We start from the raw sequence: 72,089 nt of genomic DNA on the forward strand, positions 1-72,089 counted from the left end.
ATTATATATGACAAGTATCATCAGCTGAATTAAGCCACTTCACTGGAGGTTCGCGTGGAGTACATGTTACAATATCTTCACTTTAGGAAATTCTTTGGACAGGAATTCTTTTTCACAACAAGAGATGAAAATGCTCGTATTGTACCTTCGCTTTTGTGCCGCGCGAGTTGCTTTTGAACCACTGTCATTTATGTCGTCGGTCATGTAAACTCTAAGGACATTAATATCTGCGACTCCTCAGGCTGATCCATGATATGAGTGTGTTGCATTTTCACTGTTCTCTTTTTTCAGTCAAGACCATGCAATAACATTGTGAACTACACCCAACAACGTTGCGGGGGCGCCTCTGACTTGGCACCGCCCTATCTCTCAGGCGGCGCCACAGGGTGGTGCCCCCAACCACTATAACATAAAAGGCTCACCACAACATTAGTAAAAAATATATTATATTTTAATTAGAAAGTATAATTACTTTACTGAACCAGTGACCGATCAATGTTGAATTAGCTTTGAATATTTTGTTGTAGTTCATTGAATCATTTGTCTGAATCTTTATACCAACCACGACTGTTTCAGTATAAATAGGGGAGTAGAAAGGACGCCTCTCATCTGGCACCGCCCCAACTTACTCTAATACAAACAACTAGCCCATCTGGCACAGAGGGATTCGGGATCTTCAATAAGTCGCCATGCTTGTTTTGCCAGCAGTGCCAAATTAAAGCAATGAATGTTTCTGAACCCCATTCCTCCTCTACTCTTTGGTAAGCACATCTTCCACCAGGCAAACCAGTGCATTCTCTTATGTGATGTGTCATCGCCCCACCAGTAACGAGAGATCACATCTGTAATTCCTTTGCAAATTTTCTTAGGAATTTTGAAGACCGACATTGTGTACGTTGGTATGGCTTGTGCAGCAGATTTGATAAGCACTTCCTTACCTCCTCCCGAAGACAGACACTTTTCCTTCCATCCTGTGTAAGTTTCACAATTAACCGATCAATCAAGTATTGAAAGCTTTATGTTTTATCCAGTCCTAGGGTAGTGGGTAATCCCAAATATGTGTCATTCAGAGCCTCCGTCATAATATTCAGAGTAGTGCACACCTGAGCCTTGGTGTTTACATCTGTGCTAGGGCTGGAAAAAAAAAACTAGATTTATCCAAACTCACCAACTGGCCGGAAGCCCCACAGTAAGCATCCAGGACAGATTTCAAGCATATCGCATTCGAAACATTTGCTTTCATAAGAATTAAGGAGTCATCGGCAAACAAGAGATTTGTAACCGAGGGCGCATCTCGACAAACCTAAATTCCCACAATTCCGCCTGATTGCTCTGCATGATTAAGAAGTGCTGACAGACCCTCCGTAACCAATAAGAATAAGTAGGGTGACAGAGGGTCTCCTTGGCGGAGTCCACGTGATGGTTTGATAGTATCTGTTTCAACTGAGTTGTACCTCACTCTGTATTCCACAGACGACACACAGGCCATAATCATTCTGACCCAATCAGCTCTAAACCCCAGTTTTAAAAGCATTGCCTCCAAAAAGACCCATTCTACACGATCATAGGCTCTGTGCATATCTAATTTAACTGTACACCATCCCTCCTTGCCTTTTTTCTTCTTTTTAATTGCATGGAGGCTCTCATAAGCTATCAAGACATTATTCGTGATGAGTCTCCCCGGAACAAAAGCACTCTGTGTGGGACTAATGATTTCAGGAAGTAAACTTTTCAGTCTTATAGCAATCATCTTTGAGATAACTTTATAGACAACATTGCACAAACTAATGGGTCTAAATTGTGTGAATTTCTCAGGAGTGTTTACCTTAGGGATCATCACAATAGTAGTGTCATTCCATCCTGGTGGGATCTCGTGTGAGTTAACTGCACCCAGAACTTCCATCACAAGATCATCCCCTAACATTGGCCAAAACCTCTTATAGAAAACTGCATGTAACCCGTCAGGTCCAGGGGCTTTAAAGTCACCAATCGAGAACAAAGCTTTCCTGACCTCTTCTGCCATATAGGGGGCCATAAGAGCTTCGTTCATGGCTGCAGTAACACGAGGTTGTACCTTTGACAACACATTGCGGTCCGGCTGTTGAACCTGTGTTGTAAACAAAGCTGAAAAGTATTCTGAGATAATTAGATTAATGTCCTCGCTTTCCTTCCATACTCCAGTGTCATCCAGCAGCCTCTTAATGCAATTCCTCTTCTTGCGAGCCGCGACCGCTCTATGGAAAAACATTGTATTTCGGTCACCATGCAGCAGCCAATTTGCCCTTCCACGTTGGAGCCAAACCAACTCTTCTTGATCCAATAGGTTTTCAATCAGGACTTGGATATCTTTCATTCTCTGTCTGTTTTCAGAAGTGTTCGGTCCCCTTCTTAATTTCTCCAGATATTTCTTTAACTTGTTTATTCTCTTCTTAGGGCTCTTTAGGGTCTCACGATCCGACATATGCAAGTCCTTCAATACTGCCTTGGTCCGTCCTGGAAGGGACGGGCCTAGCCCAGCTAACTTAGCTCGCTCCCAAGTTGTCTTTACAATCTCGTTCACTGTCCCTTCTTCCAACCATCGGGCTTCGAACATGTGACTTCCCCGATTTGACCGTACACTAATCATACACGCAAACGTGCACGATCAAGATCAGGGACTCACGGGAAGATATCACAACACAACTCTACAAATAAAAATAAGTCATACAAGCATCATATTACAAGCCAGGGGCCTCGAGGGCTCGAATACAAGAGCTCGATCATAGACGAGTCAGCGGAAGCAACAATATCTGAGTACAGACATAAGTTAAACAAGTTTGCCTTAAGAAGGCTAGCACAAACTGGGATACAGATCGAAAGAGGCGCATGCCTCCTGCCTGGGATCCTCCTAAACTATTCCTGGTCGTCGTCAGCGGCCTGCACGTAGTAGTAGGCACCTCCCGAGTAGTAGTAGTCGTCATCGACAGTGGTGTCTGGCTCCTGGACTCTAACGTCTGGTCGCAGCAATCGGGTATAGGAAAGGGGAAAAGGGGGAGCAAAGCAACCATGAGTACTCATCCAAAGTACTCGCAAGCAAGGAGCTACACTACATATGTATGCATTGGTATCAAACGGAAAAGGGGTAACATATGTGGACTGAACTGTAGAATGCCAGAATAAGAGGGGGATAGCTAGTCCTATCGAAGACTACGCTTCTCGTAACCTCTATCTTGCAGCAGAGGAAGAGAGTAGATGGTAAGTTCACCAAGTAACATCGCATAGGATAATCCTACCCGATGATCCTCCTCTCGTCGCCCTGTGAGAGAGCGATCACCGGTTGTATCTGGCACTTGGAAGGTTGTGTTTTATTAAGTATCCTGTTCTAGTTGTCATAAGGTCAAGGTACAACTCCAAGTCCTCCTGTTACCGAAGATCACGGCTATTTGAATAGATTAACTGGGCAGAGACGCTACTGTTACACGTTGGCAAGGCTGTGTCGTTCGCTTCGTCGCGAAGAAAGCCCTCTCCTCTCCTCCTCTCCTGACGCACGCGTCTCCTCCTCTGTCCCAACCTCCGCCCCCCGCCGGACTCCACCGCGGGCGCCCCTCGCCAAACCTTGCCGCGGGTGGGCCTCCCCAGCCTCCTCCTCTCCGCCCCTCGCCGAACTCCACCGCGGGCGCCCCTCGCTGGACTCCTCCTCTCTGCCCCGAGAGCCAGAGATCCTCCTCGGACCTCCACGGGATTTGGCAACCCCGGCGACCACCGAAGCAGCAGCCGCCCTCCGGAGCCCTCCCGTGTCCACGCACCACCCGCCGGAGCCTGGCCATGGCCACTGTCGTCTGCTTCTGCTCCGGCCATGGCCGCCGTCGTCCGCTGCTGCTCCGGCCATGGCCATCGTCTTCCGCTGCTACTCCGGCCATGGCCGTTGTCGTCTGCTGCTGCTCCGGCCATGGCCGCCATCGTCCCACACGCAACCTCTTCTCTCCCTAGCTAGGGTTGCCACCGCTGCCACCGCCACCGCCCCATCGCTCCTCGGGCGTTCGCCACCGAAGGAAGGTGGCAGCAAGAGCTAGAAGGTGAGTGGCGCCGCGAGCTCTCGTCCCGAGGAAGCCGCGGAAGGACGAGTAGAACCCAAACGAGGTCGATGCAGTCGTTGGCGCACAACACCTGTTCGACGGAACGCCGCTCTGGGGCGGGAAGCTTGGACTATGGCGCGCCTCTGGATTCCTGCGATTTCGACTTCAATTCCGACTGATTCATGTTGTTGCCCGCTAACCAGCGGTGTGCGAGCAACTGGCTCTGGAAGGCCCTGCCTCGTGTCCGGGCGCTTCGGCTCTGGCTTCGTATTCTCAAGGATCCGGGAGCCTCGCCACTATCTTACATGCATCTCTTCTCCCAGCATCTCCGTCGTTGATTTTACAGGCTGTTCAGCATTGGTGGAACTGAGTATGGATACTTGCAACGTCTTTGTCAAACAGTTGTTGTCTCCATCCTTGAAACACTTGCGAATTGCCCGCTCCTATCCTCCTGAAAATTACTGCATTCTTATTTCTCTACCAAATCTTGTTTTGCTTGAGTTGATCGAATGGGGCCAAGGAAGGATTCCATTGCTTGGGAGCATGTCGTGGTTAGCAAGACCTGCTGTTGTGCTTAAGGAGAGTTCTGCCGATCAATGCTCTCAGCGTCGGTTTGATAGTTGTTGTGTTGATAGTGATATGTGTGGTCGTTGTTGTTATTATTATTATTATGGGGATCCTGAACATGGGCCTCATTATGACTGCAACAACTGCATCTTTCTCAAAGGTTTGTCAGAAGCCAGAGATTTGGAGCTGTCAGCTAATTCTGATGTGGTATGGTATGCTTGCAGCCGCTTCTCTCTTATTATCATGCTATATATGTTTCATCATTTCTCATGTAGAAACCATATTCATCATCACAGATCGTAATTGCTTTACATATGACTTACTTCACACATCAGCTGATTGCACTTTGTCTTCAAAGGTCAAATGGATCCTAATTTGATCTGGTTCTTTTGCACTTTCCTTGGACTGTTTTCCACAGGGATTTGAAGTGGTGTCCTACATTTACCAAGTTAAAAACTTTGCTACTCAATGATTGGTGTTTGGCAGCTGACCACAATGCACTAATTTGTTTTCTCCAACACTCGCCAATTTTGGAGAAGCTTACCCTTCAACTTTCTCAGGTATTGATTTTTAAGCTCGAGAGCTGTATATCATTTTGGGGATCCTGATTGATTTGTGTGCGCGTGTTAGGGACCTTCATATGTAACTGAAGCAGAAGGAATATACAAACCATTGGGACAGTCAATTGCATCCAACTGTCTTGAGATTGTTGAAATCAAATGTGCAAATATCAATAGCAGGGTTCACAAAATTCTGAAGATTCTGACTACGTATGGCATACTCCTTGAGCAAATTAGTGTCCAAGAGACTTACAAAATTCCTGGATCTGGATGTGAGTTAAATTGTTGGCACTCTTCATGCTACTTATATTTCCAGTTGTAACGTATTTATTCATTATAGAGCTATTGGGCATATGTCGAAAAATCTCAAACTAACTAGTAGAATATAGTTGTTAGAAATTCGGGCGTATGTCGACAATTGTTCGAACAACGCATATTTGATGAAGAGAAAATGAGAGACAACAATGTACTGAATGTTTGTAACTGGCTTTATTATTCGAAAACCTGTACTATCAATTCGGATTTTGGATTGAACTACTCTGTAATGCACAAATTAGTTAGTAACAATTATGCATCAAGTAGTTCCAACTTCCAAGTCTATTATATATCGGCATTATATAGCAGTTGAAGTTTATCGACATATGGCGAATGAATGGTTCCAGTACTCTTGGTAGACAGTATCCATATAGGTGAATGCAATGCTCTATCCAGCCATTTTGATTGAGAAAACTATCATCTAGATCCATTACAGATAGCATGTGACTATCTTACTCTTCTTACGATACAAGTACCTTCTTTTTAGCGGACATCTCGCAGCAAATGACATATCAATGATTTAGGAAATTGTTAACTCCATACTGTTGCCATCTGTAATCGTGTATGAACCCTGTTATGTGAGGTGTTACATGTCAAATAACCAGAAAGAAGCCAAAATATTACCATCTTATTTTAGTAGTGTTAGTTCTTATACATGTTTCCATATTACTTATAAAGCATTGAAAACTCCCATTGTCTGTATTAGGTTCTCTTTGAATTGATTCTGTGATTTTCTTATCTTGCAGGTTTTAATTTTGTGTGCACTGGTTTCTGTTACAACTGTAGGTATGAAGTACCATTCCAATCTTCTACTTCCTCCGCCCAGAATTACTTGTCGTGGAAATGGATTAAAATGGATGTATCTAGAACTAAAATAGGTCTAGATACATCTATTTCTCCGACAAGTTACTCAGGGTGGAAGGAGTACAATGCAACACTATTGGAATACTGGCAATATCTAGCGTAGATGTTCACTCATTCTGCTTCATACATGGACAAAACTTGTATAGTTTGGATGCTTGCTTGGTTAAAGTTTGGATGTAAACCAGTAGATGAACAATTTCTCGTTATTCCTAGACCCAATGATGAAAAAAGGGAAAATAATTCAAGTACATCACTACAAGACTCTCCTCAATGATAACCTAAGTGCCCTCATTTTTTGCATTTATGTTGTAATGTGGCATCATTATTTTCATTCAATAGTTTATACCAATAGTCAATCCAGTTACACGTTGTGAATAATACCAATGGAAGGGTCAGGTGATCTTATGCGCTGAAAATATGCCGCATTCTTGTGGACAACCTTTTACTATTTTGTTGGAATGAACTCGACAAACTACCAAATGATTGATCGACAGATTAAGTTGTCCGGAAGATATAATTCCCATTCCAGAAGCACAACCACAAATTTGACCAAATAGATGTAGGTAGGAAAGTCGATACATCAGCAATAGGTGATCGACAGATTCTGCGGCATGCACCACAAAATTCACAGGCATTGCTACCTTTCCATCCGTTTTAAGCTTATTATTCTTAGTTAACTCTCCATTCCTCAAAACTGTCCAAAGAACAAATAAATTTTCAGGGCAGTCAAAGTTCATACATGGTTTTGAATAGGTGAAAGACAGATTTGAGTTGTCAGAGCTGGATAAGAGGAATGTACTGAAAGCTTAATCCCAAACTCCCGTTTCTCTTATTTAAATGCACTTCAGCACATTCCTTATATAACTGTTGGATTGTTAATTAGAGATATCTGTCTTCTGATTATCTCAATATATATGCTTGTCCAGGTACAAATGACGTAGTGCCGGCCAACGGCAAGAAGTTAGCCACGTTCTCAAGGCGGCCAGCTCCACCGGAGGAGAGGGACTCCACTGCATTCAACGAGCTTCTCATCATCGCTCACAAGGCCCTTGTTGTTGCTCGCCATCGTCCCAATGCTCTATCCCTCATGAACTTAGTTGAGAGGTATCCCAAGTCTCTGATCTAGCATGTGATAAAATGGATGCATCAATCTCAACAATAGGTTTAGTCACAGACTGTCCATTCAAGCAAAATTAATAACACGTCTCCGAAAAGGCAAAAGCTCACCACTAAAAAATTTGGAAGTCATGCACATAACAAACTTCTCATTTTGTACCCATGCCGTTGCTTATGTAAAGTGCACTGTTTTCAGTCAGATTATTCATGTAAAGATCCATAATGAGGCTTCTATGCATATATGTATCTATTTCTGCTGCTATTCTCTGCTTGAAATCTTAATTTTTTAATTAAGACAATCATCACATATGCTAATCAGAACATAAAAGTGTGTTAAAGGGTCGACCACTAGCTGGCACCGTTCAGCTCCCCCTCAAGAGGCGCGCAACGGGCGCGCCCCAACACCTAGTTTCCATCATCACATCCGGGTGGGCTTCTTCTATAATTAAAAAAAAAATACTCCCTCCGTTTCATAATATAAGAACGTTTCTGACACTAGTGTAGTGTTAAAAACGTTCTTATATTTTGGAACAGAGGGAGTACGTCTTAGGTGCTAGTGCCCATGAATCTCATATTTTTTTTACCTGGTGGTTATAAAATGCCATTCTTCCCGTTGTTGACAGCAAGGCATTCCATTTCTGTCGAGAGCAAATCATACCGTTTCTGGCGAGAGCAAGACGCCAGCAGACATGCCCTGATTTGGAAAGGCCATTTTCCTTGATGACGATGCAAAAGAATCTTTCATCGATGCAAATGCTGAAAAATCCATCGTTTTCGACTTGGGCCAGTGTGTGTGTCGTCGCATGCCCATGCTGACTGCTGTGCTGAAATCAGTACCAGCTAGTGTAATCTAAACAGATCCAAGACTTACGCAGCGTGGCCTCACGTGTGTGTGTACTTTGAGATAAGACGACAGTTTACGATAGAAACAAAGAGGTGCTAGCTGGGGCTAATATGGACCACCCTTTGTGGCTCACCAACGGTGGTGTTTTTGTGTCTCTCATAAAATGCCTTAATAGTAGGAGAGTATATATGTGTTGGAGCTGCAATCTCGCGGCACCTATTCTTCTCTCTTCTTCTTCTCTCCAACACACACCATGAGAAAAACTCACACGTACACCAACTTCACCAGGAGAAAACTAGCTTTGCCTTGTTCTCCGATGAGGACGCATAGGCTACAGTTTTCCTTCAGCCCTCAGGGCCATTTTCTCATTACTCAATACGACATAATATATATACACAAGGACCTAGGCACACATGCCATGGAGTAAAATGCATGAAATCACCACTTTAGCGTCATAACTTTCGGAAGACCACCACTTTACAAAACGTGATACTTTACAACGACCTGAAAAATTGACGGTGGCCAAAAACACAAATGGTAAATGCTAAGTGCTTTGATGATGTCACTAATCAGCCGGACCCACCTGTCGGGCTGAGTTGGCAAAAAAAATGCCACATAGACAAATTGGACTTGGTCTTCTTCCTCCTTCCTCACTTTCTCGGATCTGGACAACAGCTTTCCGCCGGCCATGACCGCGGCCTCCGCGTGCTGCCCGTGGTGCCTCACGTCTCCCCTACTCTCCCTCCCATCGGCCCCTGCTACCTCCCCGTTGGCTAGCCTCTTGCTTCGCCGATGCCGGGTCGAGGTGGTGCTCCAAGAGAAGCTCGGGCTCTCATTGCGGATTTGAATCGGGGGAGAGAAGAGACGTCATGAGCTCCTCACGCCGTCCGCAGACGCCCACACTGCACCCACGACGGCACCGCCAAAGCCGTGGTTGCCCAACCCGTGTTGGAGACGCGGACGCGTCACTGCAGGGCCTAGCCGACCCAGCACCACCACCCTTCACCCCACCATTCACGCCGGGTGCGTGCAGGTGCTAAAGATATTGCAGGAGAAGAGCGCCCACGGCATCGCCTTGAGGTTGGGCCCCGTGGCCCCGGACCCGGCCGGCGCCGCGGCGGATCATCTCTTCCTGCCCCGCATGCGAGCAAGCGCGGTGGGGGGAGGGGGGGAGGATGGGGAAGGTAGTCGCTGGAGACCACCATATCTCCAATCTGAAGAGGCAAGGGATGCAGAGGATTTTTTTTTACCCAGAGAGCAGAGCTGGAAGAAGACGTGGCATCATTTTTTGCATTTTGTGGCACTTTCTTTTTGCCAACTCAGCCTGACGAGTGGGTCCGGCCGATTAGTGACATCATCAAACAACTTATCATTTACCATTAGTGTTTTTCGCCACTGTCATTTTTTTGGTGCGGTGCAAAGCGAGACGATTTTGTAAAATGGTGGTTTTCCGAAAGCTATGACACTAAAATGGTGGTTTTATGCATTTTACTTCATGCCATGCGCACTTCGCACCACTAAGCCCACCTCCTCAACTACCATGTTCTAGATGGCCTAGCTAACCCACCAACTAACATATACATGCAGCTAACCACTCAATGCATGCACTAACTACCTACACTACCCAGCCATGCACATGCACACATCCAGCTAACTAACTTGCCGGATCACCCAGCCCCTCCTGGTCGTGCAGCCCGTCAAGCTCCAGCTTCGTCCCATCTTGCAGCTGCTTCTCACGGAATTGCTGAATGCTGAATTACACAACAACATTGGCATCTTACCGGGCTCGCTGCATTGCACGGCAACTTGGCATCTCGCCTCTTTCACAAGTACGACTAAAGCTTCATTGGCTTACGACTTGCCTACATGAACACCTAGCTAAATGCTAGACTCAAAACAAACTAAATATGCAAATACACAAATCAAGATTAAAGCTAACAATATGTTGTTGGTGGTGTAATAGTGGCTTGCTGTTTATGACCCTCTCATTGCTCCTCTGCTCCCACCTCCAAGATGGATATAATATGCCTTGGATTCTTTGCCTGTTTTCATGTACTGCAGATCCATCTTTCTCTCCAAAGACAAGTATGGGCGTATGTAGCAGATCCCTCGGATTTGAGAAGCAAAAGTGACATTTGAGCCAAAAACAGCCAACTAGCAGATCCCCTAAATCCAAAACTGTGGCAACTCGACTAAGTAAGGTTTAGCTCTGTTTCAACTGGAAGCTAGAGCTTATTTCCCCTTTCTTAGCTACCTTATTTTGTTTTAGAGAAAAGTATACTTTTCGTTCCTCAATTTTTGGCGAAGTCTAGATTTAGTACCTCAACTCTGAAACCAGACAAATTGCATCCTAAACTTTTGAAACCGGACAGGTTTCGTCCTTCGAATCATTCAAAGCAGTATTGGTGATGACATGGCATGGTTTTGACAAATTACACAACTAAAAAAATCTCTTCTCTCATCTCTCTCACAGCTCGTTGGCAGCACAAAGCCATTGCCGAGCTCAGCACCCCCCCCCCCCCGGCAGCCCTGCGCCTCGCCGGCCGGCCAGGCCGTGCGTGTGACCTGCTGCTCCCGTGCACCTTCATGCAGCCGCGCGCATGGTTGCACGCCCGCACATGGGTCTGTTCCTACTCTCCCGAAGCCGAGCCAGAGCACGCCATCCGTCGTTCGCGTGGCGATCGGCCTATCCCCGACAAGCCACCATGTCTGGGTGCTCCTCCTCCATCATAGATGCAATTATGCGCCAGTAATCGAACCTAACTGCCCCTAATTGAGGTATTCAACCCCATCTTCCTCGGCTCCGGCCAAGGACCACCGCCGTTGATTCGCCGCCATTGGAGCGCCCCAGCCTCTCCATGCCATTCCCAGAGCTCAGTAGCTACCTCCCCGGTCCTTTCATCTCTCCTTCTGTGCCTCCCCGAGCTCAGTAGCTACCTCCCCGCACAGCGCCGCCATGCTGCTCCAATGCACGAGCTCGCCACCGTCGCTCTGGCGACCATATGGTTGGGCGTAGCCTCACTTAGCCACGAGAGAGCAAGGGGCAGCCTCCCAGACCCTCCTCACCGGCTCCCGTGGCCTCCCAGCGTGTCTCTGTTGCAGTTTTTAGTCACCGGCGGCTAAATCTGGCGAGGCTGACACAACAGGATTAGTCTAGGCCCAACCCCGTAGCATTAGGATTAGTGCAAGTTTTAACCCTCCTGTTAGATAGTCACTGAAACATGGGCCCCTTTGCTAATCCAATCCAATTAAATCAAAACCAGGCCACGTCATCACCAAATACTGCCTTGGATTATTCGGAGGACCAAACTTGTCCGGTTTTAAAAGTTTAGGATGCAACTTGTCTAGTTTCGAAGTTAAGAGACTAAATTTAGACTTCACCAAGAGTTGAGGGACGAAAAATAAACTTTTCTCTTTGTTTTATTGACCTTGCTTCACCTTGTGAGCACTCGTTGTGCATGCAACGCAATGTATATGCAGGAAACAGCTCGCTAGTATGTGGTAATCAATGGCGCTATCAGCTGCTCCTCCCGGTCAGGACTCAGGAACTGATGCCATTTTCTAGTCTATCTCCACCAGCCTAACCCCGCCTGAGTAAAAAGAAAAAGAAAAAAAAAATACCCACATGAATCATCGTGTAAGATCAATAACATAGGATTTACATGTGCAATATTTATGGCACATCTAGATATGCTTTAGCAAAACTGAGAGAATTATTATATATGAAGTGCATAATATATACACTTTATTTGCAGGGAAGTACATAATATATATTGCTAGTGACAAGTTTGCAATTTCTTTAACCAAATTCGGAAAGTTTGTACTTCCCATATATAATTGGTGTTTGGAACCGTCGGTTTGTTTTGTAGAGTTCTGACAGTGGAAGTACGGATTCTATAACGGCGAGGAAGATCATTAGCTCGACCACGACGGAGCTTACCGTTGACGACCTCGTCCTGCTGAGAAGCGAGCAGCTGATGCCCGGCAAGGCATCCCGCCGCCTCACTGCCGCCGGAGAATCTCAGGGAAGCCGAGTGGTATACTACACTACACGCTAAGCATGACTGACGCCTTCCGGCCTGGTCAAGGGTACGTACACAACTACTCCCTCACTGGTCGAAATAAGGCGTAAAAAATTTGTGCGATGTCAAAAGGTGCAAACTTAGACCAAACTTATAGGAAAAACTGTCAATAATGACAATACTTGATGCAGAAGCTTTCCTACTATGTACAGTCGAAATGTTTGTCCAAATGAGTACTGTTTTTTTTGTGGGGGGGAATGAGTACTGTATTTTCGATAAAGGGCATTTTTATTAACTCATAATGTAGCATTAAGTGGATACAGCATAATGAGCGAACCCGACCTTTGCATAGCTAAGATGCACACAGCCTTAACGAAGATTCTAGCAAATATATATATATATATATATATATATATATATATATATATATATATATATATATATATATATATATATAACGACAAGTTGGTAACAGTAAAGCCACATGAGTCCAAAACTATGCCAATATCGCAATATCGACGGAGGAGGTGGGCCGATCTGGAGATTATGTTGCCATCCATGTTGGATAAAAACCTCCCTGGCCACCTGCTCCAACTGCATACACACGCCTTGAATAACGATTGATACTCCGCTCGCTGTAGCGTAGACCACATATGAAGCCAGTGCTACAACGGTAAATAACCTGTATAAAAGAAGAGGTTTTGCCATTAAAAACACAATCTTTTCTACATAGCCAAAACAACCATAATAAGGCAGACACTCCCACCTGTATTAGCGTACTAAAAGTATTTGGTATTCCATCAAGCCAATGACCATATATATTGGCAACACTTGTTGGCGGATACAAATTGGACGCTATTTGGATGACTGACCATATAGAACGCGCGAACTTGCATTGAAAGAAGAGGTGTTTAATTGTCTGGTCATGAGTACAAAAGCTACACTTCTTATTTTCTTGCCAGTTGCGTCGAGTGAGGTTGTCTTTTGTTAGCACAACTCCTCTCCGAAGATACCACATGAAAATCTTATTTTTAGTGGCATCTTTGATTTCCATATTAGTTTATTATTCTCAAATGGAACCTCTGAGTGCGAGAGTGCACGGTACATAGAGTCAATTGTGTAGGATCCAGATGTGGTGAGATTCCAGCGAAACACATCCCTCTCTTGTGTCAAGTTAACCGAATCCAAACGGGATAGAAGATGTTGCCATGACGCAAGGCGGAGGCCAATCAAATCCCTCCTAAATGATACATTCGACGGGGAGGAGCTGAGCACGTGCACAAGAGTATCATTCTTATCGCGTACAATTCGGTACAAGGCTGGATACTGTTCCTGAAGAGTGGTGTTTCCTAGCCACCTGTCCTCCTAGAAATGTATCTCGGAGCCGTCCTTTATCGCGAATGATCCAAAGCAGAATAGATGTTTCTTTACCGCCATCAGACCAGACCAAAAATGTGAGTCATCAGGTTTCCAATATGCCTCGGACAATGCTTTTTGGCCTAGATATTTATTGCGCAACAGGGTTTCCAAACACCATCCTCGGTAAGTAGCTTGAACAACCATTTATTGAGCAAGGCATCATTCTTAACCTGGAGGTCCTGAACACCTAAACCTCCCTGGTCTTTTGGTCGACAAACCACACTCCATTTGGTTAGCCTATACTTTTTATTTTCACTGTCTCCTTGCCAAAAGAATCTGGATCTGAAGTAATCTCGTCTTTGCATAACCCCTTTGGGAATTTGAAAAAATGAGAGCATGTAGAGAACCATGTTTGTGAGAACAAAATTGATCAAAACTAGTCACCCTCCAACGGAGAGCAACTTGCCTTTCCAACTGCTCAACCGTTTCTCCAATCGCTCTTCAACATGTTTCCACTCTGCATTAGTGAGACACCGATAATGAATCAGAATTCCCAAATATTTAATCGGGAATTGGCCTTCTGCACAACCGAACAAGTCAGCATATTGTGCAGCCGCCTTCTTGGCTTCTCCGAAACAGAACAATTCACTTTTATGGAAGTTAATTTTCAAACCTGACATTTGCTCAAAAGCTGAAAGCAATAGTTTCATATTTTTAGCCTCGTCTAGGTCATGTTTCATAAAAAAGAATTGTATCGTCGGCATATTGCAAGATAGAGAGTTCGCCATCCAGAAGATGTGGCACTACTCCTGCAATTTGACCGTCCTGTTTGGCGCGTTTGATCAAAGTAGCCAACATGTCAGCAACAATGTTAAATAACATTGGAGACACTAGGTCACCCTGCCGTAATCCCTTTTTCGTCTTGGAAGTAATGACCTACATCATCATTGACTTTTATAGACACACTACCTCCAGTAACGAAATTTTGGACCCACTCGCGCCATTTATCTGAGAAACCTTTCATTTTTAGGGTCTGTTGGAGAAATGACCATTTGACTTTGTCGTATGCCTTTTCAAAGTCAATTTTAAATACTACTCCACTTATGTTCTTCCAGTGCATCTCCTGGACGGTCTCGTGAAGGATTACTACTCCATCAAGTATATTTCGTCCTTGCATGAAAGCTGTTTGGGATGGCTGAACAACATGATCGGCGACCGTGTTGAGCCTATTAGTCGCAACTTTGGTGAAGATTTTGAAGTTGACATTAAGGAGGCAGATCGGTTTGAACTGTTGAATCTGTTCAGCCTCCTTAGTCTTTGGCAACAAAACAATCCCGCCAAAATTAAGCCTAGATAGGTCTAGTTGGCCGGCATGAAAAAATTGAACAACTCCATTAGGTCAGTCTTGATGACATCCCAGAAGTTCTGATAGAACTCCGCGGGGAAACCATCAGGGCCTGGAGCTTTGTTATGTTCCATTTGGAACACCGCAGCTCGCACCTCCTCTTCAAAGAAATGTGTCGTCAGGATATCATTCTCTTCTTCTGTGACTTGTGGAATGTTATCTGTTTGGGTCTCATCTAGAGTGAAGTTCCCTTCCTCTGGAGCTCCAAATAGACACTTGTTGTATTTGGTTATATAACGCTTGAGCTCTGCCTGACCCTCGATCCGTCCCTCATCCTATTGGATGCTAAAAATACACTTCTTCCTATGCCGCCCATTGGTGGCCATTTGAAAATATCGTGTATTGTTGTCTCCCTCAAAAATGAATTGGGTACCTGATCTTCGATACCACTTGATTTCCTCTTCTTGCAATAGACATGCAATCTGCTCATTGGATTAATTTTTCATATCAATCTCTTGTTGAGACAAAATGCGAGTCTTTGCTATTTTGTCGAGGTCACCTATAATAGTGGAAAGGTGTTGCTTTTCTTTTTTATACATACCACTTGTGTGTTTGGACCATCCAGTTAGGAACCGCCTCATGGCTCGAATTTTGAAGTTCCATCTTTGAATTGGTGTGCGACCAACGGCAGGCCTCTCCCATAAATTCTTAACTATATCTGCAAAACCATCCCAATTCAAATTTGAATGGATGGCAAACAGTGGGAGAGGTAGTAGAGTTAGAATCAAGAATGATGGGTGCATGGTCTGAAAGTGACTCAATACGCTCTAGGGAACGCACTGTTACCATAGGGAATTTTAATTCCCATCCGGTATCCATGAGTACCCGATCGAGTTTCTCGTATGTCGGCATCGGACGGTTGTTGGTCCAAGTGAACTGTCGCCCCGACATACTAGCTTCTCGAAGATTCAAACTGTCAATTACAGCGTTGAATAAGAAAGGCCAGTGTGTGTCAAAACGATCATTATTTTTCTCTTCCTCGTATCTAAGGATATTGAAGTCGCCTCCAATAAGCATTGGATGGGGGTTATCCTTAGCCAAGTTCATCAATTCCCGAAGGAAAGCGGATTTATACTCATCTTGGACAACCCCATAGACTGCGACCAGGCTCCATGTATAATTGTCAGCTCTATTTCATAGGTGGAATTTGATGTGAAATTCACCAACCGAAAAAGCTAACAAGTCCATGGTTGTGGTCTGTATCCCAAGTAACATTCCTCCGGACCTTCCACGTGGTGGTAAGCAATGCCATGTGTAGTCCAAACCACCTGATAGGTGATCAAAGACATGTGCACGAAAGTCACACTTACCTGCCTCGGAAATTGCCACAAAATCTAACCCATGGTCACGCACACAGTCACCGACGTGTTTATGTTTAGCCAAGTCTGAAACCTCTGCTATTTCAAAACATGCCTCTCATGTGAAAACTCGGGTCAGGTTGGATACCTTCGCTTTCTTGGGCGGTTTTTGTTTCTTTTTTGAGGAGTGGGATTTTGATTTACGCGAGGACGCGGTGAAGTCACAAAATATGGACCCAAGTCGTGTGTCATCTAATCCGACTTCAGTTACCGCACCAAGTGGGAGAGAAGCAGACCGTCATAAGCAGTCGTCGGTTCCTCCTCCTCAGTTTCGGGGTATGGTAGGGGGCTCGAACACTTTGGAGAAACCTTTAATCGGTCTATCTCCATGTGTTTAAGCACTCCCACCGAAATGCACACATCATTGTCATTTTTTATAATTTTAAGTCCAACATTATTTAAATTAGAAGAAATACGAGAATCCGAAAATGAAAGAAATGATTTATTGCAAAGTGTACCTGTAGGAGGGTCGAGGTTGCGCTGCGGCTGACGCCGCATCGTCTTGGAGAGCGAGCACTCATCTGTGGCCGAGGACCCGTCAGCAGAGGTGAAGTGACGACCACTGCGCCGTAACGGAGTATCCATCAGCTTGGTTGGAGTAGAATGGAGTGCTGGTTGCAGCGTTGGAGAAGACGGAGGCGATCCCAATGGTGCAGCAGCCCCTGGCTCCATTAGAACGTCAGCAACGGGTGACGAGGATAGCTCCATGTTGCAGCCCCTGGCTCCATTAGGACGTCAGCAACGGGTGACGAGGATAGCTCCATGTTGCACCCCGTGGCTGGACCAAGTGTCACCGCAGCAGCTAGATCACGGCTCGGCGCGCTCTGTAGCAAGGGTGACGACGCGGGTGATTGCAGAACCTTTGCCTGAGCAGTCATGGGCTGTACTGGGCGTCCATCGCCAGTAGTTGTTGACGAGTCCAGCTCAGCGACAACGGCACCCTGTAGAGCATCTCCAACAGAAGCGCTATATAAGCGACGCGCGGTATAAAAACTGCTTTTAGCGCGCGCGGACCTGGTTTGGAGTCTCCAGCGGCCGCACAAAAAACGCGCGTGCGCTATAACTAATGCAGCGCGCGCATCAAAAAGGCATCGCGCGCAGCATATTTAGTGCGCTCGGTCGCGCGTGCTGCAAACTCTGAGCTGCTGCAGATGGGACCGCTTGATTAGGGCTGCTGGACTCGCGCGCGCAGCATATTTTACAGCGCTTGTTGGAGCAAACGTCTTCTAGCACCCTAAAAAAACTACTTGCGCGCTGTAAACCCGTTTTTTGGGCGTCACGCATTGGGCGGCTGTTGGAGATGCTCGTAGCGTCGGTTGCACATAGCCATGCAACCCCACGGGTGAGTTCTTGTTGGCTGATACAGTTGCACCCATGCAAGCATGCACGTCGGTGCGTGGAGATTCCACGGCCGCCACTCGCGGCGTCCTAAGCAAAGGCAGCTCATTCTGCAGAAGAGGTTGGTGCAGCTGTATATCAAGGTTGACGGATACCCGAGGCGGCGCCGCCAACAACGACGGCGAAGTGTAACCTGCAACAATCTCGCCAAGCATGTTCGAAGGCCCTATAGTGTGATGCAGTTCAGACAACGGCACGGTGAGAGATGCAGTCAGCATAGGAACTGGAGTGCTCGAGCTCGAGTTCGGAGGAGGATTCACACTCGCAGAGTTTCCTTTCTTTACTTTTTTGCTAACATCACCATCGTTAATTTCATCATATACTTGGCTCAAGCACAGAGAAATATTTTTCTACTATGCACCACTTTATCCATTCAAATGTAGTACAATTTTTTTTCAGAAAAAGGGACCAAAATATTGCTTTGTCTCGTATTGGGTCTTCGATCTTGTACGGCCCTGATGGAAGCGACCAGCCTGCCAACGGCACCTTCTCAGAGCCGACACAAAAACAGCTTCGATATAAAGCGCGCGATTCGCATTCTCCTACGGTGCTGTCAGTTCACTCCCGGCCTTGTCAGACCGCTCCACCACACTCTTCCTACTCCGGCTAGCCGCTCCGATGGCGCTCCGGCACCTGTTCGCCGTTGCCGTTGCCGTCGCCGCGCTTGCATTGGACGTAGCGGCGGCCAGCGGAGGTTCCGCGGCGCTAGGGGTGAACTACGGCCAGGTGGCCGACAACCTGCCGTCGCCGCAGGCGGCGGCCGTGCTCCTCCGCGCGCTGAACGCCACCAAGGTCAAGCTGTACGACGCGGACGCGCGCGTGCTCAGCGCGTTCGCCGGCTCCGGCGTGGACTTCACCGTGGGGCTGCCCGACAACATGGTCCCGCGCCTGGCGTCCGACCCCTCGGCCGCCGCGGCCTGGGTCCGCACCAACATCCTCCCGCACCTCCCGGCGACGTCCATCACCGCGGTCATCGTCGGCAACGAGGTGCTGACGGGCTCCGACGCCACCATGCTGCGCTCCCTCCTCCCGGCGATGCAGTCGCTCCACGCGGCGCTGGCCGCGTGCAACCTCACCTCCCGCGTCGCGGTCACCACCGCGCACTCCCTCGCCGTGCTCTCCTCCTCCTTCCCGCCCTCCTCCGCCGCGTTCCGGCACGACCTCCTCCCCTACATCACGCCGCTGCTCGCCTTCCTCGCCAAGACCGGCTCGCCGTTCCTCGTGAACGCGTACCCGTACTTCGCCTACAAGGCCGACCCGGGCACGGTGGACCTGGACTACGTGCTGTTCGAGCCGAGCGCGGCCGCCGTGGTGGACTCCGCCACGGGTCTGCGGTACGGCAACATGCTGCACGCGCAGTTGGACCGTGGACGCCGTGCGCGCCGCGATCTGCGCCGCCGACTACGGGCGGGCGGTGGAGATCCGGGTGTCGGAGACCGGGTGGCCGTCGCAGGGGGACGGCGACGAGGCCGGCGCCACGCCGCAGAACGCGGCCAGGTACAACGGGAACCTGATGCAGCTGGTGGCGCAGGGGAAGGGCACGCCGGCGGCGCCCGGGGAGCCGCTGCAGGTGTGTTGTTGCCGCTCTCTCTCTCACGCTAGCGCGCCCGGGTAGACGCATCACTTTTTTCTGGCGACCAACGTCCCGGCGCTTCAACGCCCCGGCGCTCAAACACCCCTTTTCTTTCTGCTGGCTGAGGTTACATCAACGATTACAAGGCCTTTTGTAGCCATACAGCGACGTAGCGCCCATGCAACTCTTCCGGCCGATACGCGCACGTACACAACAAACTCCATATGCATTTACACATGCAGCTTGATCCGTACGTTCCCGCCGCGCGGACGACGCACTGCTATACGCACGACGCGGCTGCCTCCAACGGCCCCTGCTGCATGCACTAACAAACTGCAGACTAACTCAAACTGGCACAAGTACGAACTCATGCACTTAGACCTACACGCACGCTTGCCACGCTTCCGTTGTGTCCCGCACGTCCCACGCGCCGACGAGCCCGACATCATCAATGCGTCCTACACGTCCCGCGCGCACCCGACGCGTCCGACGAACTCGACATCACCAGTGCGTCCCGCACGTCCCGTGCGAATCTGTCGCGCCCGACGAGCGCAACCACACACGCCTACATCGCGGTCCTGCCGCGCCTGACACGCCCGATGCGCGCCCATACACACATCCGACGCATCCGACACTGGCACCGCGGCTTATTCCGGCCAACAAGGTGTACGTGTTCGCCCTGTTCAACGAGGACCAGAAGCCCGGGCCGGCGTCGGAGCGGCACTACGGCCTGTTCAAGCCGGACGGCGCGGCGGCATACGGCGTCAGCGTCAAGGCGCCGACGATCAAAGGCTTGAAGGGTAGCGGCAATGGGGACGGCGGCGGCAACGGAAACGGTATGGATAGTGGCGTCGGGATGGTGGTGGGGGAAGGGCCCGCCGGGACGGACGGGTTCGCCGTCGGCCCGGGCACCATTTCTGATGCGACGCACAAGGTATCGTGATTACACGTCGTAATGCATTAACCTGTGCTAACTGAATTTGATATATAATAAAAAAGCAGAATATTATTTTGATAATGTTAGCTTTTCTGGCTAGTGTGGCTCACTCTTTCAGGATATAATGCACACTGCTGAATAATAATTACCGACAAAGAAGCTGCGCCAATCAATGCTAGATACATTCGTTTGAGCGATAAATAATATGAATCAGAGGGAGTACTATACTCTGATGCTGTGATTAGTATGTGAAGTTAGGGGAAATACACTTGTGTTCCTGGTGGTATATGCACCCTATATGGGGATTTATTTTTAATTTTTTAATAAAAAGTCAAAATAGGTAAGAACTATTTTGAAAAAATACTTGACTTACTTTTGCACTAGTATAAAAATCCCGACGAAAAAAAAACAAAAGTTGATCTCACAGCAAAAAAGACAAAAATTATTTGCTATTATAGGTCACTATTCACACTATTTTAGCCAAAAATTTGTCTTTTTTTGAAAAGAAGTCAAAGGGATATTTTTTCGTGGATATTTTTTCTCACGAATACAATAGAAGGTCAAGTTTATTTCAAAAATATTTTCAGGAATTTTCGACTTTTTGTTGAATTACTAATTTTTTTCCCCATATAGGATGCATATGTCCCCATAGACCAAAAGTTCCCCTCCGTGAAGTTAGTCGATATACACATTTGAATATTTGATTTCAGAAATTAAGATGCCATGCAAAATTTGTTCACACATACGAAAGCAAACGGATAGATAGATCTAGTCATCCAGTGTGCAACCAATCATGCTGGGCACCAAGTAAAGTTGCATGCCGTGTGCTAGCTAGGCCAGCATACCAGAGCAGTGGAATTTATGCTAGCCCTCCTTTACAATCAATGCTTTTGTTTTCCACTTTGGAATCATGTAGACATATCTCACTTTACTCCATGTTGATGCTCCTGCTTTCGTTATATGTAGGTGAGGAGGTGGCGGTGGACGGAAAGCTTGGCGGCCATGGCCGCCGTTCTCGCCATGGTGTCGTGGTCATGAGTCATGACTGTGTCGAGACGACGACGTATGTATGTAGAGAGAGACATGTTGCAGATTGCGCACAGGCTATATATTGATTCATTGAATTCTTTTCTTCTTCTTTATTTGTCCGGACAGCCAGTATGTATGATTGGTCTTCCCGTGTTGTAGTAGCTGTGTAGAAGAAGAGTTAAAAAAAGAGTGAATTTCACTTTTTACCCCATATTTATACATTTGTGACACTAATTACCCCTTCGAGTGAAAATTCGTCTAGAATACCCCTTTTGAAATCTTTGGACCCTTGTTTTTTGATGCTTATCCATCAGGTAAGGTGTGAGGTGACGCCCTGTATCCAAAAACATGTGGACGGCCACAAGGAGTGGAACAGATAGACAAGAGAAGTTTGGACAAGATCGCCAATGATGCCCTCCGATCCTTACAGTTTTTTACGAATCAATGACGCAACATGCCGATCCTATCGACCATAAACAAACAAAATGTAAAACTGGGGTAAAACCGTGTTAAAAGTCTTCAAAATCTGACATTTCGATAAAAGTTTCGCTAAATAGGGTAATATGTGTCACAAATGTACAACTACAAGGTAAAAAATGGAATTCACTCTTAAAAAAACACCGATATATATATATACCACGTTGGTTGATGCCATTGCCCCACTGATCAGATTCATGCCTGGTTTGTTTTGGCGTATGATAGATTTGCCCCATGAGATTCAGATTGAATTTGCGACACTTTATCAGAAATCACACTAAAATATCAACATGTAGCCCTTCATCTGAGAGCTGTTGAGTGTGGTGCTGTTTCCTATCAGCCTAGCTCTCCGTATCCACATGAACTGCTGTATGTATTAACTAGATCCAATGTTCTGTTGCAATTCATTCCTTTTCATGATTCCATTGCATCTGGTTAGATATTGAAATGTACTGTTATAATTCTGCCTTTGCGTTGCATCGTTTGGTATTGTATCAATCACTCCACTTTAGCTGCCAACCACTAATGCTTCATGTGGTGTTTAATCTTAAGATAAGTTTGAGAAATGAAACTTGTACTGATTAGCAGAAGAAAGGTTATGATGGTCAGGCTCAGGTCCCAGATTGTGCTCCCCTTTTGATTATGTAAATGCCAGCCATGCTCTTTTTTTCCTTTACCGGCACAGTGATTGTGAATTAGGTCCACTACGAGCCTTCTTGTTTCATTTTTGATGTGGACAAGTTATGATCAAGAAGCTTTGACTGTTTCATCGTTCTATGAAATTTATACTCGTTAGAATATTTTTTTGGTCTGAAGTGGCGAGCATGTTGATGCTAAAGTTATTGTGTCATTTTGGTCAGCGGTCGAAATAGTACCTATCGATCTGCCTCATGTCTCCGTTTTTCTCTGAACTGAAGAATTGCCTTGGTATTTCATCGAGTCTTCTTTCTTAAAGATCATCCAGTGGTTTTCTCGATAACTAAATATTTGGTCAATATACATCAGTTTCCTGTTTCTAAGTATTTCTAGCGGAGGATTAAATGTGGAAGATGATCCTCTCAATTTGTTCACTTGCTACTTTCACCTGATTGTCATTGGAGCTTGGAGCATTGCTCGTTAAATTGAATGGCATGATTGCATTATATTCAGTTTTTCAGTGAAATGTTATGTTGCAATTCATTCATTCTTTATGTGTCCATCACTCCATTGCATCTGGTTAGGTATTGAATTGTTCTGGTATAGTCCGCCTTTGCTGTTGCATTGTTTGGGACTATCTCTGTCATGGTCAGGTTTAGGTCCCAGATTGTGTTCCCCATGAGGCCATGACACACTCTTCACACAGTTTTAGCTCTCAGCCATGTTCCTTTTTCTCTGTAACTGGTGCAAGGCCGTGTTGAGTACGACATGTATTACATGCCATTCTTGTAGGGCAATTTTCTCAGCTTCTCACATCACTTGTAGGCTATTCATGGTTAATTATCTGTTACTTGCATCCCCCTTCTGGCATGTGTGATAATTATACCTACCGGGGACAAAAAAGATTGGAGTGTGTGTGGTAATAATTTTTACTATAGTCCAATTCCTCTCACATTCACTAGATGAGACACACCGGAGCAAATTCTTAGTCCGCACTTCTGCCATGCTAGAACATCACCTCTAAACTGAAACCACCATTGGGTTGCATGATATCACCAATTAAATTTTTAGAATTGCAAACCAAAAGGAAAATGGACATTCTAAAACTAAAAGACCATGACTTGGCTCATTATTGCCTCAACTTCTTTCGCTAATTTGACCCAAAACCTCCCTTGGCACTCCCTAAACATACTTATTTCATTTATGGCTGAAAAGGCACTCTTCTTTTTTCGAGAAAACGCAAGACTCCGCGTTTCATTTCATTGAACAGGAAGACATTGGGGGTACAACCTCCAGAAAGGAGGGACACACACACACACACACACACACACACACACACACACACACGACCGTCCTCACCAAGCGACTACAACTAGGTGAGGAGGTGCCCTCAACTACAGACACGCAAAGACATTAGGCCTCGCCCAGCAGGGCAGCGTCACTGCCATTGCCAGACACCTCCAGGGACGATTGCAGCTCCAAGACTGCCCAGGCCAATGTACATCGCACCCATGTGCCTAGAGAGTGGGCGGGTGAAGGGCAAGGCCCGACAGGAACGGGTGAAACAATCGCTGGGGAAGCGTGGGCATTGGCATACGTTGTGTTCTGCTCCCTGTGCAGCAGTCTACGCCAGAGCGATGCATCACCAGCCTCCATCTGCCACATCAAACTCACCTTGCAGCCAACGCAGCACCTTCAAGAGGGGAACGACGCTGAGACGCCGCCGCTGCCCGGTCCGGGAGGCCGGACCTGGGATTTCTCCCGGTGCTCGAGGAGGATATCTGGTCAGGGCCATGCCAACGCCTCCAAGGAGGTGACGGCACCCTCGGGCGTCGCCGTTGACAACGCACGCCGTCGCCGCGCGGGGATTTCGCCCCGACCCATGAACAAAGACCTAAGATGCAATGGCAGACCGGACTTGGCGAAGAACGTCGGAGAAGACCAACACACATGGAGGGATGCCTAGCAACGTTGTCGTCACTGGAGGAGCACCAACCGACGCAGCGCCAGCAGGCCGGCCACCGTCGGGAGCGCGACGAGCAGGCGATAGCAGCCACCTACATCGCGCCGCCACCGCGTCGGCCCGCAGCATCCGCCGCCAGGAACCGCCGGGGCACAGCAAGCAGCAGCCTCACCCACCCAACGACTACCACCGGCGGCGGCTGGCAGGGGTGGAAGGAGGGGGCGGGTGGGTTGGGGCATAAAGAGAATCGTAGGCCAGTGCCGGCTCGTGCGACCCAGATCTGGGCGCCCTCATCTCTGCTGCTCGCAACGGCAGCCGACCGCCGCCTCAGCAGCGCCACCGCACGCGCGTTCGACACCATCTTGACCTCCCCAAAGCACAGACGACCGCCTGCCTCGCCACCGCGTGCTCCCGCCGCTCCATCGCACCAACGAGCAGCGTGCGAGCCCACGAACACGGGCCCGCCGCCGCCGTCCACCGGTTAGGGCTTCGCCCGCCGGCATCCTCCGGCGACATCGAGGGGAGGAAGGGGAGGAGGGGGGCTTGGGGTGGCGGCTAGGGTTTCGCCACCCGAGTCGCCCCCTGGGAGCGATGCGGGGGCTGGGGGCGGAGGAGGGTCAATACATGTATCTAGTATCTTCTCTATAACATCTGTTAGTGAAGTAGCATAATCTGCGTGGTTGCGAAGGTTGATCTGGTCAATCAAGGACCGCAGCTGCATAACAATAGAGCAACATAAATAAATAAAAACAGAAAGGAGAAACATAAATTGCAAATGTCCATTCATTTATCAATATCTGCAACCATAGGTGCATTTTGTTCCATTGCATCTATTCTCTTGGCCACCTTGTGCATAAAATTAAGGTACTCCCTCCGTTCCCTTATAGAAGGGCACAAACTCAAATTGCAGGTACCAGTAAAATTTAATGACTGCTTTGCAAGTCCATTTCTTTTCGTTAACTGGGATCATTAATACGCCCACATGCATGCAAGGCATGAATCAGAAGGAAGTAGCACAATGTCATTATGACTACATGCATGCAAGTATTAAAACAGTTGGCAGTACGAGAAAGCATCATTAATTTTTGCCTTGATTATAGTTAGTGGCCTTGTATAGATGCAAATTGTGTTTTTCATAGTGGCCTTGTATAAGGGAATGGAGGAGTACTACTTTGATGTAGGGCCAAGATGGGCTTGTATCCTTTGTATAGCGACCATCATACTTTTTTTGAAGCTAGAAAGTGTGCACTGTTTCTGTATATCTGTATGCTTCGTTGCCCTATAAAGTGGCCTCAATACATTCAATACCCACTCTAATGTGGTCCACTAGACATTTGTAGACAAACACTCTTTAGCAAACACGTAGCCCGGCTCATACCTCCATCGACACTTCCAATCGTTAGAAACCGTCCATTCTTTAAATTTACCTTTCGACAGATGGTAACTCTCAAGGAACATGAACACAATTCTAAAATGAGTGGCATTTAAAACTGTGTTCATGTTCATGTCTCTAAATGCACCCATTTTAGAACTGTGTTCATGTTCCTTGAGAGTTACCGTATGAAAAAAGATAAATTTAGATAATGAATGGTTTCTAAGGATTAGAAGAAGTGTCAATGGAGGTATGAGCCTCACTACATGTTTGTTGAAGAGTGTTTGTCTAGTAATGTCCGGTGGACATCATTAGAGTGAGTATTGGGCGCGTTGAGGCCACTTTATAAGGTGGTGAAGCTGATACAAAGAAACAACACACTCTTTCTGGCTTCAAAAAAAGTATGATGGTCACTATACAAAGGATGGAAGCCCATCTTGGCCCTATATCAAAGTTGCATCTTAGTTTTATGCACAAGGTGGCCAAGAGGATAGATGCAATTGAACAAGATACATTTATGGTTGTAGGTATCGACAAATGAATGGATTGTTGCAATTTATGTTTCTATTTTGTTTTTAATTCATGTTGCTTTATAGTTATGCAGCTGCCGTCCTTGATTCATTTACACATTACCAGATCAATGCTACTTCACCAATAGATGTCATAGAGAGGATATTAGATAAACAGAGTGCTCTTTCAGCAATTAATGACATAAATATGTTTAGGGAATGCTAAGGGAGGTTTGGGATTTGATTAGCAAAACAAGTTACGGCGTGGAGCCAAGTAAGTCATGGTCTTTTAGTTTCAGACATGTCCATTTCCTTTCAGTTTGCAATTTTAAAAATTTAAATGGTGATATCTTGCAGAACAATAGTGATTTCAGTTTGGAGGGGGATTTCCTGCACTACAGAACTGTGCAATGAGGCTTAGAATGTGTCTCATCTAGTGGATGTGAGAGGAATTGGAGCTCCTTTGCTTTGGTGCACACAAAGCAAAAAACCGTCTTTTATATGACAAACTACACAAGCTAGTGTGTGTCCTATACAACCTAAAGTTATAAACCAACACATTGTACTTTCTACCTTGTATTGTCCTTGCATGCATAAAAACTAGGAGAAATAAAATACTTCACTTACTATTCAAACCTTGAAGATACGTGCCGAAGAAGATCAAGACCAATACATAGATAAGGAAAAATGAATACAAGAATGTTTGATGAAACAAATCCAATAATGGAGTGGTCGAATGAGGATGAAGAGGGTCCAACCCTGGATGGACCCGATGCTGCTTGTGCTATGTTTGAGAAAATAAGGTGCCTCAATTCAAGCAGGAAAGATTCTTATGTTGTTACAAAGCGTAATAACAAGAAAAGAAAGATGAATGATGATGAATAGAATGACTATGTAGACACTGAGAGTGAGGATGATGACGAAGAGAATGAATATGTTGATAATGAGGGTGAGAATAATGAAGGGGTGAGTGAGAATGATGAAGATGATCCATCAATGCATGATCAGCAAGAGACACAAATGCCAATAAAAAAGGAGACACAAACTCAAGTGGAAAAGTAGACACCAACAAGCGACGACAATTTGGAGACCCGTAAATATCGACGGCTAGCCAAGAAGACCAAGGACGTCAGCAGTCTCTACTAAGTTGTTTCCCTAAAAAAAATATAATTAACGAAATCTGCTGGTAAGTCTCTTTTTTTTGGTGTTTATGATTCATGATGATTACTTAGAAAATTCTAGTTACTTGGACATGCTGATTTGTAGGTTGATTAAAGCTTGTTGTATATGTTCTAAGCGGGTGATCTTTAACTAGCTTGTTGTACATTACATTCTTGTTTAACTAGTCGAATGCTCTGCTGCTATAATATAGATCATTCAGGCCTGATTTGGCTAAGTAAAAAAGGCAGTGGCTTAATTTCTAATCTCATATCACAAGTGCATATACATTGTTGGGCTAACATAAATAAGATAGGACCTCTTTTTTCTCCCCTCCTGTTGGTAAAATAGCATGGAGAAATCATGAAACCTTGCTCTCTATTCACCTTTTATATGCTTTTTCAAGCTCAAACTTTCGTGATGAACCTTGCTCTCTATTCACCTTTTATATCTCTAGTAATCTAACATAATGCAAACTTTTTCTCAAACAATCTGATCTAACTCAAGCCCTTTCAAAAAATTTGTTTTAATTTTGCTTATTTCCTTTGTTTATGAATGTTCACTTTGATATTAATATGTCCACAGTTTTAGTTTTGAAATAGATAAGAAATCTTGTAGTCAGTATTCTAAGCATTCTGGTATAGATATTGTTTTAAAACGAGGTGAGTTGGGAAACTCTAGTTTGTGTTTATGCTCACTGTACGATCAGTATTGTTATTCTAATTGCTACCTATCACCTGTCATATTTGTCTCTTAAGTTATACCTAGCTGCTGCGATGCTAGTTGGAGCTTGTCATATTTGTCTTTTAAGTGATACTTAGCTGCTGTGATGTTAGTTGGAGCTTGGAGCTTGATGCTAGTTGGGTCCTGGAGGCTTGGAGCTTTTTCAATGGAACAAGACCTCTCTCTGTCCATGCTTTAATGCTTTGATGGTTTTTTTTTGGAGCTGTTGTTTCAATGTCATGCTTTGATGGTTGTCTTTTGGAGCTGCTTTTTCAATGTTATGCTTATGGTTGTTTTTCTGGAGCTGTTGTTTCTGTGTAATCCTTTAAAGTCTATCGGTTGTACTGGAGTATTTAAGCTTTGAACTATGCTGTGATGATTGAAACTGATGTTGGACTAATAGGGTTATTTTGGAGGCCATCATTAAGGTTGTACTGTCAAGTTCAGAAATTCTGTGTGACCGTTATGTTGGACCGATGCAGTTTTTTTTAATCCCTAGAGCTATTTGCTAAAGATTATATGATTACTCCTGAGGGTTGTTGGGCTGCTATACTTATGCTCTATTTGATTTCAAATTTCGGCCAAATGTCGTTCAGAAATTCAAGTTTTGTTTTAGCAATTTCATCTGAGATTTTGCCAAAATATTTGAAATGACCGAAATTCGTCCACCTCGGCCAAGGGCGAAAAAAGACGCAATCTGAAAAATCAAAACTCTGGTCCAACCTCCTTGATGGAGAACGGCGTGGCTCCTACTCTCAAGACCTTCTCTCTACGAGCCCACGACTGACAGTAGGAGAGCTGCTGTGATTCCATTGGAGTAGAAGAGGCCGATGCCCAAGTACGTACAGAGGTGGTGAAAGACCAAAGAAAAAAGATTAACAAAAAAGAACAACAGGATTGGAGCTTTGCACACAACCCACACTACGGCCTAAGCAAGCTAAAATGGTTCAGCCAGGGTCAAATGCTACTGGACAACCTGCAAGTTTCCATGTTGCCGCTTCATCTCTAATCCGCTGAATCACGTTTGCCACCGGGAGCTCCTTTTGCTGGAATGTTCTCTTGTCGTGCTCAAGCCAAAATTTAGTTAAAGCTGTGATCGCCTTTAATCCTTGACTTGACTTATTCGCCGTTCATTCACAAAGAAGATCAAACCAGTCCAGAACGGAGCCTTCCTGATTCCAACTGTTGGAGAAAAGGTCGGGAGGTGGGAAGTTTAGTTCCACCCCGGAAGTGGAAGAGGAGTTGAATCTTCTTATAAGGGATGTTCTTTCACATGCTATTGCAGCTTGAGAAGAGAAGAGGCCCTCGCACGCTCCTCCTCCGCCGCCCGCCTCGCCATGGGTTGTGGGATTGAGCCGAGCCGAGCTCACACCTACGCGCTTTGCTCGCTTCCGATCGTCTACTTCATCTACGTCCGCGTCGTCTTCATCATCACCATGTCCACCGATGCCGAACGTGCCGCCGCCGAGAAAGCTGAAGCCGACAAGAAGGCCGCCGAGGACGCAGTTGTTGCCACCAAAGCCGCGGCCTCTGCATGACCTACTGGAGGGTATAACTCGTTTATCCCGCTCCTACTGTTTTCTATTTTAGCCATGCTAGCGTTATACGTAGACCTTTCTGCAATTAGCGTAGTATGTGCTAGCTTCACTGAATATCAGTATGCGTTTATTTGTGTCAATGCCATGCTAGTGATTTACTCGTGGATTAATTTAATCGAGAAATTGCCTATTTACTCAACAATCCAAAAACCTATTATGTATAGGAATTTTTTGGCAAGTGGCTTTGCCGCTGCACTGAAACTGGATAAGTTTACCGGTACGTATTTTAAGCGTTGGCAGACTAAGACCACTTTATGGCTCGCGGCTATGAACGTGTTCTGGGTCACCAGTGTCTTCATGGGAACGATTGCTCCTGAACAGGAGAAGGCGTTTAAGGAGGCCACCGTTGTGTTTCTCGGAGCAGTTCTTAGCGTGGTCGGAGATAAACTGGTCGACCCATATTTACATGTGCATGTCGCCAAGGACTTGTGGGAGGCGCTCAAATCTAAATTCAGGGCCGCCGATGCAGGGAGCGAGATGTATATTATAGAGCAGTTCCATGATTACAAGATGGTTGAAAACCGTCCTGTATTGGAGCAGGCTCATGAGATAATATGCATTGTTAAGGAGCTTGAGCTTCTTAAGTGCGAGTTACCGGGCAAGTTTGTCGCGGGCTGCATAATCGCTAAGCTCCCTAATTCCTGGAGGAACTTTTCCACCACTCTGAAACATCAGAGGCATGAATTCTCTGTGGATGATGTCATTGGCCATCTGAGTGTTGAGCAGAATTCAAGGGCAAAGGACTCACACGAAAAAGGGGTCGAAGAAACTTCTGTTGCCAACATGGTTAACCAGAGGAACCATAACTCCCACAAGCCCAAGGGAAAGAACGGTGTCCAACACAATACCGACTTTAAGAAGAAGGGTAAGAAGACCTTCAAGAAGAACAAGAAGGATGAGGGCTGCTTTACTTGTGGTTCGGTTGAACACTGGGCCAATAAGTGCCCTAACAAGTACAAGAAGCCAGGACAGGACTCCAAGTCTGTCAACATGATTGTGGGCAATAATGAGAATGGTGCACCTGGGTACGGTAATTTATTTACTGTTTTTTCAGTGTTTCAGTCCACCGATTGGTGGGTGGACACATGTGCAGGTGTTCATGTGTGTGCTGACATTCATTGTTTTCTTCTTACCAGGTCACATGCCACTGGTCCGTATTGATGGGGAATGGCGCGAGTGCTTTTGTTCATGGTGTTGGCACGGTCGATCTGAAGTTTACTTCGGGAAGGATCATACAGCTGAAAAACGTGCAGCATGTCCCCGTCATCAAGAAGAACCTCGTTAGTGGCTCCCTTCTATGTAGAGAAGGGTTTAAGTTGGTTTTCGAGTCTAATAAACTAGTTGTTATGAAATATGGACTCTTTGTTGGAAAAGGTTATGAAAGCGGAGGGATGTTCCGTCTTTCCCTCACAGATTTTTGTAATAAAGTCGTGAGCCATATTCATTTGAATGTTAATGAATCTGAAGTTTGGCATTCACGTCTTTGTCACATTAGTTTCGGTGTTATGACGCGGCTAGCCAAGTTGGATTTAATCCCGAGTTTCACCTTAGCCAAAGGTTCTAAGTGCCTTTCATGTGTGTAAGATAAGCAACCTCGCAAGACTCACAAGGCCGCGGAGAAAAGACACTTGGCACCATTAGAACTCATACATTCTGATCTTTGTGAGATGAATGGTGTGTTGGCTAAAGGTGGAAAGAAATACTTCATGACATTGATAGATGATTCCACTAGATATTGCTATGTGTATCTGTTAAATACTAAAGATGAGGCTCTACACTACTTTAAAATCTATAAGGCAGAAGTTGAGAATCAACTTGAAAAGAAAATTAAACGAGTCTGATCAGATCGTGATGGAGAGTACTTCTCGAGTGAGTTTGATTCTTTTTGTGTGGAACACGGCATTATTCATGAGAGGACGCCTCCCTATTCACCCCAGTCAAATGGGGTTGCCGAGCGGAAAAACCGTACTCTAACTGATTTGGTTAACACCATGTTAGATACATCGGGTTTATCCAAGGCATGATGGGGGGAGGCTATATTGACGGCATGTCATGTCCTGAATAAAGTTCCTGTTGGAAATATGCCCTAGAGGCAATAATAAATTGGTTATTATTATATTTCCTTGTTCATGATAATCGTTTATTATCCATGCTATAATTGTATTGATAGGAAACTCAGATACATGTGTGGATACATAGACAACACCATGTCCCTAGTAAGCCTCTAGTTGACTAGCTCGTTGATCAATAGATGGTTACGGTTTCCTGACCATGGACATTGGATGTCGTTGATAACGGGATCACATCATTAGGAGAATCATGTGATGGACAAGACCCAATCCTAAGCATAGCACTAGATCGTGTAGTTCGTATGCTATAGCTTTTCTAATGTCAAGTATCATTTCCTTAGACCATGAGATTGTGCAACTCCCGGATACCGTAGGAATGGCTTTGGGTGTATCAAACGTCACAACGTAACTGGGTGACTATAAAGGTGCATTACAGGTATCTCCGAAAGTGTCTGTTGGGTTGGCACGAATCGAGACTGGGATTTGTCACTCCGTGTAAGCGGAGAGGTATCTCTGGGCCCACTCGGTAGACATCATCATATGCGCAATGTGACCAAAGAGTTGATCACGGGATGATGTGTTACGGAACGAGTAAAGAGACTTGCCGGTAACGAGATTGAACAAGGTATTGGATACCGACGATCGAATCTCGGGCAAGTAACATACCGATAGACAAAGGGAATTGTATACGGGATTGATTAAGTCCTTGACATCGTGGTTCATCCGATGAGATCATCGTGGAACATGTGGGAGCCATCATGGGTATCCAGATCCCGCTGTTGGTTATTGACCGGAGAACGTCTCGGTCATGTCTGCATGTCTCCCGAACCCGTAGGGTCTACACACTTAAGGTTCGGTGACGCTAGGGTTGTAGAGATATTAGTATGCGGTAACCCGAATGTTGTTCGGAGTCCCGGATGAGATCCCGGACGTCACGAGGAGTTCCGGAATGGTCCGGAGGTAAAGAATTATATATAGGAAGTGCTATTTCGGCCATCGGGACAAGTTTCGGGGTCACCGGTATTGTACCGGGACCACCGGAAGGGTCCCGGGGGTCCACCGGGTGGGGCCACCTGCCCCGGGGGGCCACATGGGCTGTAGGGGGTGTGCCTTGGCCTATATGGGCCAAGGGCACCAGCCCCAAGAGGCCCATGCGCCAAGAGAAGAGAAAAAGGGGAGAGTCCTAAAGGGGGAAGGCACCTCCGAGGTGCCTTGGGGAGGATGGACTCCTCCCCACCCTTGGCCGCACCCTTCCTTGGAGGAAGGGGCAAGGGCTGCGCCTCCCCCTCTCCCTTGGCCCTATATATAGTGGGGAAAAAGGAGGAGCAAACCAATCTAAGGCTTGGCGCCTCCCTCTCCCTCCCGTGACACATCTACCTCCTCCCGCAACGCTTAGCGAAGCCCTGTTGGAATCCCGCTACTTCCACCACGCCGTCGTGCTGCTGGATCTCCATCAACCTCTCCCTCCTCCTTGCTGGATCAAGGCATGGGAGACGTCTCCGTTCCGTACGTGTGTTGAACGCGGAGGTGCTGTCCGTTCGGCACTAGGATCATCGGTGATTTGAATCACGACGAGTACGACTCCATCAACCCCGTTCACTTGAACGCTTCCGCTTAGCGATCTACAAGGGTATGTAGATGCACTCTCCTTCTCCTCGTTGCTAGTCTCTCCATAGATAGATCTTGGTGACACGTAGGAAAATTTTGAATTTATGCTACGTTAACCCACAGTGGCATCATGAGCTAGGTCTATTGCGTAGATTCTATGCACGAGTAGAACACAAAGTAGTTGTGGGCGTTGATTTTGTTCAATATGCTTGCCGTTACTAGTCTTATCTTGATTCGGCGGCATCGTGGGATGAAGCGGCCCGGACCAACCTTACACGTACTCTTACGTGAGACCGGTTTCACCGACAAACATGCACTAGTTGCATAAGGTGGCTAGCGGGTGTCTGTCTCTCCTACTTTAGTCGGATCGGATTCGATGAAAAGGGTCCTTATGAAGGGTAAATAGCAATTGGCATATCACGTTGTGGTTTTTGCGTAGGTAAGAAACGTTCTTGCTAGAAACCCATAGCAGCCACGTAAAACATGCAAACAACAATTAGAGGACGTCTAACTTGTTTTTGCAGGGTATGCTATGTGATGTGATATGGCCAAAAGGAAGTGATGAATGTTATATGTAATGTATGAGATTGATCATGTTCTTGTCAAGGGAATCACGACTTGCATGTCGATGACGAGACAACTTCAAGAAGACACGATGATGGAGATCATGATGATGGAGATCATGGTGTCATACCGTTGACAAGATGATCATGGAGCCCCAAGATGGAGATCAAAGGAGCTATATGATATTGTCCATATCATGTCACTATTATTTGATTGCATATGATGTTTATCATATTTATACATCTTATTTGCTTAGTACAACGGTAGTAAATAAGATGATCCCTCATTAAAATTTCAAGAAGTGTTCTCCCCTAACTGTGCACCGTTGCTACAGTTCGTCGTTTCGAAGCACCACGTGATGATCGGGTGTGATAGATCCTTACGTTCACATACAACGGGTGTAAGACAGTTTTACACAGCAAATACACTTGGGGTTAACTTGACGAGCCTAGCATGTGCATAGACATGGCCTCGGAACACAGAAGACCGAAAGGTCGAGCATGAGTCGTATGGTAGATATGATCAACATGATGATGTTCACCGACGTTGACTAGTCCGTCTCACGTGATGATCGGACACGGCCTAGTTCACTCGGATCATGTAATCACTTAGATGACTAGAGGGATGTCTATCTAAGTGGGAGTTCATAAGATGAACTTAATTATCCTGAACATAGTCAAAAGGATTTTGCAAATTATGTCGTAGCTCACGCTATAGTTCTACTGTTTAGATATGATCCTAGAGAAAAATTAGTTGATAGTTGATAGTAGCAATTATGCGGACTAGGTCCGTAAACTGAGGATTGTCCTCATTGCTTCATAGAAGGCTTATGTCCTTAATGCACCGCTCGGTGTGTTGAACCTCGAACGTCGTCTGTGGATGTTGCGAACATCTGACATACACGTTTTGATAACTACGTGATAGTTCAGTTGAACGGTTTAGATTTGAGGCACCGAAGACGTTTTTGAAACGTCGCAAAACATATGAGATGTTTTGAGGGCTGAAATTGGGATTTCAGGCTCGTGCCCACATCAAGAGGTATAAGACCTGCGACGATTTTCTTAGCCTGCAAACTAAGGAGAAAAGCTCAATTGTTGAGCTTGTGCTCAGATTGTCTGAGTACAACAATCATTTGAATCGAGTGGGAGTTGATCTTCCAGATGAAATAGTGATGTTTCTCCGAAGTCATTACCACCAAGCTGCTAGAGCTTCGTGATGAACTATAATATATCGGGGACATGTATGATGATCCTTGAGATGTTCGTGATGTTTGACACCACAAAAGTAGAAATCAAGAAGGAGCATCAATTGTTGATGGTTGGTGAAACCACTAGTTTCAAGAAGCGCAAGGGAACAAAGGGATGCTTCATGAAACGGCAAATCAGCTGCTGCTCTAGTGAAGAAATCCAAGGTTGAACCCAAACCCGAGACTAAGTGCTTCTGTAATAAGGGGAACAACCACTGGAGCAGAATTACCCTAGATACTTGGTAGATGAGAAGGCTGGCAAGGTCGATAGAAGTATATTGGATGTACATTGTGTTAAGGTGTACTTTACTAGTACTCCTAGTAGCACCAGGGTATTAGATACCGGTTCGGTTGCTAAGTGTAAGTAACTCGAAATAAAAGCTACGGAATAAACGGAGACTAGCTAAAGGTGAACTGACGATATGTGTTGGAAGTGTTTTCAATGTTGACATGATCAAGCATCGCACGCTCCCTCTACCATCAATATTGGTGTTAAACCTAAATAATTGTTATTTGGTGTTTGCGTTGAGCATAGACATGATTGGATTACGTCTATCGCAATACGGTTATTCATTTAAGGAGAATAATGGTTACTCTGTTTATTTGAATAATACCTTCAATGGTCTTGCACCTAAAATGAATGGTTTATTGAATCTCGATCGTAGTGATACACATGTTCATGCCAAAAGATAGTAATGATAGTACCACCTACTTGTGGCACTGCCACGTAAGTCATATCGGTATAAAACGCATGAAGAAGCTCCATGTTGATGGATCTTTGGGCTCACTCGTTTTTGAAAAGTTTGGGACTTGCGAACCATGTCTATTGGTGTATATGCATGAAGAAACTCCATGCAAATGGACTATTTGGACTCACTTGATTTTGAATCACTTGAGACATGCAAATCATACCACATGGGCAAGATGACTGAAAGCCTCGTTTCAGTAAAATGGAACAAGAAAGCAACTTGCTGGAAGTAATACATTTTTGATGTGTGCAGTCCAATGAGTGCTGAGGCATGTAGTGGATATCGTTATGTTCTTACTTCACAGATGACTTGAGTAGACGTTGAGTATATTTACTTGATGAATCACGAGTCTGAATTATTGAAAGGTTCAAGTAATTTCAGAGTGAAGTTGAAAGATCATCGTGACAAGAGGATAAAAGATCTATGATATGATCATAGAGATGAATATCTGAATTACGAGTTTGGCACAGAATTAAGACATTGTGGAAATTGTTTCACAACTGATACAGCCTGGAACACCATAGTGTGATGGTGTGTCCGAACATCATAACTGCACCCTATTGGATATGATGCATACCATGATGTCTCTTATCGAATTACCACAATAGTTTATGGGTTAAGCATTAGAGACAACCACATTCACTTTAAATAGGGCACCACATAATTCCGATGAGATGACACCGTATGAAATATGGTTTAGAGAAACCTAAGCTGTCATTTCTTAAAAGTTTGGGGCTGCGACGCTTATGTGAAAAAGTTTCAGGCTGATAAGCTCGAACCCAAAGCGGATAAATGCATCTTCATAGGACACCCAAAACAGTTGGGTATACCTCCTGTCTCAGATCCGAAAGCAATAAGGGATTGTTTCTAGAATCGGGTCCTTTCTCGAGGAAAAGTTTCTCTCGAAAGAATTGAGTGGGAGGATGGTGGAGACTTGATGAGGTTATTGAACCATCACTTCAACTAGTGTATAGCAGGGCACAAAGAGTTGTTCCTGTGGCACCTACACCAATTGAAGTGGAAGCTTATGATATTGATCATGAGACTTCGGATCAAGTCACTCCCAAACCTCGTGGGATGACAAGGATGCGTACTACTTCAGAGTGGTACGTAATCCTGTCTTGAAAGTCATGTTGCTAGACAACAATGAACCTACGAGCTATGGAGAAGCGATGGTGGGCCCGGATTCCGATAAATGGCTCGAGGCCATATAATCCGAGAGAGGATCCATATATGAAAACAAAGTGTAGACTTTGGAAGAACTACTTGATGGTCGTAAGGCTGTTGAGTGCAGATGGATTTTAAAAGGAAGACGGACAATGATGGTAAATGTCACCATTAAGAAAGCTCGACTTGTCGTTAAGATGTTTTCTGACAAGTTCAAGGAGTTGACTACGGTGAGATTTTCTCACTCATAGCGATGCTAAGAGTCTGTTGGAATTATATTAGCGATTACTGCATTATATATGAAATCTTGCAGATAGGATGTCAAAACATTGTTTCCTCGACGATTTTCTTGAGAAAAGGTTGTATGTGATACAACCGGAAGGTTTTGTCAATCCTGAAAAGATGCTAATAAGTATGCAAAGCTCCAGCAATCCTTCTAAGGACTGGAGTAAGCATCTCGGAGTTGGAATGTATGCTTTGATAAGATGATCAAAGATTTTGGGTTTATACAAAGTTTATGAGAAACTTGTATTTCCAAAGAAGTGAGTGGGAGCACTATAGAATTTCTGATGAGTATATGTTGTTGACATATTGTTGATCAGAAATGACGTAGAATTTCTGGAAAGCATATAGGGTTATTTGGAAAGTGTTTTTCAATGGAAAACCTGGATTAAGCTACTTGAACATTGAGCATCAAGATCTATAAGGATAGATCAAAACGCTTAAAAGTATTTTCAAATGAGCACATGCCTTGACGTGATCTTGAAGGTGTTCAAGATGGATCAGTCAAAGAAGGAGTTCTTGCCTGAGTTGTAAGGTATGAAGTTAAGACTTAAAGCTCGACCACGGCAGAAGAAAGAGGAAGGACGAAGGTCGTCCCCTATGCTTTTATCATAGGCTCTCTACAGTATGCCATGCTGTGTACCGCACCTGAAGTGTGCCTTGCCATGAGTCAGTCAAGGGGTACAAGAGTGATCCAAGAATGGATCATGGGACAGCAGTCAAAGTTATCCTTAGTAACTAGTGGACTAAGGAATTTTCTCGATTATGGAGGTGGTAAAAGAGTTCGTCGTAAAGAGTTACGTCGATGCAAGCTTAACACCTATCCGGATAGCTCTGAGTAGAGATACCGGATACGTATAATGGAGCAACAATTTAGAATAGCTCCAAGTAGAACAGTTATTTGGAATAAGCTCCAAATAGAACGTGGTAGCTACATCTAGGAGATGACATAGAGATTTGTAGAGCACACACGGATCTGAAAGGTTCGGACCCGTTGACTAAAACCTCTCTCACAAGCAACATGATCAAACCTAAAACTCATTGAGTGTTAATCACATAGTGATGTGAACTAGATTACTGACTAGTAAACTCTTGGGTGTTAGTCACATGGCGATGTGACCTGTGAGTGTTAATCACATGGCGATGTGAACTAGATTATTGACTCTAGTGCAAGTGGAGAAAAGACACTTGGCACCATTAGAACTCATACATTCTGATCTTTGTGAGATGAATGGTGTGTTGGCTAAAGGTGGAAAGAAATACTTCATGACATTGATAGATGATTCCACTAGATATTGCTATGTGTATCTGTTAAATACTAAAGATGAGGCTCTACACTACTTTAAAATCTATAAGGCAGAAGTTGAGAATCAACTTGAAAAGAAAATTAAACGAGTCTGATCAGATCGTGATGGAGAGTACTTCTCGAGTGAGTTTGATTCTTTTTGTGTGGAACACGGCATTATTCATGAGAGGACGCCTCCCTATTCACCCCAGTCAAATGGGGTTGCCGAGCGGAAAAACCGTACTCTAACTGATTTGGTTAACACCATGTTAGATACATCGGGTTTATCCAAGGCATGATGGGGGGAGGCTATATTGACGGCATGTCATGTCCTGAATAAAGTTCCTGTTGGAAATATGCCCTAGAGGCAATAATAAATTGGTTATTATTATATTTCCTTGTTCATGATAATCGTTTATTATCCATGCTATAATTGTATTGATAGGAAACTCAGATACATGTGTGGATACATAGACAACACCATGTCCCTAGTAAGCCTCTAGTTGACTAGCTCGTTGATCAATAGATGGTTACGGTTTCCTGACCATGGACATTGGATGTCGTTGATAACGGGATCACATCATTAGGAGAATCATGTGATGGACAAGACCCAATCCTAAGCATAGCACTAGATCGTGTAGTTCGTATGCTATAGCTTTTCTAATGTCAAGTATCATTTCCTTAGACCATGAGATTGTGCAACTCCCGGATACCGTAGGAATGCTTTGGGTGTATCAAACGTCACAACGTAACTGGGTGACTATAAAGGTGCATTACAGGTATCTCTGAAAGTGTCTGTTGGGTTGGCACGAATCGAGACTGGGATTTGTCACTCCGTGTAAGCGGAGAGGTATCTCTGGGCCCACTCGGTAGGACATCATCATATGCGCAATGTGACCAAAGAGTTGATCACGGGATGATGTGTTACGGAACGAGTAAAGAGACTTGCCGGTAACGAGATTGAACAAGGTATTGGATACCGACGATCGAATCTCGGGCAAGTAACATACCGATAGACAAAGGGAATTGTATACGGGATTGATTAAGTCCTTGACATCGTGGTTCATCCGATGAGATCATCGTGGAACATGTGGGAGCCATCATGGGTATCCATATCCCGCTGTTGGTTATTGACCGGAGAACGTCTCGGTCATGTCTGCATGTCTCCCGAACCCGTAGGGTCTACACACTTAAGGTTCGGTGACGCTAGGGTTATAGAGATATTAGTATGCGGTAACCCGAAAGTTGTTCGGAGTCCCGGATGAGATCCCGGACGTCACGAGGAGTTCCGGAATGGTCCGGAGGTAAAGAATTATATATAGGAAGTGCTATTTCGGCCATCGGGACAAGTTTCGGGGTCACCGGTATTGTACCGGGACCACCGAAAGGGTCCCGGGGGTCCACCGGGTGGGGCCACCTACCCCGGGGGGCCACATGGGCTGTAGGGGTTGTGCCTTGGCCTATATGGGCCAAGGGCACCAGCCCCAAGAGGCCCATGCGCCAAGAGAAGAGAAAAAGGGGAGAGTCCTAAAGGGGGAAGGCACCTCCGAGGTGCCTTGGGGAGGATGGACTCCTCCCCACCCTTGGCCGCACCCTTCCTTAGAGGAAAGGGCAAGGGCTGCGCATCCCCCTCTCCCTTGGCCCTATATATAGTGGGGAAAAAGGAGGAGCAAACCAATCTAAGGCTTGGCGCCTCCCTCTCCCTCCCGTGACACATCTACCTCCTCCCGCAGCGCTTAGCGAAGCCCTGTTGGAATCCCGCTACTTCCACCACGCCGTCGTGCTGCTGGATCTCCATCAACCTCTCCCTCCTCCTTGCTGGATCAAGGCATGGGAGACGTCTCCGTTCCGTACGTGTGTTGAACGCGGAGGTGCTGTCCGTTCGGCACTAGGATCATCGGTGATTTGAATCACGACGAGTACGACTCCATCAACCCCATTCACTTGAACGCTTCCGCTTAGCGATCTACAAGGGTATGTAGATGCACTCTCCTTCCCCTCGTTGCTAGTCTCTCCATAGATAGATCTTGGTGACACGTAGGAAAATTTTGAATTTATGCTACGTTCCTCAACAGTTCCGACAAAGGATAATGAGATCACTCCCTATAAAAAATGGGCGAAGAGAAGGACAACCCTTTTGTACTTGCGTACTTGGGGCTGTTTGGCGAAAGTCAATGTGTCGATCCCCAAAAAGCATAAGCTTGGACCCAAGACTGTGGACTGGGTTAATTTGGGCTACGCTAAGAACAGCGTTGGCTATAGATTTCTAGTAGTGAAATCTGAGGTACCTGACCAGAAGGTCGGTACAATTATGGAGTCTAAGGATGCTACATTCTTGCAGGATATTTTTCCTATGAGAGATATGCAAAGCACTTCTAGACAGGAATCTGAGGAGACTCCTGAACCTGCCATCCCTATGAAATATTATGAACAAACACATGATGAAAATCCTGAGGAGGATGATGAGGAAACCCTTGGTAGGAGCAAGAGACAAATGACTGCAAAGACCTTTGGTGATGATTTCTTCGTGTACCTCGTGGATGATACTCCCACTTCTATTTCAGAAGCGTATGCCTCTCCAGAAGCTGATTACTGGAAGGATGCGGTCCGTAGCGAGATGGACTCCATCATGGCTAACGGGACATGTGTAACGCCCCGAGACCGATGCTCGAGAAGACTTCCATATGTTCCAGGTTTCGTTGTATGTTTTGTTTCGTCTGTTGCATTCATCTTTGCATCGTGTGCATTGCATCATGTCATCATGTCATTATGTCATTTCTTTTTCTTAAGTCAACTAAATAAACTGTATGGATCTTCGATCCATTTAAACCGAGGGAATTCACGTGGTGATTCTCTTTATAACATATCCTCCCGATATTAGGGAGCTATATTAAATATTCCAATAATTTGGATTCACCCATAAACACACTTGCAAAATATCCCAATGTCGTTGTTATCTTAATTCTTGGTCTCCAACATTGCCATATATTCTTTCATCATATTCCGGAGCTCCACCAAAAACCCGAACATTTTTGGCCTCACCGAACCTAGTCCCAATTCAAAACCATTTGAATTATATTCAAATGAATTTGAATTTAATTCCTGCAATCTTGCCACTTCTATTTTTCTGTGATCATGTTATTTTTTTATGAGTCTAGGAAAATTGTCCTCCTACTCAAACTCTTTTTCCCTAACCCCCCTTCTTTTTCCTCTCTCTCTATTTTTCTTTTCAATTAAAGAAGAAAGAGAGGAGAGGAAGAGCCCAGTCCACCAAGCCCAGCTGACCCCGCCTCTCTACTGGGCCGGCCCCAAGCCCACCTACCGCTGCTAACCCTAGTGCGCCCGATCCCCACTCCCTTTCCCTCGTCCTCCCACCAGCGCCGCCAGAAGCCCACGCCTCGCACCCCTGGCATTAGCCCGATACCATCTCCCCTCGACCTCTCCCCTCTGCCCGATCCCCTCGACCCCCCTCTTGTTCCTTCTTGCAGCGCCGCCGTCTTCCATGGCCTCAGGCAGCCGAGCTCGAAGCTCTCCGCCTCTGCCGCCCACTCTCCGGTCCGTCGCCGCCCTGTGCGCGCGATCACGTCGGCATCCCCGTCCTCAGCTCCTCCTCCACCTCGCCTTGGCGCGCGAGCCCCGAGCCACGCCGTCCCTGGAGCCGCACGCCCGTCGCCCCTCTCCCCTCGCGCCAGCGAGCAGCGCTGCGTCTCCGGCCGCTCTCCTACAGCTCCTCTTCCACCTGTGCCTGCAGCCGTCGTACTTCTCCGTCGCGCCGGGTCCCGGACCTCCGTTGCGAGCCTCGTCGCCCCTGCGTCGCCGATCCCCTGCCTCCGCGCCCGAGTCAGCTCGACCCTGCATCCTCTGCTCGTGAGCCTCGCTTCTTCACCTCTGTCCTCAACCACGCCGGCCACCAGAGCTGTTGCCGGCTGCCGCCCCATCGTAGCTCCATGCTGCCTGCTCTGCTTCCCCTCCTCGTGCCTAGCCGGAGCAGTTTCGCCGCTGGCCGAAGTCTCGCAGGAGCAGGAGCCCGTGTCGTCTCTGCCGTCCAGCGTCGCCTCCCGATTTCCTCTCCTGCACCTCGTGCCCGCCAAGTTCCAGGAAACCCAAGTATGACTCGTTTCGACTACAGCACGAAGATGTGAACAACTACGCGGAGTCACAGAGAACAACTACATGTTTGACCCTGGATATCGGATTGCAAAACGCCAAGTACCCCTTCAGTTCGGCAAGACCGGCAAGTTCGTCTCCATTGAACGTTCACACGACCGCAACCGGGACCTTGTTTTGCTATGTTTTGGACACGCCGAGTCCTTGAAGGCACCGATGCCTAGTATGTCTCAAGATCCGGTTCGACAAGTACCACGACGTCCGGAGCCCTCGGATCCATCAAGTCGGACTACCTTCGTGTGTACCACTACCGTCGCCCCGAAGACGGTGTAGTCATCAAGTACCTCTCCGAACGAACGTGAACGACTATCATCGCAAGAACGGGACCGGAAAGTCCGAAGACCCCAAGTACCACGACAACGATGAAATGAACGTCTACGGAAACTCGTGCAACGATATACATGTACCACTACCGTCGCCGAGATCGCGAGAACCTTTATCGCCGACCCTAGAGCGTGCGAGAACGACTACTTCCACTACCGCCGTCGCGAGAACGTCTACTTCCTCTACTTGGCACCGAACGAGAACCGTTTCATTCCGAAAAGGCATGCTTCGAAGGTATAACCTCGAGACGACGTTCGTGAATGAATGCTTGCGATGTTTGAGATGCTCGTGTTTGAACCATGTCCAAATTGTCACTCGTTTCCTTGTCGCCAACTCGTGGGACACCCGGTATCCGGGAGCGCCCCACCATCTTTTGCAAGCATCCGCACACTTCTCCTTTGCATCGGTATCTCAATCGAGTTACCGAAACCGGAACGCTGCCGTGGCACCGTTTTCGTTATCGTTGCCGTGGCACCCCTTTCCTTTCCACCACGGTGACAAATGCTTCATAATGCTCTTGTCAACTTTTAATAAAAAATGCATAAACTTGTCCATGTCATCCGCATCATAATAACAACAATTAAAATGTTTAAATTGTTGTTTGCTTTTAAATTACTAAAGCATATGGGGATTTACCGGATTTGTTGTTTGTTATATCCGGCCCCATTTAAATTGCTTAGTTAGATAGTTTCTTTTATGCTTCACCCGTGCCATGCTAACCAACATTTAATATTGTTGGGTACGTAAACAAGAGCGAACTAAATAATTATTGTGGTGTCCGTCAATATGCAACTCGTTGCATATTGAGCTCCACTTAATTTGTAGTTTTGTTTGTGCACTTTGCCATGCCTTACTTCATTAAACCGGACATGCATCATACTTGATTGTGCATCATGCCATGCTTATGTGATGTTTGTTTACTATGTTGTTTGCTTCTTTCCGGTGTTGCTTCTTCGGGCTAGTTCCGATAACGTCACGTTTGTGAGGATTCGTTCAACTTCGTCCGTTTGTCTTCTTCATGGACTCGTTCTTCTTCCTTGCGGGATCTCAGGCAAGATGACCATACCCTCAAAATCACTTCTATCTTTGCTTGCTAGTTGCTCGCTCTTTTGCTATGCCTATGCTGCGATACCTACCACTTGCTTATCATGCCTCCCATATTGTTATACCAAGCCTCTAACCCACCTCGTCCTAGCAAACCGTTGTTTGGCTATGTTACCGCTTTGCTCAGCCCCTCTTATAGCATTGTTAGTTGCAGGTGAAGATTGGAGTTTGTTCCATGTGGAACATGGATATTTTGTTGGGATATCACAATATCTCTTATTTATATTAATGGATCTATATATTTGGTAAAGGGTGGAAGGCTCGGCCTTATGCCTGGTGTTTTGTTCCACTCTTGCCGCCCTAGTTTCCGTCATATCGGTGTTATGTTCCCGGTTTTGCGTTCCTTACACGGTTGGGTCATAATGGGAACCCCTTGACAGTTCACCTTGAATAAAACCCCTCCAGCAAGGCCCAACATTGGTTTTACCATTCGCCACCTAGCCTTTTTCCCTTGGGAGTCACGCATCCCGAGGGTCATCTTTATCTTAACCCCCCCAGGCCAGTGCTTGTTTAAGTGTTGGTCCAAACTGAGCGATGTCCGGAGCTACCAGGGGCAACTCTGGGCTGGCCCACCCGACGTCTGGCTCATCCGGTGTGCCCTGAGAACGAGATATGTGCAGCTTCTATCGGGATTTGTCGGCACATCTGGGTGGCTTTGCTGGTCTTGTTTTACCCTTGTCGAAATGTCTTGTAACTGGGATGCCGAGTCTGATCGGATTGTCTTGGGAGAAGGAATATCTTTTGTTGACTGTGAGAGCTTGTGATGGGCTAAGTTGGGACACCCCTGCAGGGATTTGAACTTTCGAAAGCCGTGCCCGCGGTTATGGGCAGATGGGAATTTGTTAATGTCCGGTTGTAGAGAACTTAAACTTAACTTAATTAAAATGCATCAACCGCGTGTGTAGCCGTGATGGTCTCTTTCCGGCGGAGTTCAGGAAGTGAACACGGCGTTGGAGTTATGCTTGACGTAGGTTGTTCTAGGATCACTTCTTGATCATAGTTTCTCGACCGTGCTTTGCCTTCTCTTCTCGCTCTCATTTGCGTATGTTAGCCACCATATATGCTAGACGCTTGTTGCAGCTCCACCTCATACCTTTTGCCCTTCCTATAAGCTTAAATAGTCTTGATCGCGAGGGTGTGAGATTGCTGAGTTCCCGTGGCTCACAGATACTTCCAAAACCAGCTTGCAGGTGCCGATGATACCGTGCAGGTGACGCAACCGAGCTCAAGGAGGAGCTCGATGAAGATCGTGTTCTTTATGTTGTTCCGTTTCCAGTTGGTCAGTAATGGTGCCCAGTTAGGACGATTGGGGTTCTGTGTAGCATTTGGGGTAGTCTTCTTTTATTTTGGTTCCATAATCGGACCTTGTGTGTATCTGGATGTTGTAATGCTTTATTCATGTATTGTGTGAAGTGGCGATTGTAAGCCAACTATGCATCTCTTTCCCTTATGTATTACATGGGTTGTGTAAAGATTACCTCACTTGCGACATTGTTTACAATGCGGTTATGCCTCTAAGTCGTGCTTTGACACGTGGGAGATATAGCCGCATCGTGGGCATTACAACATGGGAGATCACTGACCGTCCCTATGGTTGCAAACCATTAGGATGTAAGTGGGTGCTCAAGAAGAAGCTTAGGCCCGATGGTATGATTGAAAAGTACAAGGCTAGGCTTGTGGCCAAGGGCTATGACCAGAAAGAAGAGGAAGATTTCTTCGATACTTATTCACTCGTAGCTAGACTAACCACCATTCGCGTATTACTATCGTTGGCGGCCTCGCATGGTCTTCTCGTCCATCAAATGGATGTTAAGACGGCTTTTTTGAATGGAGAGCTAAACGAGGAAATCTACATGCAACAGCTAGATGGCTTTGTGATAGATGGTCAGAAAAGAAAGGTGTGTAGGTTGTTGAAATCTTTATATGGCCTGAAGCAAGCACCTAAGCAATGACATGATAAGTTTAATACAACTCTGACATCTGTTGGTTTCGTTGTTAATGAGGCTGACAAATGTGTATATATATACTATCGCCATGGTGGGGGCGAAGGAGTTATACTGTGCTTGTATGTTGATGACATACTGATATTCGGAACCAACCTCAAAGTCATTGAGGAGGTCAAGTCGTTTGTCTCAGAACTTTGAGATGAAAGACCTTGGTGTGGCTGATGTTATCTTGAACATCAAGCTACTGAGAGATAATGAGGGTGGGATTACACTTCTGCAATCCCACTATGTTGATAAGGTGTTGAGTCGTTTTGGATATTCGGATTGCACACCATCTCAAACACCATATGATCCTAGCGTGTTGATTCGAAAGTCTAAAGGCACGGCTATAGATCAGTTGAGATACTCTCAAATCGTTGGTTCACTGATGTACCTAGCGAGTGCAACGAAGCCTGACGTCGCGTTTGCTGTGAGCAAACTGAGCCGGTTTGTTTCCAAACCGGGTGATGTACATTGGCATGATGTTGAACGAGTTATGTGCTATTTGAAAGGTACTATGAACTATGGACTTCACTATATCGGAGACCCGTCGGTACTTGAAGGGTATAGTGATGCAAATTGGATCTCTGATGCTGATGAGATGAAGGCCACAACTGGGGATATGTTTACTCTTGGAGGTGGCGCTGTTTCCTGGAAGTCTTGCAAGCAAACGGTCTTAACGAGATCGACAATGGAAGCAGAATTAACGACATTAGACACATTTGGTGTTGAAGCGGGATGGCTTCGAGATCTTTTGATGGACTTGCCATTGGTTCATAAACCGGTTCCGGCTATCCTTATGAACTATGACAATCAGACTGTCATCACCAAGGTGAAGTGTTCAGAGGACAACATGAAGTCCACCAAACACATAAGAATGAGATTAAAAGCTGTTAGAAAATTAAGAAAATCCGGAGTGATAGCATTGGACTATGTCCATACGGCTAAGAATCTGGCAGATCCCTTTACGAAAGGGCTATCACGTGCCGTGATAGATAATGCATCGAGGGAGATGGGTATGAGACCCACATGAGTTGCCATGGTGGTAACACGACCTATGCGATCGGAGATCCCGTGAAGTAGGACCTGGGAAAACAAGCTAGTGGTGAACTGAGAAGAGTAACTATACTAACCCACTCCGTTGAAGATGCAATACTCTTAAGACTGTATGGTAGGATCACTATTGTCTTAATGAGTTCCAAAGCTTATGTAAGCAAGATGCTTTCCTACAGAACGATCTTTGGAGAAACACACCTATGTGAGTCCGACTGCTGGTCACAGTCTATGAGATTGGGGTGATCTCTAGTAAGCTCATGAATAGGCCAGGAATGTGACTTATATGCTCCACCCGAGGGGTCAGTCTTCGGTAGCCCAGTACTAGTAAGACATGTGGTGAAGCTTCTTTACGCCAAACTGACAATTCAAGGCATAGTCCATTGTTCAGTTGTGAAGGAGTGTAGCTACTTGCTCTAGGTGAAGCTCAACCTTAACAGGTCTTCACTGAAACACTGGTATATTGAAACAACAATTGGAATAGAGGACACAATGGGCCCTTGAGATGTGGTGAGGGATTGCTGAAATTTGAGATGGGCTTTAGGCCCATATAGCAATTTCTGAAAATCTCTAAGGGCCCATGTGGGTTTATTGGCACTAGGTGGAGGTGGGAAGTTTAGTCCCACCCTGGAAGTGGAAGAGGAGTTGGACCTCCTTATAAGGGATGTTCTTTCACATGCTATTGGAGCTTGAGAAGAGAAGAGGCCCTCGCGCGCTCCTCCTCCGCCACCCGCCACGGATTGTGGGATTGAGCCGAGCCGAGATCACACCTACGCGCTTATTTTTGCCAGTCACTAACGGAGAGTTTCTGACAGCTGGGCCACGATCTGAGACGTCGGATCGTGGGCTATCACGGACTCGGACGTGGGTCGAGCCCACGTCTCTCCACACGGCTGCGCCTATATAAGTGTGTGGTGTCTCCAAACCCTAGCCGCCATGAACAGATTGCATCTGCTCCACGCGCACGCCCACCGTCGTTCCCTTGCTGCTGCTGCCGTCGGTGACTCCATCCCGTCCGCCGCGTACACGGTCGACGGGAGAGCAGGTCTCCGAAACCACGCCCTTCTGGTTCCTGTACGGGGTGAGGGGCGAATAGATTTTTGGGCATCGATTACGCGACTGCTCGCTTCCGATCGTCTACTTACTCTACGTCTGCATCGCCTTCATCATCACCATGTCCACCGACGCCGAACGTGTCGCCGCCGAGAAAGCTGAAGCAGACAAGAAGGCCGCCGAGGACGCAGCTGCTGCCACCAAAGCCGCGGCCTCTGCATGGCCTACTGGAGAGTATAACTCGTTTATCCCGCTCCTACTGTTTTCTGTTTTATCCATACTAGCGTTATACATAGACCTTTCTGCAATTAGCATAGTATGTGCTAGCTTCACTGAATATCAGTATGCATTTATTTATGTCAATGCCATGCTAGTGATTTACTTATGGATTAATTTAATTGAGAAATTGCCTATTTACTCAACACAAAGTAGGTGCCTTGCCATCTCGAGGCAGCGCATGCAAAGAGGGCCAAAATAATTGTTCTCCCAACCTCTAAGCATCAGGAGATCCGCTGTTAGGATCCTGCCTTGCAGCGCTGTCCAGAGGAAGATCTTGTGTTCGGCTGGTGCCTACCCCTTCCAAATGCAGCTATAAAACTTGGATCTAACCATCCCCTCAAACTGGAAGAAGCAGGGCTAGCAGTGTAAGTGCCATCATCTGTGAGCTTCCATGTAATTGTATCATGCACCAGGGGCTGAATGGAGATGGACAGCAGGGCTCCTTGCATGTTTGTTTGTCCAGCCGAGACAAAAAAAACTGGTACCACATACAGCCAATGGAAGACTCTCTAATCTTCTAAAGACTCTCTAATTGTTTTTAAATGTCATGAACTTTTTCCAAAATGTGAACATTTTTTAGTAGACACATGAATAATTTTTAAATTGTATGTATTTGTTAAATATGTCAACACGTTCAAAGCAATACATGAACACGGTTCGTAATTATACAAACATTTTCCAAAACTGCAGACATTTTTAAATCATGAATAGTAACTCTATAGATAAGGAAAGTCCTAGCACTAGTATTTGGAGTAATAGGAGTTCGGCTAGAGTTGTGTTGCCGTGTAGTACTAGATTGAATTAAATTCGGAAAGCAAACATGCATGGTCCATATATATAGGGCCTGTCAATCAATTTAGAAAGAAAAAGACAAAAGATAAAAGAAAATGTTTGCATGAAATCAATTATATATGACTTAGATGTGCAAAATTTAAAGCACATGTAGATATGCTTTAGCAAAACTAATATATATATATATACACAGCAGATTGCATGAGAGTTGTACCGTCAGTTGAGAGAAAAGGAGAAAATTGAGAAGAAAATAAAGATAAAGAAGAAGGAAAAGCACAACAGGTGCCTTTGGCAAAAGTTTTGGACCCTATAATAACCGGCTGACATTCCCCACAAGCAAACGCCAGCGTGGACAATGCCATCTAAGCAAACATTTTGGTTCGTTAAGTAAGGCTGGTTATAGTGGGAGTAATATAAATAATAACATAGATGCCATATAAGAAAAAATGATGAGGTGACAAGTAGTTAATGAAGAGAGAGACAAATAGAGTAACATATTTTTTTTTGAAACGAGGCAAAAGATTTTCCATTTTCATTGATTAAGAAGAAGAGAGTTGCCCGGTTAATTAAAGGAAAACCGGGCAAAAACCTAGATACAAACCCCACACGGGGCACACGCGAACGACTTGGCCACAACAACGCCAAACAGTCGACCGTAACATCGAGGACATGGCAGCTCTGATTTTTACTGACAAGCGTCACAGGAGAAAGTTGCAAGCCTCGCACCGATCTAGTCCAGTGCAACATCCGGGGAGCACCGTCCGCCGAGTAACATAATATGTTACCATCACATAGCGCTTCCCGATGCAAAATGAGTCTGTTGGGGAACGTAGCAGAAATTCAAAATTTTCCTACGTGTCACCAAGATCAATCTATGGAGTCATCTAGCAACGAGGGAGGATTTGATCTACATACCCTTGTAGATCGCGCGCGGAAGCGTTCAAGAGAACGGGGTTGATGGAGTCGTACTCGTCGTGATTCAAATCACCGATGATCCTAGCGCCGAACGGACGGCACCTCCGCGTTCAACACACGTACGGAACGGAGACGTCTCCCATGCCTTGATCCAGCAAGGAGGAAGGAGAGGTTGATGGAGATCCAACAGCACGACGGCATGGTGGAAGTAGCGGGATTCCAACAGGGCTTCGCTAAGCGCTGCGGGATGAGGGAGATGTGTCACGGGAGGGAGAGGGAGGCGCCAGGCCTTAGATTGGTTTGCTCCTCCTTTTCCCCACTATATATAGGGCCAAGGGAGGAGGGGGAGGCGCAGCCCTTGCCCCTTCCTCCAAGGAAGGGTGCGCCAAGGGTGGGGAGGAGTCCATCCTCCCCAAGGCACCTCGGAGGTGCCTTCCCCTTGTAGGACTCTCCCCTTTTTTTCTCTCTTGGCGCATGGGCCTCTTGGAGGCTGGTGCCCTTGGCCCATATAGGCCAAGGCACACCCCCTACAGCCCATGGGGCCCCCCGGGGCAGGTGGCCCCACCCGGTGGGCCCCCGGGACCCTTCCGGTGGTCCCGGTACAATACCGATGACCCCGAAACTTGTCCCGATGGCCGAAATAGCACTTCCTATATATAATTCTTTACCTCCGGACCATTCCGGAACTCCTCGTGACGTCCGGGATCTCATCCGGGACTCCGAACAACTTTCGGGTTACCGCATACTAATATCTCTATAACCCTAGCGTCACCGAACCTTAAGTGTGTAGACCCTACGGGTTCGGGAGACATGCAGACATGACCGAGACGTTCTCCGGTCAATAACCAACAGCGGGATCTGGATACCCATGTGGCTCCCACATGTTCCACGATGATCTCATCGGATGAACCACGATGTCAAGGACTTAATCAATCCCGTATACAATTCCCTTTGTCTAGCGGTACGATACTTGCCCGAGATTCGATCGTCGGTATCCCGATACCTTGTTCAATCTCGTTACCGGCAAGTCTCTTTTACTCGTTCCGTAAACATCATCCCGTGATCAACTCCTTGATCACATTGTGCACATTATGATGATGTCCTACCGAGTGGGCCCAGAGATACCTCTCCGTCACACGGAGTGACAAATCCCAGTCTGATTCGTGCCAACCCAACAGACACTTTCGGAGATACCTGTAGTGTAACTTTATAGCCACCCAGTTACGTTGTGACGTTTGGTACACCCAAAGCATTCCTACGGTATCCGGGAGTTGCACAATCTCATGGTCTAAGGAAATGATACTTGACATTAGAAAAGCTTTAGCATACGAACTATATGATCTTGTGCTAGGCTTAGGATTGGGTCTTGTCCATCACATCATTCTCCTAATGATGTGATCCCGTTATCAACGGCATCCAATGTCCATGGTCAGGAAACCGTGATCATCTATTGATCAACGAGCTAGTCAACTAGAGGCTTACTAGGGACATGGTGTTGTCTATGTATCCACACATGTATCTGAGTTTCCTATCAATACAATTATAGCATGGATAATAAACGATTATCATGAACAAGGAAATATAATAATAACTAATTTATTATTGCCTCTAGGGCATATTTCCAACAGTCTCCCACTTGCACTAGAGTCAATAATCTAGTTCACATCGCCATGTGATTAACACTCACAGGTCACATCGTCATGTGACTAACACCCAAATAGTTCTGGGTTTGATCATGTTGCTTGTGAGAGAGGTTTTAGTCAACGGGTCTGAACCTTTCAGATCCATGTGCGCTTCACAAATTTCTATGTCATCTCCTAGATGCAGCTACCATGTTCTATTTGGAGCTATTCCAAATAACTGTTCTACTATACGAATCCAGTTTACTACTCAGAATAATCTGGATTAGTGTCAAAGTTTGCATCGGCGTAACCCTTTACGACGAACTCTTTTACCACCTCCATAATCGAGAAAATTCCTTAGTCCACTAGTTGCTAAGGATAACTTTGACCACTGTCCTGTGATCCGTTCTTGGATCACTCTTGTACCCCTTGACCAACTCATGGCAAGGCACACTTCAGGTGCGGTACACAGCATAGCATACTGTAGAGCCTATGTCTTAAGCATAGGGGATGACCTTCGTCCTTTCTCTCTATTCTGCCGTGGTCGAGCTTTAAGTTTCAACTTCATACCTTACAACTCAGGCAAGAACTCCTTCTTTGACTGATCCATCTTGAACAACTTCAAGATCATGTCAAGGTATGTGCTCATTTGAAAGTACCATTAAGCGTTTTGATCTATCCTTATAGATCTTGATGCTCAATGCTCAAGTAGCTTAATCCAGGCTTTCCATTGAAAAACACTTTCCAAATAACCCTATATGCTTTCCAGAAATTCTACATCATTTCTGATCCATAACATATACTCATCAGAAATTCTATAGTGCTCCCACTCACTTCTTTGGAAATACAAGTTTCTCATAAACTTTGTATAAACCCAAAATCTTTGATCATCTTATCAAAGCATATATTCCAACTCCGAGATGCTTACTCCAGTCCTTAGAAGGATTGCTGGAGCTTTGCATACCTATTAGCATATTTCAGGATTGACAAAACCTTCCGGTTGTATCACATACAACCTTTCCTCAAAAATCGTCGAGGAAACAATGTTTTGACATCCTATCTGCAAGATTTCATAAATAATGCAGTAATTGCTAATACAATTCCAACAGACTCTTAGCATCGCTACGAGTGAGAAAGTCTCACCGTAGTCAACTCCTTGAACTTGTCAGAAAACATCTTAACGACAAGTCGAGCTTTCTTAACGGTGATACTTACCATCATTGTCCGTCTTCCTTTTAAAATCCATCTGTACCTAACAGCCTTACGACCATCAAGTAGTATTCCCAAAGTCTACACTTTGTTTTCATACATGGATCCTCTCTCGGATTTTATGGCCTCGAGCCATTTATCGGAATCCGGACCCACCATCGCTTCTCCATAGCTCGTAGGTTCGTTGTTGTCTAGCAACATGACTTCCAAGACAGGATTACTTACCACTCCAAAGTAGTACGCATCCTTGTCATCCTACGAGGTTTGGGAGTGACTTGATCCTAAGTCTCATGATCAATATCATAAGCTTCCACTTCAATTGGTGTAGGTGCCACAGGAACAACTCTTTGTGCCCTGCTATACACTAGTTGAAGTAACGGTTTAATAACCTCATCAAGTCTCCACCATCCTCCCACTCAATTCTTTCGAGAGAAACTATTCCTCGAGAAAGGACCCGATTCTTGAAACAATCCCTTATTGCTTTCGGATCTGAGACAGGAGGTATACCCAACTGTTTTTGGGTTGTCCTATGAAGATGCATTTATCCGCTTTGGGTTCGAGCTTATCAACCTGAAACTTTTTCACATAAGCGTCGCAGCCCCAAACTTTTAAGAAATGACAGCTTAGGTTTCTCTAAACCATAGTTCATACGGTGTCATCTCATTCGAATTACGTGGTGCCCTATTTAAAATGAATGTGGTTGTCTCTAATGCTTAACCCATAAACTATTGTGGTAATTCGATAAGAGACATCATGGTATGCATCATATCCAATAGGGTGCAGTTATGATGTTCGGACACACCATCACACTATGGTGTTCCAGGCTGTATTAGTTGTGAAACGATTTCCACAATGTCTTAATTTTGTGCCAAACTCGTAATTCAGATATTGATCTCTATGATCATATCATAGATCTTTTATCCTCTTGTCACGACGATCTTTCAACTTCACACTGAAATTACTTGAACCTTTCAATAATTCAGACTTGTGATTCATCAAGTAAATGTACTCAACATGTACTCAAATCATCTGTGAAGAAAGAACATAACGATATCCACTACATGCCTCAGCACTCATTGGACTGCACACATCAAAATGTATTACTTCCAACAATTTGCTTTCTAGTTCCATTTTACTGAAACCGAGGCTTTCAGTCATCTTGCCCATGTGGTATGATTTGCATGCCTCAAGTGATTCAAAATCAAGTGAGTCCAAACGGTCCACTTGCATGGAGTTTCTTCATGCATACACACCAATATACATGGTTCGCATGTCTCAAACCTTTCAAAAATGAGTGAGCCCAAAGATCCATCAACATGGAGCTTCTTCATGCGTTTTATACCGATATGACTTAAGTGGCAGTGCCACAAGTAGGTGGTACTATCATTACTATCTTATATCTTTTGGCATGAACATGTGTATCACTACGATCGAGATTCAATAAACCATTCATTTTAGGTGTAAGACCATTGAAGGTATTATTCAAATAAACAGAGTAACCATTATTCTCCTTAAATGAATAACTGTATTGTGATAGACATAATCCAATCATGTCTATGCTCAACGCAAACACCAATCTCGATGGTAGAGGGAGCGTGCGATGCTTGATCATATCAACATTGGAGACACTTCCAACACATATCGTCAGCTCACCTTTAGCTAGTCTCCGTTTATTCCGTAGCTTTTATTTCGAGTTACTAACACTTAGCAACCGAACCGGTATCTAATACCCTGGTGCTACTAGGAGTACTAGTAAAGTACACATCAACACAATGTATATCCAATATACTTCTATTGACCTTGCCAGCCTTCTTATCTACCAAGTATCTAGGGTAATTCTGCTCCAGTGGTTGTTCCCTTTATTACAGAAGCACTCAGTCTCGGGTTTGGGTTCAACCTTGGGTTTCTTCACTAGAGCAGCAACTGATTTGCTGTTTCATGAAGTATCCCTTCTTGCCCTTGCCCTTCTTGAAACTAGTGGTTTCACCAACCATCAACAATTGATGCTCCTTCTTGATTTCTACTTTCGTGGTGTCAAACATCGCGAATATCTCAAGGATCATCATATATGTCCCTGATATATTATAGTTCATCACGAAGCTCTAGCAGCTTGGTGGTTATGACTTCGGAGAACCATCACTATCTTATCTGGAAGATCAACTCCCACTTGATTCAAATGATTGTTGTACTCAGACAATCTGAGCACAAGCTCAACAATTGAGCTTTTCTCCCTTAGTTTGCAGGTTAAGAAAATCGTCGGAGGTCTTATACCTCTTGACGTGGGCACAAGCCTGAAATCCCAATTTCAGTCCTCAAAACATCTCATATGTTTTTCGACGTTTCAAAACATCTTTGGTGCTTCAATTCTAAACCATTTAACTGAACTATCATGTAGTCATCAAAACGTGTATGTTAGATGTTCGCAACATCCACAAACGACGTTCGAGGTTCAGCACACTGAGCGGTGCATTAAGGACATAAGCCTTCTATGAAGCAATGAGGACAATCCTCGGTTTACGGACCTAGTCCGCATAATTGCTACTATCAACTTTCAACTAATTTTTCTCTAGGAACATATCTAAACAGTAGAACTATAGCGTGAGCTACGACATAATTTGCAAAATCCTTTTGACTATGTTCAGGATAATTAAGTTCATCTTATGAACTCCCACTCAGATAGACATCCCTCTAGTCATCTAAGTGATTACATGATCCGAGTCAACTAGGCCGTGTCCGATCATCACGTGAGACGGACTAGTCAACGACGGTGAACATCTTCATGTTGATCGTATCTTCTATACGACTCATGCTCGACCTTTCGGTCTTCTGTGTTCCGAGGCCATGTCTGTACATGCTAGGCTCGTCAAGTTAACCCTAAGTGTTTTGCATGTGTTCCGAGGCCATGTCTGTACATGCTAGGCTCGTCAACACCCGTTGTATGTGAACGTAAGGATCCATCACACCCGATCATCACGGCGTGCTTAGAAACGACGAACTTTAGGAACGGTGCACAGTTAGGGGAGAACACTTCTTGAAATTGTTATGAGGGATCATCTTATTTACTACCGTCGTTCTAAGCAAATAAGATGTATAAACATGATAAACATCACATGCAATCAAATAGTGACATGATATGGCCAATATCATATTGCTCCTTTTGATCTCCATCTTCGGGGCTCCATGATCATCATCGTCACCGGCATGACACCATGATCTCCATCATCGTGTCTTCTTGAAGTTGCCACGTCATCTATTACTTCTACTACTACAGCTAACGGTTAGCAATAAAGTAAAGTAATTACATGACGTTTATGTTGACACGCAGGTCATGAATAAATAAAGACAACTCCTATGGCTCCTGCCGGTTGTCATACTCATCGACATGCAAGTCGTGATTCCTATTACAGGAACATGATCAATCTCATACATCACATATATCATTCATCACATCCTTTGGCCATATCACATCACATAGCATACCCTGCAAAAACAAGTTAGACGTCCTCTAATTGTTGTTTGCATGTTTTACGTGGCTGCTATGGGTTTCTAGCAAGAACGTTTCTTACCTACGCAAAGACCACAACGTGATATGCCAATTGCTATTTACCCTTCATAAGGACCCTGTTCATCGAATCCGATCCGACTAAAGTGGGAGAGACAGACACCCGCCAGCCACCTTATGCAACTAGTGCATGTTTGACGGTGGAACCGGTCTCACGTAAGAGTACGTGTAAGGTCGGTCCGGGCCGCTTCATCCCACGATGCCGCCGAATCAAGATAAGACTAGTAACGGCAAGCATATTGAACAAAATCAACGCCCACAACTACTTTGTGTTCTACTCGTGCATAGAAACTACGCAATAGACCTAGCTCATGATGCCACTGTTGGGAACGTAGCATAAATTCAAAATTTTCCTACGTGTCACCAAGATCAATCTATGGAGTCATCTAGCAACGAGGGAGGATTGGATCTACATACCCTTGTAGATCGCGCGCGGAAGCGTTCAAGAGAACGGGGTTGATGGAGTCGTACTCGTCGTGATTCAAATCACCGATGATCCTAGCGCCGAACGGACGGCACCTCCGCGTTCAACACACGTACGGAACGGAGACGTCTCCCATGCCTTGATCCAGCAAGGAGGAGGGAGAGGTTGATGGAGATCCAGCAGCACGACGGCGTGGTGGAAGTAGCGGGATTCCAACAGGGCTTCGCTAAGCGCTGCGGGAGAGGAAGATGTGTCACGGGAGGGAGAGGGAGGCGCCAGGCCTTAGATTGGTTTGCTCCTCCTTTTTCCCCACTATATATAGGGCCAAGGGAGAGGGGGAGGCGCAGCCCTTGCCCCTTCCTCCAAGGAAGGGTGCGGCCAAGGGTGGGGAGGAGTCCATCCTCCCCAAGGCACCTCGGAGGTGCCTTCCCCTTGTAGGACTCTCCCCTTTTTTTCTCTCTTGGCGCATGGGCCTCTTGGAGCTGGTGCCCTTGGCCCATATAGGCCAAGGCACACCCCCTACAGCCCATGGGGCCCCCCGGGGCAGGTGGCCCCACCCGGTGGGCCCCCGGGACCCTTCCGGTGGTCCCGGTACAATACCGATGACCCCGAAACTTGTCCCGATGGCCGAAATAGCACTTCCTATATATAATTCTTTACCTCCGGACCATTCCGGAACTCCTCGTGACGTCCGGGATCTCATCCGGGACTCCGAACAACTTTCGGGTTACCGCATACTAATATCTCTATAACCCTAGCGTCACCGAACCTTAAGTATGTAGACCCTACGGGTTCGGGAGACATGCAGACATGACCAAGACGTTCTCCGGTCAATAACCAACAGCGGGATCTGGATACCCATGTTGGCTCCCACATGTTCCACGATGATCTCATCGGATGAACCACGATGTCAAGGACTTAATCAATCCCGTATACAATTCCCTTTGTCTAGCGGTACGATACTTGCCCGAGATTCGATCGTCGGTATCCCGATACCTTGTTCAATCTCGTTACCGGCAAGTCTCTTTTACTCGTTCCGTAAAACATCATCCCGTGATCAACTCCTTGATCACATTGTGCACATTATGATGATGTCCTACCAAGTGGGCCCAGAGATACCTCTCCGTCACACGGAGTGACAAATCCCAGTCTCGATTCATGCCAACCCAACAGACACTTTCGGAGATACCCGTAGTGTAACTTTATAGCCACCCAGTTACGTTGTGACGTTTGGTACACCCAAAGCATTCCTACGGTATCCGGGAGTTGCACAATCTCATGGTCTAAGGAAATGATACTTGACATTAGAAAAGCTTTAGCATACGAACTATATGATCTTGTGCTAGGCTTAGGATTGGGTCTTGTCCATCACATCATTCTCCTAATGATGTGATCCCGTTATCAACGACATCCAATGTCCATGGTCAGGAAACCGTGACCATCTATTGATCAACGAGCTAGTCAACTAGAGGCTTACTAGGGACATGGTGTTGTCTATGTATCCACACATGTATCTGAGTTTCCTATCAATACAATTATAGCATGGATAATAAACGATTATCATGAACAAGGAAATATAATAATTACCAATTTATTATTGCCTCTAGGGCATATTTCCAACAGAGTCTACAAGTAATAAATGAACACATCTATATTACCGCACATATGACACTACCCACTATAAATGTAGTAACATACACTAGTAACATATGCATGTTATTAGTGTATATTACTCTCCACTGTGACCAGCCTAACGCACCTCCAAACCAACCCATTTCCCTTTAGTGTCCATTAAAACAGAAAAATGCCTTCAATTGAACAAAAAAAAGCTTATTTTCATGCCACACTACTAAATGGCCCCAAATCTATTACTAGCAAAACGGCTCGTGCGTTGCAATCGGAAAGAAAATCATAATCTTCAATGGCCATGACCACATTTTGTTGCATCACCGAGCTACACCATCACTCTCAATTTCGTGAAATCATGAACAATTTTTGAAATCATGAAAAAAGTAAACTTGCGCACATATTTGAAACCGTGAACATTTTTCAAATTTGAGAACACTTTTACAAAATTTCAAACGTTTTCTAAAATCAAGAACACTTTTTGAATTCATGAACATTTTATACTATTTGCACACATTTTTATAAAGTGTAATTTTTTTAAAAAATAATCCTGAATCGGCGAACATTTCTACAACCGACGAACATTTTTTTGGAAATTGGTGGAACAAAATTTGAAATTCATGAACTTTTTTTGATTTCACGAACATTGTTTGAAATGCATGATCCTTTTTTGAATCAGTGAACATTTTATGAATGAATAAACTATTTTGTAAGTCATGCAGGGTTTTTAAATTTTTAGGATATTTTTCCTTTCATGAACATTTTCTGAATTCGCAAACTGTTTTTTCAATTACCTTAACATTTTTTAATACATGAACTTTTAAGAAAATCATGAACATTATTTGATTTCCCAAACATTTGTTTTCAAAATTTTGAACATTTTTTAATATGCAAACATTTGTTTACAAAATCATGAATTTTTTGAATCCACAAATATTTTATGATTTATTAAACATTTCGTTTCAAAATTCTAATTTTTTAAAAATTTCGGTACTATTTTGAAGTACCAAATTATTTAAAGTAGAAAAAAATGAAAAATGAAAATAAAAATAAAATTTTGAAAACCATGTCGTTCGGACATGGATCGGCCCAAACGGGCGCTGCATCTTCTCCCAGCGCGTAGAGCACAGTATAGGAGGTCCCTACTGCATGGGCCAGCCCAGGCTGGAGATTTCCCTGTGTAAAACGTTTTTAATCAAAAACAATTATAGGTGGCATTGATGGGTAATATTTTGCATCTTTGAGGATAATTTTCGCAAACCATGAGAAGCATTAGCTCCTTTATCATTAGGTAATGATTTCGGACCTCATTCTAACAATATAAAGGATACCATAAAAATGCCATGACATATAAATAAAAATGCCTTGTCATGTTCAACAATGATCATGTATTGTACATTTTCTCTACAAAAGTATTGTACATCTAAAGATACAAATTCAAAATGCAAAAAAATGGCACGCTCAGAAAAGATTTAGAAATACAAACTACCATGCATCTATAGATTTGGCATAATAATGTATAAAAAAGAAGGGAAAATTGCCATAGTCGTGAATTATTCAAAAATGACATGCTCAAATATAAGGAAAATTGCCATGATCAAGATAATAAAAATGCCATGACATTAAAAATAAAAATGCCAAGATACAATAATATATAAATGCCATGCCATTATTTTTCATCCCATGCTATAGATAAAAAAATTGACATGCTCTTACTAAAAAACATGTCATCATCTTAATGAAAAAATGACATGCTCTTCATAAGTAAAAATACCATGATGTTAATAATAAAAATGCCATGCACCTAATAATAAAAAAGCCATGCTCTTGGTAATAAAAATGACATGCACTTAATAATAATTTGATATGCTCTTAATAATAGAAATGCCATGTTCTTACTAATATAAATGCCATGCTCCTAAATAATAAATGCTATGGGAAAATGCACCCAAAAAAGTTAACCCTGGACAGTTAATATCAAAAAAGCATGTAAATGGACTCCCATGTAAAATAACATGGAAAAACTTGTATGAAATGAGGGACACACATGGATTTTTTCTCATGAAAAGCAATTTGAGAGAAAAACATGTAAAAAAATATAAAAAACTTTACCCATGTTTTTGTGGACACAAATGCCATGTATTTAAAGTACACAAAAGATATATGAGAAAGATGCCATCTTATTTTTACAAAAATACCATTGAAAACACAAAAAATAGATCTTACATGGCAGATGCCTATGTAAAACTTACCATAGCAAAGAATGAACAATACAAAAACCTTTTACACAGAAATCATTGTTCATTAGGAGGTGGGGGGTGCATATGTCCCCTTCGGAGAAATATATTATATATTTACATAGTTAATATCTAACTGGTCATAGTTTCTCCATTGGTGTGGGCCTCATGTTGGTTTGCACATAGCCACCTAAACTGAAATCCCACATATATGCGACTCTCACGAGTATCTTGATAGCCCCGGATATCGCATCTGTAGAAGACAAACTAGTTAGTCACGGAGGTGCTTCCATGAGCATGCTTTGCTTGCCTCAACTTGGGCACCACCAGTTACTGAAAAAGGCTTTTGTCCCACTTTATATACAAATCCACAACCAAATATACAAGCATCCACGAAGAACACCCCACCACACACACAACACACACCCAAGGCAGAGACAAAAGATGATGGAGCACCGCAACACCACCGAATCAACCACCAAGCAATCTATAGATGGGCCAATAGGAACCGCCTAGAGCTGACCGAGGCCTAAGCCATGAGCTAGCCACCGCAAAGAGGTGAAGCCGGGCAACGACAAAGAATGGGTTTCAAGGCGGTGCCTTCTAGAAAGACACGACACCAGAGTGCCTCTACCGCCCGATCTCGAGGATCAAGTTTTCACTTGGAGCAACACAAAGAGAAGGGAGCAACCTGTGACATAGCCTTCTAGAAGGAAACAATGTCCGCGAACGATGCCGTCGTCAGCTAGGGAAAACACCGTGCAAGTTATGTACCCTGGCGCTCACACCCCTCGGTCGTCATGCTATGTTGAACACCAACACCCATGCCACCGCATGGCCATGGCTGCCCCACCACACACACACACACGCACACGCACACACACACACACACTCCTAAGATGCGTGTTCCATTGACTCCCACCATGACTCTCACCGCCAGGTCCACCCGCCCTGCATCCAGACGACTTTGCCACCAGGGCACCACCATTTTCGCTTCACTTGTAGAGTAAAGCTTTGTAATATCTTGCAATCCAATCTCTTGGAGGAAAGATGGTGATGTTGAGCTCTACCTGGTGGTGAGGTGAGCTAAGCCCGGGAAGGAAAAAAGCACATGGTACATTTCTTTGTCTAAATTCATGACTGTTGATTCGACTTTGGCTTCTCCCTCCTCTTCTCTCCATGATCATTCTCCCTGTAGCGCATATAAACAAATGCAATGTCTGCCATTAGGGTTGTCATAACTTTGGCTTCTCTATCGCCTTCTCTCTATATTTTTCCTATGCAATTCAAACATTCATGCAGTTTTGTAGTATGGAAGATGGCATGATACTATTGCCGCATTTTAGAAATTGTGTGAATCAGATAGGCTCTAAATAGATATGGGCTCCCTCAATTTATAAGAATTCAAACAACATGTTTTCCGGATTCTAAACATGTGCCTTTCTCAATGGCAACGGGTGCATGATAAGGTTGCATAGTTTCTCTTGGCTTGCGTGTAGTTGCTCTGTCTTGTAGAGAGGCTCGAACATTATACTCCAACACTCCCCTCCCATCTATTCTCCTTTGGAGTTTATGACATGGGCAACAGAAGCGGGGGCATGCCGCAATTATTTATTGGGTTTACTGGGTTTTGAACCCTGAACCTCTTGGTTGCAAGTAAATGCAGCTAACCAGTTCATCCATCAGTCCGAACTGATGGAAAGAGATGAGCAATACATTTCAACAATTCAACCTAAGAAACTTTGTTGTCATCATGGGTGCCTCTGTACTCATTTGGAGGACTGGCCAATGTTCTATCATGTTCGTGGACTTTGATGTTTTTGCTTCTGGTATCATGCTTGTCATTCATCCGTAGTGTGAAGTGCACATGATGAGAAACTGGGGAGTACTATTTGCCAAATTGTAAGTGTTTGGAATATCAACTTAGTATTATCTACAGGCCAAATCAAGCATATATACAAGTACGGAAGGGAGGCCAAAGACCAAATTCAGAAAACCAAAAGGCATCATAAATATAACTCTAAACCCCTCCTCAAACTCACGGTGGATCCACAATACTGAGTTTGGAGAGGTAAAATCTGTGTTGCGCTCTAGTCTAGGCCTTTGTGATGAAGTCCGCCAACTGTAACTTGGAAGGCATATACCGAAGAGCAATAACATGGTGGTGGACACCAGCATGCACAAAGAAAGTATCAACACCAATATGCTTGGTAAGCTCATGCTTCATGGGGTCCCGCGCAATACCGATATCACTTGTACTGTCTGACAAGAGTGTACGTAGTAGGCGTTTGTAACAGAAACACCAAAATCCTTGAGTAACCAATGTAACCAAGTCACCTTCGCCCGTGAGAAGAGTCATAGCTCGCAACTCAGCCTTTGCACTAGAACGGGAAACCACAATCTGTTTTTTCGTCTTTCCAGGCAATGAGAGAACCACCAAGAAAGACATAGTAAGCAGAAAGTGAAGGACGATTTGAAGGATCACTAGCCCAGGTAGCATCCGAATAGGCCTGGGGCTGTGACGAGCTGGAACAAGGAAAGAAGAGATGGTGAGAGATCGTGCCATGAAGATACTGTAGAACACGAAGAAGGTGACTATAGTGAACCGAAGTGGGAGAAGAAACAAACTGACCCAGGATATAGATATGATAAGAGATATCCGAACAAATGACAGCGAGATAGATAAGACTCCCAACAAGATGACGATAATGAGTCGAATCAGACAAGGGCTCACCATCGCAAGCACGGAGGTGAATATTAAGCTCCATAGAAGTCTCAACAGTGCGCTCATCACTAAGAGCCGCACGAGCAACAAGATCCTGGATATACTTTTCTTAGGAAATAAAAAAATCATTAGAGGTGGAGGAAACCTCAATCCCAAGAAAATAATGAAGAGGGCCAAGATCAGACATAAGATGCTGCTCATACAAATGTCCATTTAAGAAAAAGATGAACTAGGGGTTTCGCCCGAATCGACCCAATGCAGATATTTCAACCAATAAAAAGAGAGGGAACAAAGGAGAATACCTTGAGGGTTCAAAGGGGGAGAGGACCCACCATTTTTTTTATCTTAGATCCGCAAGATTTGGGGGGAAAGAGAGAGATATGGGTGGCCAGGGGAGGGGGAGAAGAGTAACAAAGGGGAAGTAGGAAAAACAGAGACATGGGTCGGCTTGGGACACCTCGGCTAGGGTCGGGTCTGGGGCGTCATCCCGTGCAGGCCGGTCCGACGTGGCACAATCAACTCTGTCCCGCATGGCGCCCTTGACCCTAGCATGTCGCGCTATGTATCATGGCGTCTCGGGGCTAGGCGTCATGAAAAGGGGTGATATTTTGAAATATTTTCAAACCTGGTTTATTTTGTCTGATATTTTCCGAAAAAGGGTTAAATTTGTACTCCCTCTGATTGGAAATAAGTGTCTGGTTTATTTGAACTAAAACCACGACACTTATTTTCGATGGGGGAGTAGTTTTTCACCAATCCCCCCCCCCCAAAAAAGATTGCAGGAGTAATATCCATACAAGTGCAAATAAATACATACATACATACATACATACATACATACATACATACATGCATGTGCAAATATCCATGCACTAAATTTTGTACACACATAATGGATACATAGATGTGTGAATTGTGATGAGGGCATTCCAGTACCACCTATTGCTCCCATGAAGAAGGAGGTGAAGCCCAACTTCAGGACTCCACCAGGTTAGAGACGTGGGGGTCATCGAACCATGGTAATTCGGTCGATTGCATTTTTAGATATTTATTTTATTCCAGGCCATGTTATGGGCCAATTAGGATATTTATTTATGTGTTTCGGTTTGGGCTTGTCCAACCGACTTGATTTCTGGTCTCCTATATAAAGGACCCAACTTCTAAGGTTTAGGGGGAGAATTTTTGAGAGTTTAGATTTTGAGTTGTGTCTCGGGTGAAGCATCCCTCCGGGAACAGGGCCGCTGCATATCCAGATTGAAAAAAGTTGCATGAAGGTTCTTGTGTGCATAAAGAATTATCAAGCTGAGGTTTGAGGCGTGTTGATCATCATCATGTTGCTTGCTGGATTCGTTCCACTTCTTCAGGTTGCGTTTATCGCGTGATTGAAAGATTAACTTATCTAATTGTCTTGCGGTGAAAGATCGGGCAAAGACCGTAGGATCATCACGTTGATCCATATCAATGTGCGAATAATACATACGCGCAAATATCCATACTGCAGATAGATACACACATTTGCAAATATCCATACACCAAATCTTTGCACATATTTGCCATGCTTGGGGAAAGCCATGCCAAAGTTACTACAAACCCTACCCAAACCTAAAAACTATACTATACCTACCAGATCCCTAACCCTAGCATACAAATCCTATACCATACCTACCGAATCCCTAACTTTATCATACAAATATCCAATATTTTTTTCTAAAAAAGAGGATGAATTAGGGTTTTACCCAAATCAATCCAATACGAAGATTTCAACCAATAAAAAAAAGGAAAACAGAGAAGAGTATGTTGATGGTCCGAAGGGAAAGAGGACCCGCCATTCGCGAGTTCAGATCGATGACAGAGAGATGGGTTGGGTTGGGACACCTTGGCCGGGGCCGAGTGTTTTCTTCAAGCAAACCGTATGGCGCCCTGGTCTGGCAGGCCGGTCCAATGTTACAGGGTCAGCTCCGCCCGCATGGCGCCCTTGACCCGGGCATCGTTCTATCTACCATGGTGTCCCGGGCCGGGCGTCATGAAAATGGATGATATTTTGAAATATTTACAAACCCGGTTCATTTTGTGATGAAGTTTTCAAAAAAACAAAAAAAAAATCAAATTCGTCGTTTTTCACCAATACCCACACCTTGATGCGGCAGAAAAAAAAGGAAAAGAAATCCGGAGCCGTGGAAGCACCGGCGTGGCGTGTTGTGCAGCCTCGCCTCGGGTGCTCCCTCGCTGGGAGTGCGCTGCGCATGCTCATCACTGTGCGCGAGACCAGACCAGGGTGTGGGCCCTCGGCCTTCGCGCCTCGTGCCCACAGCCTTTTCAAACCCGAACCCCCACGCCCACCGCCCCCCGCTCCCCAGCCTCACCCCACACTCGCACCCTCCTCCCTCCCTGACACGCCGGCCCCGCTCCTCATCTGACCCACACGCAGCGACGCGGTGCGGGTACGGCGCCACGTAGTATACCATTCCAACCCGCTCTGCTCGCACCGCCCGGCCATGCCTATGTGGGGGACCCACCGCCCCTGCGACGGCCGCAGTTCAAATCCTCTTCTTGAACGAGAGAGAGAGAGAGGAGAAGCCCAGCCCAAAAAGGTCCCAGAGCGTATACATCACAAGATTTTTCCCAGTCAAAAAAAAAGGTCCCAGAGCGGAAAAGGGGGAAGCTGCGAGCGAGCGAGGCGATGCTGCGCGGCGGCGCCGGACCGCGAGGAGGAGGAGGAGCTGCGGCGGCGTCGTCGGCGGCGAGGCCCCCTCGCTGCCCGCACCCCCGCCCCGCGCCGCGCCGAGGTGAGCGCCGGCGCCTCATCCGCACGGCTAGTTTGTTTGTTGGCCAGGGTCTCTGTTCTGCTCCCGTTTTTTTTTCTCCTCCGATTTAAATCCGCTTTTTGGTTGTTCTCGCGGCTGCGCAGCGCGAGCGACGGCGGGAGGTCTGGAGCCGAAGGGCGTCGCCGTCTCGGTGCTGGAGGATCCGGTGGTGTCTTCCGTCGAGGAATCCTCCGTAAGCGGCCCGTCTCTCCCCCCTTTCCTCCCCTTTGAGCTGCTGCTGCTCTTATTTCGTAGCTAAGATTCTGTTAGTCGGTCGATCTCTCTTGGTCTTTGCTAGATTCATTAGTATCTTCCGAAATGCAGATTCAAATTTCTAGTCCAGAATTTTCGAAATATTAAAACAATTAAGTGAGCATGCTTCATTTTTTAATAATAGATTTGAATGAAGCTCCATGTTTGACTGTTTCTGATATGGTTTGACCATGGGTCCTGATGCTTCCAATGTTTCAACCAGTTCACATTTGAGTTCAAGAGAGGGTCCAAGAGGGCGAGGAAGGGGATGCCGCCGGCAGAAGTGCATAGAGGCAAAGAGAACTGGCATGGAGAGGTAGGGCCAATCTGAGTTTCCACAAGTGTGCATTTTCTGTACAAAATTCATTGCTGTATGATCTCCTACCCTCCTGAAGCTGTGGTGCTGTCTTTCCTCTGTTTCACAGGGAGTCACTAACAAACAGAACATGGCTGCTGCAAAGTCACACATGACGAAAGAGGGGCCAGAAGAGGTGGAGTTCACGCACTGCGCGCCCAGCATCGTTGCGAGGCTGATGGGTCTCGAGACCGTGCCGAGGTCCAAGAAGGTTCTTGACCGGTGCCAGAGTGACATCCAGAGCAACCCACGGCTGAAGTTATCCGGACGTGCTGAGGAAGTGGCCCGGGTTTCATGCGAGGATCGGCCATGTCGGAGCAGCGGCGATGAGCTGCCGGAACTGAAGGATGTTTTCGAGGTGACCGAGATGGAGAACATGGCGACGCGCAAGGCGCTGCAGTCAGGCAAGGAGATGCCACGCCCAAGAAGCAACGATGCCGATCTGGAGTTCGTGAGGCAGAAGTTCTTGGATGCAAAGCGCCTTTCCACCGACGAAGGCCACAGGAATTCTAAGGAGTTTGGTGAGGCACTTGAGATACTGTACTCCAAGAAGGATGTTTTCCTTGAAATCCTTCAGGAGAGCAGTGTTGCCTTGTCAGGGTTCCCAGGGCACATCCTTGGTTACAGTGGTTCGCAGTGCTACCCCCATGGAAGCAATGGTGCTGGTGCGCAATCGTTTGGGCAGGACAACCTTTGCAGAATGGAAGTTGACAGTGAGTCCGAGGGTCCTCTTTCTAGTGTGCATCTCGAAGAAACTTCACATGTGCCACTGGAGCATTCGGCACCAAAAGGGAGCAGGCGTTCACGGAGGCCCTCGCAAATTGTTGTTCTGAAACCAGACCCTCAGAGGAGAAGTTCGACACCGGTTTTAGCAAGCCAAGAAACATCGCAGTTTGGTCAGTGGACTGGTGCGCGATGGTTGAAGCCGCCACGCCATAGTACGCATAAGCAAGATGGCATACATTCTATGGCACATGGCAGTGTCCAAGTTTCAGAGCCAGAAGGAGATACACCTGAACAGAAGCTTAGAATACAAACCTCTAGAAGAGGTAGCAGGAAGAAACCATCTGAGAATGAGTGCTACCTTGGAGTTGGCTGTCAAAGGGAAAAGGCTGCTTCCACTTCTCATGATGAGACTTCGTCAATTTCTTCATCCACGCATTCTGCTGGATCATCGGTGAGCAGAAAGGCCAGAAAGCACCTCTCTGAAAGATGGCAAATGGCCTGCCAATCCAAAGCTGAAAATCCAGTTCCTACTGATACAAGAACATTAGGTGAGATGCTTGAACTCACTGCTAGAGATGCAACGAAAGTAACCACCCAAAAGCGTTTGTCAGATTCAAACACCAATTCCAGTAATGCGCAAGAGATGCCGGCCAGCCCTCTTGGTATTAGCAGCAAAGATGGTTGGAAGACAGGGATTTACCGTGGCGATAATTCAAGAAGTGGCATATCAAGGAATTTTCCCAGGTCCAAGTCTCTCCCAACCTCATCTACCACTATTGCAAAATTACCGGGCAGGAGGCGCTCTGCACCTAACTTGCCCATTCTGAAGGATATATTGAATACACCCACTGATGATACTGGGAATGGACTTCTCAGGAAGAGGTTACCAATCAGAAAAGCCAAGCAGAATGGGCGAGTTATCGTTCATGTAGGAAAGGAAAATATGCTACCTGAGAAAGAGATTTATGTAACTTCAGAGAGAACAAGACACAGTATCTGCACTTCTGATCTACCCAGGACAAGCAACACATATAATGAGCATCCAGGTGATGTTATCAGTACTGAGGATCACACAGCAATTGATTTGGCTATTCCACATGAGGATGTGCAAAATTTGAAAGGTCAGGCAGGGTGGAAAGAGCAAAAGCTAGCAACACCGTTACCAGAGGCAGAAGACATAGTAATTCATGATCAGGATATCATAACATTGAAGGTACACAATACATTGCAATTTTTTTGTTATTTATTACTACCTCTGTTCATTCATATAAGATGTTTTGGCAGTTCAAATTAAACTGCCAAAACGTCTTATATTAATGAACAGAGGGAGTATTAAGTAATCTGCTACATTATTCTGTTGTCAATGTTAGTTTGTCCAGAACTGTAAGCTCTGTTATGAAATGTTCAGTTTTGAGACTACTACTATCTAATTATCAAAACTGTAACATTTGGTTTCAGGAGGTGAAAAGCCAACTAATGGAGAGTGACATTGCTGAAATTGATCACCAAGCAGTAAAGTCTGCTTATTCTGTAAGCGCTGAGAGCTGCGAATGCTCAAGTCCAACTGCTTCATCGCAACAAAGTTCTGGAGAAGAGTCTACTTATTCTGGAATCTTCAAAAGTGTCAATGATGGTATTCAAGGCAAGCATACCAAAATCAAGTCTGACTCTTCTGCACTTAATATGATTTATATTCTTGTCAGTAATCTTTTATTCCCATTTCATCTCATAAATGCAGGACTCAGAGCTCAACTTAAGATGCTGAAGATGGGCGACCAAGTTGATACACGCGAAGATGATTCGGATGCATACTCGAGCGATGAGTGCGACGATACAGACATTTCAGATTACCAGGTGAAGGAAGAGCAGCTACCCATATTTAAGGATGAGGAGGACAGGGACTGCACTTATGTCCAGGAGATGCTTGGCACTGCGTGTGGCTTTCCAGTCTACCCAGAGCAGTGGCAGTTCAGCTCAGATGTGTTCGTATGGCTGGAAAACAAGTACAGCAAGCTGCTCCTGTGGTCGAAATCAGACAGGAAGCTTCTTTTCGATCTCGTTAACTCAATCTTAGCTGATATGACGGCTCCCGGCAGCAGCCTATGTTCAAAAATCATGATGAACTCCTGGCCTCAAATGGATTGGAGAAAGTTAGCTGAAAATGTCTGGCGAACGGCAGTATTCATGCGAAGGAGCCATCAGCCATTTGATCTGGACAGTGTCGAGCCTTTGCCCCTGGACCATCACCCTGAACTTGAAATGTTCGGAGCAGACATTGCTGAAATGATACGTGACGACATTCTGGAAGAGCTTGTGGCCGAACTCGCGTCGCATATCAACTGACACCCTAAGGCTGTGACCTGTAGTGGTTGAGATATTTGACCAGGTAATGTACATAGCCTGCTGCAAATTACTTATTTGCGAGTCGGGTTACTACGATGTAGGATTTGGGGGAGATGGCCTCATGTAGAACATATGGACTCTATGTATGCTCATGGAATTTCCCCTGCTGTTGCATTAACTCCTTTATTCATGCTTCCATTACAAAATTTCCCATAGTTTTTCCTTCATTTTGGATTTAAATCTGAGATTGGATGCTGCCTTGGTCCCATTCACAGCATGACGGTAATGATCCAGTTGAGCACACTATCCAAGAGGAAAACGCAAACATTCTGATTTTTTATCCTTGTTTGGTGCATTATTTGTAGGTGTAACAAGTGATCCAGTTTTCCTTTGATCTTTTTGTTTCATTTCATTCTTGTTTGTCATTTGAATACAATGTTACTCAGTTCAGTTACAAGGCCAAAATAAGAAGTGAATACAAAATCTGAGCCAATGCTGTTTACTGACAGAAGGCACATTATTATGGTTCTAAGCTAATGTAGCCCCAGATTAAGGCTGGAACAGTAGCGCCATGACCACAAGTTATCAAAGCTAGCCATAACTTGTTTCTTGCCCTCAACAGTATCCTAACATTCATGAACTGAGCACACATGTACATAAAAAGGTACACTCATGTTAATAACCGAGTCCTTCGCAGAATTGTTCAAACGATGGTGAGAATGTGGATGTCTCGGGTGCATATGCATAGTAGTAGGCACAGGGGCAGAAACATAAGCATACACTGACCTTCTGTTCTGTGCATATCACCAATTCCCCGATACCTACCATGCCTACAAATATATCTTTGTTGCTGTATGACCCGTGTAGCTAGATCCATCGGCTCCTATACCAGAAGACATTCACCATGGGTCTGGTGCTGTGAATACAATTGCAAACGATGGAAGCAGAGCCAAATGTTAGATGGTCGCTTAAATAGCATTGGCATGGCACTCATTAGTATACCGTGCGTTCCTTATAAGAGTACTGCATCAAGTGGAGAAAATATCTTCTGTACAATACAACTATAGTGATAAATTATATACGTTCAGTACAGTCACAGATCATGTATCTCTACGGATGCAGAGGGAGACCGAGTGGGCCTAGCTTTTTGATAAAGTAGTTGAGTCAATAAACCTCGCATCAAGACGATACAACTGCAATGAGTTCATGCTGGACCTCTGCATGGAAAGATGCACACATCCCAAACCATTTAGCTGATTTTGTTTTCAATAGAAGGAATTTTTAGTGACCCAAAGCATCGTATCAAATTAATACACATAAGAATAACTAACCAGTCTATGTATATAGCAGTAAACTAGACTATGAAATTTGCACACATCTACATCGCGATCATCACCAACCAACTCGATCAAGACAAAAGTAATCACTCAACGAGTCTATTTGTCAATCTTAGTACCAACTATGAGCACCACATAAGCCCATAATCCATATAGTTATTATCAAATGGAAATACCGATGTGACTAGGCCCATTAGATAATCCACTGTATTTTGAAGTGGGAGGGGATTAACAAAATGCAAGACACAAATGAAAATTTGAATAAACCTCAGTAGATCCATTTTCTCTCTATAAATAGTACATAGTTGGTTCAAGAAAGCATTTTATGGTTATTTTCCTGATCTAAATATATGTATTCAAATATCATTGATACTTTTTTTCCTGTTA

The 72,089-nt window shown here is 45.3% G+C and overlaps 1 protein-coding gene and 1 pseudogene across 1 annotated transcript; both read left to right on the forward strand.

Moving 5' to 3' along the window:
* The first annotated feature begins 18,387 nt into the window (after positions 1-18,387).
* On the forward strand, positions 18,388-21,411 carry LOC125544615 (annotated as a pseudogene).
* Positions 21,412-66,447: 45,036 nt separating this feature from the next.
* LOC125544626 lies at positions 66,448-70,551 on the forward strand. Its single transcript, XM_048708370.1, has 6 exons — positions 66,448-66,671; positions 66,794-66,882; positions 67,165-67,257; positions 67,367-69,235; positions 69,481-69,664; positions 69,761-70,551. Exons 1-6 carry the CDS (start codon positions 66,566-66,568, stop codon positions 70,363-70,365), a joined length of 2,946 nt encoding a protein of 981 aa, XP_048564327.1. The 5' UTR covers positions 66,448-66,565; the 3' UTR covers positions 70,366-70,551.
* The last annotated feature ends 1,538 nt before the right edge of the window (positions 70,552-72,089 follow it).

The sequence above is a fragment of the Triticum urartu genome, chromosome 1, assembly GCF_003073215.2.
Source record: "Triticum urartu cultivar G1812 chromosome 1, Tu2.1, whole genome shotgun sequence".
In the NCBI taxonomy this organism is placed as follows: Eukaryota; Viridiplantae; Streptophyta; class Magnoliopsida; order Poales; family Poaceae; genus Triticum; species Triticum urartu.

What these genes read in the sequence shown, in the direction of transcription:
- LOC125544626 (XM_048708370.1), top strand. Translation starts at nt 66,566, where the DNA reads ATGCTGCGCGGCGGCGCCGGACCGCGAGGAGGAGGAGGAGCTGCGGCG. An exon ending in CTTCCGTCGAGGAATCCTCC is followed by an intron (nt 66,883 to 67,164) that starts GTAAGCGGCCCG and finishes TGTTTCAACCAG; the next exon opens with TTCACATTTGAGTTCAAGAG. An exon ending in AAGAGAACTGGCATGGAGAG is followed by an intron (nt 67,258 to 67,366) that starts GTAGGGCCAATC and finishes TCTGTTTCACAG; the next exon opens with GGAGTCACTAACAAACAGAA.